The sequence below is a fragment of the Aulonocara stuartgranti genome (assembly GCF_965226115.1).
Source record: "Aulonocara stuartgranti genome assembly, chromosome: 3".
NCBI lineage: Eukaryota > Metazoa > Chordata > Actinopteri > Cichliformes > Cichlidae > Aulonocara > Aulonocara stuartgranti.
This window is the reverse complement of record NC_138941.1, coordinates 3651310-3723398: the sequence shown is the minus strand read 5'-3', so window position 1 is coordinate 3723398 and position 72089 is coordinate 3651310. Positions and strand designations below refer to the sequence as shown.

Here is a 72089-nt window from a genome sequence, read left to right as displayed (position 1 = left end):
TTAAACCACATCCCACTTCTAAAGAAAGTAGAAGGCGATCTGACTAGATGGAAATCTTTACCCATATCACTCATGGGAAGGGTCGCCACTATAAAAATGATGATCTTGCCAAAAATAAATTACTTATTTTTGATGATTCCTAACAAACCATCACAAGATTGGTTCAGATCTCTGGATTCATATATTTCCAAATTCCTTTGGAAAGATAAACCCCCGCATATCAGCTTAAAAATGCTACAAAAAAAAAAAAGGGATAGAGGAGGATTAGAACTGCCTAATTTTCACCAATACTTCTTAGCCAACAGGCTTCAGTTCATCTCGGAATTGTTAAAACATACCTTCTTAGATGAGCCCTGGCTAGATGTTGAACAGGCACTATGCAAGGATCTAGAGATTTCAGACCTACCATTTATTAGCTCAAACATCAAAAGACATGAATGCTTTAAAAGTATCAACATCAGCTTTTCTCTGACAGCATGGTGGGAGTTTCTAAAAATAACGAAGTCTTCATTAATCCCATGCAAACGTACACCTATCTGGAATAACCCTGACATATTACAAAACAATAATATGATTAATTTCCCAGAATGGAGTTGTAAAGGAATTAAACACTTAGAACATACATTAGAGGGAACAGAATTTATTCCATTTGACAGACTAGTTGCACAATATGGGATCAACAAGAAAAGATTTTTAGAATATCAACAAATTAAATCCATAGTAAAAAAGAAATTTAACATCAGTCAAGTTGAATTACAAACACCACCAAGTGCGGCACATTTCCTTACTCTTAAATCCCCCAAATTATTATCTAAAATATACAGAACACTTTCTAAATTAGATGAATCAATATCACTTCCTATTGCAAAGTGGGAAGCAGATTTATCAGTCAGTTTAGACCAAAACTTCTGGTCTCAGGTATGCTTAAAAACCTTTAAATTGATTAAAAATCCCAGTCTGCAATTAATACAATACAAAATACTACATAGAGTGCAGTATACAGGTCATCGGATGTTCAAGATAGGCTTTACATCTTCCAACAACTGCTCACACTGTCAAGGCAATACACCAGACAATTACATTCACGCTCTTTGGTTCTGTCCACCAGTGCAGAAGTTTTGGCGCGAGATATGTGAAGACTTATCAAAATGTCTGAAATGTAACATTCCAACTTCCCCCTTAGTTTGTTTGTTGGGCAGCTTAGATAATGTCACTTCAGAAAAGAATATCGCCCATATGGTTTTCACTGCCCTATGTATAGCCAAGAAAACTGTCCTCATGAACTGGAAAAATAAAAACAATCTTAATTCTAACCAATATAGAAATTATCTATTAGATTACATTAGTCTTGATACAGCCTCGGCCACCACATCAGATCAATTGCTCTGGGCTCCTTTGATCAGCTCCATCACCTAGTGGGGGTGGGGGGGGGTCATAGTTTGGTCCCGCCTTCACTGTTGTGATTGGTGTGGGGGTAGGGACAGGCTTAGGGCGTCGGGGGGTTCCCCGGAGGCATCTTCCTTGGGGGGCTCAACCCGGGGTAGCGGTCATGTCCGGTTGGGGGCTCTTCTGGCTCTCAGGTGACTGTTTCCTCGTGGCTGCGTGCAGCGGGGCTAAGGGAGGGTCTTTGCTGACGGACGTGGGTTACTGACCTGGTAGCCTGGCTGCCCCTGGGTGGGTCCGGGATGGGCGTGAGGTTCTGGGGGCGCTCCGTCTCTGGGCTGGGGCCCTGGCCGGGCCTCGGGGCCTTGGATCCTGGTTGGTGTGTTGCCGGGGTTGAGGGCGGGTGGGTGCATGGGGGCCCATCCCTGGCGCAGGGTGCCGCCGGTGCGTCGAGCCACCTGGGGGGCTCTTCAACTGGTGGGGGAGATTGTCACACCTTGCAGGAGCTTTCCTCTCCTCAGGAACTCTCTGCAGGAGGGGGAGATACAGGAGAGGTGGAGGAAGATCTCAGCCTGGGTGTCTATTGTCTCATGTAGTCTGGAAGATGAGTGGATGGTGGGGTGGGTGCAGTTTTCTCTGTGGTGGGGTTGGGTGGACTGTCCCGGGGCTGGGGGGCGCTGCTGCGCTGGGTCCCGGTCTGGATGGGCCTGGGCCCCCTTTCCCTGGCGGGTCGCGGAGTATGGGAGTCCCTACTGGGGTCAGCGGGGGAGCTGGCCCCGGGGAGGGGTCACCTGCCCCTCCCTTCCTTCGCTCCCCATCTCCAGCTGCCTCCCTCTTCCCGCTCCACCACAACCACCCACACATGCAGGGCCTTGGAGTAGGGGTATGTCACCAGGGTGCAGAGGAGGCTACCCCCCACCCCTCTGTCCCCTTCTGGCTGCCTCTGCCTCTGCCTCAATTTTATCCCACATCTTAGACATTCACATTACTCACACTCTCATTACACATACATATAGGATCTTGGGGGTGGGCACGATACACGGAGTCTAAATTACCATCAGGGTTGTACACCTCACCCCTGGCGTCGTTGCCCACCTCTCAATTTTAAATACACGTGCGACATTGAGGGCTAGCAGGAGGGACTATGCGCTTACCTGCTGCTCTCTGGCAGGTAGCTCCATGCCCTCCTGGGTTTTAAATGCACCTTAGAACACACATGCATCAACACTACAAAGATGCGGGTGGAGGGAGGCTTGGAGTCTTCTCTCACCCCCATTCTCTGCGGCCTGCTGGAGCGGGGGGGCTAGGAGGAGTTGGCCGTCCGACTGCAGTCTGGAGTGTGGGGCCTCCCTGCTGCTACGGAGTCAGGGCGGTCTGCCTCTCCCCACCACAGGGAAAAGGGTAACACCACCTAGGTCTGGGTGCAGTTCCCCCCTCCAGGGGCAAGGGTACCTAGACCTGGTTCGTAGAGTACGCTTGGGGAGTGTGTACAGCGTCTCTTTATGTCCCAACCACATTGGTTGAGTGTGGAGTAAGTGCATATGAGAGCATGAGGGTGGGAATGGATGTTTGTGTCTGTGTGTTCCTGTATGTCTGTGTCTATATGTCAGGTTGGGTATCAGACGCCACATCTCTGGGGACATCTCAGGCCCTCCAAGGTTTGGAGGCCTATCTCCACCACCACCACTTCCCCTGCCGGTGGCGGACTCCCTCAGGTGTCGGTGCATTGGTGGTTCTTTGTGTTTGGGGGTGGGCATCCGGGTACACACCGGCTCACTCCTTGGCGGCCGCTTATCGGGGCCTGGAGCCTGGGGCTCGCTCGGGCCACTTCGAAGGTGGGGTGCCCCCGGCCTCTCAGCCTGGGGCTCGGTCACTCAGGCACGGCTGGCTGCCGGCGGAGCTCACGGGCGCGTCACTGCAACTCCCCCTGGCTTCTGCTCCGCGGCTGCTGAGTGAGCCCTCATCTGGGACTCTCCTCAGCTCTTACTGGGACAGTGGCGCGGCTGCCCCTCTGTTGGTCTTCCTTGGTCTCTTGTGCTCTGGGAGCCTCTGGATGTCTGGAGGTTTGATCTCCTCCATACCTGCTTCACACCCTGGAGGACAGGGCTGTGGCTCCCCACACTCCCTAGCAGATCGTTACATGGAGAAACCTTTGGAATGCAAGCATGCTGATCCACACAGGTATGCACACAGGTGTACACACGGATATTCACAGACGCGGACTACAGCTTTCTTGACTGCTGCCTCAAAGCACATTGTGCGCTGTTTATCTTGCGTGCTGCACAATATCGTTTATTATTTAGTAACTATTGATATCTATGGCTAGCTAGTTTATTGTGATTGTGCTGTTTTTTTTATTATATTGCTCTTTGTTGTTTGCTTTCTCTTCTGTTTTTTTCCCTCCATACAGGTGACCCAGGTGTTTTATTTGTTTGTGTTTTTTTTTTTTCTTTCTTCCACCCCTTCTCACCGTCTCTTCTCCCCTTTGGTTTTCTTTCTCTCCCTCTCTTTCTTTCATTCTTTCTCCCTGTCCTATCCCCCAGTCATGTCTGTCCCATTTGTAGCAACTGAAAATAAAATAAATTCATATTTATAATAGAGATGGACCAATCCGATATTACGTATCGGTATCGGTCCGATACTGACCTAAATTACTGGATCGGATATCGGAGAAAAATAAAAAAATGTAATCCGATCCATTAAATATCACGAAAGCACCTCACAAAACTTGCAACACGCCGTAACTCGCCTCAGAACGTTAGCACGTCGGAGCAGTATGCATCACGTGATAGAGCGGCTGTGGCATGCGGGACCGTCGGTGGTCTGGATAGCATGTGGAGCTTTGCTAGCAACCTGGCATTTCATCTCCGACAAAGTTATCCCCGAGAGAAGTGAAGCAAGTGTGTAAGTCCATCTCTGAATGTTTGTAAAGCTTTCCCACGTTAAGCTTAACAAGCGACTGCCTCTCGCTCTCCGGCTGCTACTTCAATCGTGAAACTGCTCAATGATCAGCTGATTGGCTTTTCTGTCGCGAGTCCGTCTCTCTTGTTTGTTTTTGGCCCACTTTGCACCAGAAAGAGGAAACCAGCGGCTGAACAACAGCAGCACGTTTAAGCTTGATAAGCTGTTGTTACAATTTATTTAATATTACTTTCTACACCAGGATCTTTTTCTATGTAGCTGACGGCTGGTAACTGTGCAGGGGCGAATCTAGCAAAGTTTAACCAGGGGGGCATTAACTGGGAAAAGGGGGCACAAAGACATACTTTTCTTTCTTATTCTCATTTAAAATGTCTAGCTTTTAATAAATAATTATCTGACACCCAAAGTTTTAATTTGATGTAAAATGAATAGAAGTCAATTACTGTATATAGTGACTATTAAGTCTAATATATATACCCTAGTAAGCTATAGTACTTTTTCCTTTGGGAAGGTACCATCTGTGCAGTCTGCAATTTTGTTGAAGAAAGATGTTGAATCTATTTAATATTTCTTGAAAAATAATTGATTTCTGTGCATTTTTTTTTCACACTGCATCAAATTAAGGTTGATTACGTCGATTAAGCATCATGAGGTGGAGCGTGAGGGGTGGTTACCTATTTTTTATTTATTTATTTTTGTTGTTGCTGGGAGTTGGAACCCTATTAGTTAGGTTGCTTAATATTTACGCTAAGTACTCTTTAAAATACCAGAATAGGGAGGATGGTGTAGGTTTAAGTTTATTAAACCTCCAACTTGTTTTATTCCATACGTTATCCATCTGTGCTTGGTGCCAAGGCTGAGATAAACGAGGAGTTATCTCATAAAGAGGAACAAACAGTACTCCAAGAACAGACAAAGCCCAGCAGAAACCTTGAGGAGGAGCTCCATTTGCCCCCACCCGGGAAGAGCCTCAGAAAGGCAAGAAAAGGGGTCCCTATTTGCCTCCAACTCTCTCAACAACACCAACGACCAGGACAAGGGACCACAACCTTCCCCAGTCCCCCAAACCCCTGACAGGCCATCACCCTCCTCCCCCTCCCTTTCTCCCTCCCCCCCACACCTGAAATTCACTGAGGAGATGATGGAGCGGGTCAATGCTGGGCTCAGATCTACCCCCCGTCCCAATCCCTTTTTGTCCCCCATAAACCCCCCACCAGAGCGGCCAAAGGTTCGCCATCGAGCCCCACCCTCAACAGAGCAATCGAAGTCACATTGCCCAGCCTCGCCCCCCTTAGTTCCTCTTTACCACCTTCACGCTCTGTCTCCGCAGTCTGATGTGTGATGTGTGAAGGGTCCGGGCTATGAGGATTATGGCAGTGGTGACTTTTCCCAGGAGAAGCTGGGACCCTGTTTACTAGAAGGTTTTAAAATCTCTGTACTTTTAGGTGACAGAAGGAGACATGTGGCCTGGTCAAAACACAGAGAGCTGCACTCTAAAAGATCTTTAAACATAGTAAACATACCTTGTGTGCCACAGACTGCTCCCAAACACGAGGGGACAAGTAATGCCTCTAAAACACTTAAGTTGGCTTTATTAAACGTTAGATCTTTAGCTGGGAAAACATTTTTAATTAATGATTTAATCACTGAGCACAGCCTTGATTTTATGTTTTTAACTGAAACTTGGTTGGACCAAAATAACAGTGGAGCTGTTCTCATCGAGACGACCCCTCCTAACTACAGTTTTATCAGTGAGGCCAGGGTGAGCAGGAGAGGAGGAGGGGTTGCTGTCTTATTTAATGAATCATTTCAATGTAAGCAGCTATCTCCTGGAATTTTTCAGTCTTTTGAATATGTGGCTTTACAGCTGAAGGCCCCATTCAAAGTTGCGTTTCTTAATGTTTACAGGCCTCCCAAATACTGCACAGACTTTTTTAATGACCTCAGTGAACTGCTGTCTGTGATCTGTGTTGATTTTGACTGTGTAATTATTGTTGGGGATTTTAACATTCATGTGGACAACCCTCAGGACAAAGGGACTAAAGACCTGAGTAACACTCTGGGCAACTTTGGGCTGACTCAGCATGTAACAGAGGCCACACATAATAGAGGACACACTCTTGACCTACTGATCTCCAAAGGCCTGAGCATTTCAAAGGTTACTGTGTCTGATGTGGGCCTGTCTGATCATTACTGTGTTTTCTTTGAAAGTAAAATCTCAGCCCACACAAATATATCAACAACAGTGATCACAAAACGGTGTATAACTGAACACAGTAGTGCAATTTTTAACCAGGTCTTCCCATTAACACCTGGCCTGTCCAAAGGTTCAGTCAATGAGCTCGTCAATAGCTTCAATGCTAACATGTTAAATGTAATGGACACTATTGCTCCCATTAAGGTGAAGGTTATCTCTGGAAGGAAAAAGTCTCCATGGAGAAACTCCACACTGGTGAAAAAAGAAAAAAGAGAGTGTAGGAAAGCTGAGCGCAGATGGAGAAAAACAAACCTCCAGGTTCATTATGACATTTATAAAGAGAAACTTCACAATTATAATTTACAACTGAGGAATGCAAGGAGGTCCTACTTCTCTGACATCATCACTAAAAACAGCCATAATGCTCGGGTCTTATTTTCTACAGTTGACAGGCTAACAAACCCTCCTGTGTCAGTGGCAGCTGAACTTCATTCGACCATGGCCTGCAATGACTTTGCCAAATTCTTCACAGAAAAAATCCAAAAAATTAGACAAGCAATTGGTACATCAACAGCAGATCCAGGATATGTACTGTGTCCACCAAAAAACAGTTTAAACACCATGAAACAGTTTCACCCGATTAACAGCAAAGACCTGGAGGACATCTTAGGTCAACTGAACTCCTCCTCCTGCTGTTTAGATGTCCTGCCAACAAGTTTTTTCAAAAAGGTCTCAAAGACTTTAGAGTCAGACCTGTTACAGATCGTCAACTTTTCTTTATTATCTGGTGTGTTTCCAGAATCACTAAAAACTGCTGTAATCAAACCTATACTGAAAAAGGACAATCTTGACAAGACACAAATGAACAACTACAGGCCAATCTCAAATCTCCCGTTTTTAAGTAAGATCATTGAAAAAGCAGTTTCTCAACAGCTCAGTTACTTCTTAAAACAGAATAACTGCTACGATGCCTTCCAGTCAGGTTTTAGACAGAACCACAGCACTGAAACCGCTCTGACCAAAGTGTTTAATGACATATGTCTGAATACAGACAGTGGAAAAATGTCAGTTTTAGTTTTACTGGATCTCAGTGCAGCATTTGATACAGTTGACCACAACATATTACTCAAACGACTGGAGAACTGGGCAGGTCTTTCAGGAACTGTACTAAACTGGTTCAAAACATACTTAGAAAACAGGAAATACTTTGTATCAATAGGTAACTTCACATCTGAGCAGACAAGTATCACATGTGGAGTTCCCCAAGGTTCCATCTTGGGACCCCTTCTGTTTAACATTTACATGCTCCCACTGGCACAGATTATAAACAACAACAAAATAAACTATCACAGCTATGCAGATGACACACAAATATATATCACAATGTCACCAGGAGACCGAGGCCCTGTACAGGCTCTTGGTAAATGCATTGAGGAAATCAATGACTGGTTGTGCCACAATTTTCTCCAGCTAAACAAAAACAAAACTGGGGTAATAGTCTTTGGCGCCAAAGAAAAATGATTACAGGTCACCAGAGAACTTCAATCTATACATCTAAAAACCACAAACCAGGCGAGAAATGTGGGTGTAGTGATGGATGCAGACCTAAACTTAGAAAAACACATTAAGACAATAACAAAGTCAGCTTACTATCACCTCAAGAATATTTCAAGGATAAAAGATCTGATGTCTCAACAGGACCTGGAAAAACTAGTCCATGCATTCATCTTTAGTAGGCTTGATTACTGTAACAGCATCTTTACAGGTCTACCTAAAAAAAAATCAGTCAGACAACTACAGCTCATTCAGAACTCTGCTGCTCGAGTCCTCACTAAGACCAAAAAAGTGGACCACATCAGTCCAGCTCTGAGGTCTTTACACTGGCTGCCTGTCCGTCAGAGGATAGACTTTAAAGTTCTGATGCTGGCCTATAAAGCTCTGAATGGTTTAGGACCAAAATACATCAGTGACCTCCTGACCCAGTATGAACCTTCCAGATCCCTCAGGTCATCTGAATCCGGTCTTCTATCAGTTCCCAGAGTCAGAACCAGACACGGAGAAGCTGCATTCAGCTTTTATGCTCCTTATATCTGGAACAAACTCCCAGAAAGCCTCAGATCAGCTGAAACACTCAGTTTATTTAAATCCAGGTTGAAGACTCACCTGTTCTCAGCTGCATTTGAATAAAGCACCAAATCCACACTTTTAAGCTTAAATTTCAAAACTTACATTTAACTACTGATTTTATCTACTGTTCTGATTTTATCTGTTTTGATTTTATATACTGTTTTGTTTGTTTGTTTGTTAATTAGTTAGTTAGTTTATTTGCTTGTTTTAATCAATTTTAAATCATGCTTTTTATTTGTTTCTGTTCCTAATGTCTCTGTAAAGCACTTTGAATCACCTTGTTGTTGAATTGTGCTATACAAATAAACTTGCCTTGCCTTGCCTTGCCTATTAGATTGATCAGTATTGCTGAACTATGAAATATTTTTTTTGTATACAGGTATAACAGAATAGTTTTAGTGTAGTTGTTGTTTTAAACTTGATTATGAACTTGCAGACTTTCAAAATGCAGCAAGATATTTAAAAAACAGTTTTGTTGATTAAAAAACACTATATCGGATTCATATCAGTATCGGCAGATATCCAAATTTATGATATCGGTATCGGACATAAAAAAGTGGTATCGTGCCATCTCTAATTTATAATAAAGGTCAATCAAATGGACCAATATGGCAAGGCCATGATGATCCACTTGGTAAAATAAATCCGCTTGGCATTTTTCTTGGCCTTAAGACAACAATTCTGATGGCTAAAGACCCAACGGGACAAAAAAAATAAATAAATAAAAGATCTGGCGTTTGGAACTATTTTGGTTTTCATGTGACGTATGACCCTGAAGGTAAGCGTGTCATGGACTAAAGTAAAACAGTATGTTGGATGTGCCACGCAATGCTCAATTACATGGGTGGGAACTAGTGTGTTAGCGCAGTTGGCTCGTTAACGTGTTGGCCGTCTAGCCCCACGCACGGGGCGATCAGGGGTAGCTCGTTAACGGAGATTTGCCGTGTTGTGGTGTTAACATCATTTCAACGAGATTAACGCTGACAGCACTAGTGGGAACACAACGAATATGACTGCACATTTACGCCGACATCATCCTAGTGCAAAGACAAGTGGAAGCAGACAAAAACAACAAGCATGCATGCTACAAACTTTACCCGAGTCATTTAGACAGCCGTTAGCACATGATTTTCCTTATGGGGACCTGATATGTTTAATATTGTGGCGAGCTCAGACAAGGAGGAGACTGAGGTGTCGTTTGGTCTTGCTTCCCGTGAGCTAGCCAGGGAGCACAGCCGTTTATTAACATCTGCAGAAGAACACTGCCGCTAGCTAACTGCTCAGCGCGGCAACCGCACAGCAACAACAACACACAGGGCGCCCTCTGACCCCGGAAGGACACACCATCGCAGCGAGAGGGCGTCACCCGTCACTATGGCAACATAAACAAAACATAACTGTACAAACAGAACCCCGACCAGCCCTGACCCGCTACATAGCCCCAACCTAAGGGGTCAGTCGTCCCCGACGACCCCATTACCCCACACAAAGTCCTGCAAATGTCCAGGTGCCTTCTTTTGGCGCACCAGCCGGTCACGACCGGCGGGGGGAAAGTCACTCGGGTCAGAACATGGGGTGCCACCATCATCCCACTTCTGACACCAATGTGGCGAGCTCAGACAAGGAGGAGACGGAGGTGTCGTTTGGTCTTGCTTCCCGTGAGCTAGCCAGGGAGCACAGCCGTTTATTGACATCTGCCGAAGAACACTGCCGCTAGCTAACTGCTCAGCGCGGCAACCGCACAGCAACAACAACACACAGGGCGCCCTCTGACCCCGGAAGGACACACCGTCGCAGTGAGAGGGCGTCACCCGTCACTATGGCAACATAAACAAAACATAACTGTACAAACAGAATCCCGAACAGCCCTGACCCGCTACAATATGCTGCTGAGAATATAGCCCAGAAGAAGCGTATAGTATAGCTTTTATTTTGGAAAGAGCCATTTCTCTGTAATAAACTCTCTTTTCCAAAGATGAGTGATTCCTCAATCAGATACAGGGCTTGCAAAATTGCTAGTCCGATGTCCTGGGGCTAGCGATTTTTCCAGTCGGGCTACCAAAATCTATCTCTTCCCTGCCCGTCGGGCTATTGTAGGAAGGAAAAATATATGTCAATGCTTTTGCATTCTTTCGGAAATGTAGCTGGGTAATTATGTCATTGGCATCGGTGAGCCACTGTCAATATGTGACATATCGAAATCGCGTTTGAATTTGCGCTTGTTTTTTGCTTTCACTTTGCAATCGCACGAACTGTGTATAGAGAGCGACAGTACTGATCTGTGAGTGATGATAATTTGTGCACCAATTCCTCTGACATCATCTTATCAATCGTTAGCTTACTATGCAAACATGACAAGTGAAATCTCCCGCAGCTTAAACATGTGAGAGGTTGATCGCGCAGAGAATCACTGAGCGTTATGTGTGTGTGTGTGTGTGTGTGTAAAAGCAGCAGGATATATATTTTAGTTCTGCTGAGCCAAATAAGACAGGTCAGGGTGAAGAAGTGACAGCCAAAGAAAAGCTTACCACAAAACGGAAAAGTTATGACAAACCAGACTATAAGGCAAAAAGAAAGTGCAGCTTTATGGTTTCATGGACAAAAGAATTTCTGTGGCTGCAATATGATGAGCTACATAACCGGGGCTGCACATAAGTGGTCCGCAGGTGCGCATTCGCTGTCAAAAAAAAAAAAAAAAAAAAACGCGCACAAGATATGAAGTTGCAACGCGTGTTTGCATACATAAGATTTTCTGGAGGAGGACAGACATTTGTTTAGAACTCTTAAAGATGTCGAAGAAGCAAGCTCCTTTAAGCAATTACTTTGGTGTTCCTCTACCTCCAAAGAAATGTCAGAAGGAGTCCGAACCACAAAAGAAGCACGTATTCTCGGAAAAGTGGTTGCAGGAGATGAGCTAGCTTCAAACAAATGATGAACGCACAGAGATGTGGTGCGGAATGTGCCGTGAAAATCCCACTCTAGCGGACAAAAACAGTGCTTTTTATATGGACGCAAACGCACGCTGCAACTTCTTATCTGGTGCGCGTCTTTTATTTTGACAGCGAATGCGCACATCCGGACCACTTATGTGGATCCGTGTAAATAACATAATGTTCTGCCGGGTGTGTCGTTGGTTTTCTTTCAATTGCTGAGTCAACAAGCGCCTTTGTTACTGGGACCAGTAATTTTAAGAAAGGCCCCCATTAGAACCCATGAGAAATGCAAGAAATGCATTATTGCTCAGTCTGCAATATCTTTCCCAGAACAAACACCAATTGCAAATAACATACTAAAAATAAACCTGAAAAAATCTGTTTAGAACAGCGTACAATGTTGCAAAGAGTGAACTACCACTGGCACAATTTAGCAGTCTTTGCAAACTTCAAAAAGCAAATGGCCTCGATCTTGGTTCCACTTGCCTCTTACCCGTGACTTCAGTGGAAATTTCAAATTCAGGATCTGACACAGACTGATTCAAGTCCTACACAGTTCTTACAAGTTCATAGAAATTTCTGTTCAATTAGAACCAAGTATTTGAGTTGATGATTGTAATTTTTATACAATGTTGTAATTTGTTTTTCAACAATTTTTTCAACAATATTGTAAAGGAAACAAAACATCAATCAAAAAATTGCTTTCCCCTGAGATATATTTATTTTTTAAATTACTTTTGTTTCAGCAACATTAAATTTAAAAACTGTACTTTTGAGTTAAAATATATATTTATAAGTTTAATAAATGACAAATTAAAAAGGCATGAACATTTTATGTATCGAAAAAAATATCGAACCGTGACACCAAAGTATTGAACCGAACCGAACCGTGAATTTTGTGTATCGTTGCACCCCTAATAAATACATACCTTACAGTAGCTGCACTTGTAGAGTCTCTTTCTGGTGTGGATCTGTTGGTGTCGTCTCAGGTGATGTGGAGATTTAAAAGTCTTCTCACACAGGTCACATTGATAAGGTCTCTCCTCAGTGTGGGTAAACATGTGTCGTTGTAAGACTGCGTCTGTTGTAAACTGTTTGCCACACTGTTCACAGCAGTACACATCATGTCTGGTGTGAATGCGTAGGTGTGTATTTCGGCTCCCTCTCCGGCTGAAAGTTTTTCCACAGATGTCACAGCTGTATGCCTTCGTTCCAGAGTGGGTAACTAGATGCCTCTGTAAACTGCTACTTTGAGTAAAAGCTCTGCCACACTGATCACAGCTGTGCACTTTAACTCCACTGTGGATGAGTTGGTGTGTTTTTAGGTAACCCTTCAAGGAAAAAGACTTTCCACACAAGTCACAGCTGAACGGTCTCTCTCCAGTGTGGATGACCTGATGCTGTTTTAGTGAAGCCTTCAGAGTAAACTCCATCCCACACTCGTCACAGCTGTATGCCTTAATTCCAGAGTGGGTAACTAGATGCCTCTGTAAGCTGCTACTGTGAGTAAAAGCTCTGCCACACTGATCACAGCTGTGCACTTTAACTCCACTGTGGATGAGTTGGTGTGTTTTTAGGTAACCCTTCAAGGAAAAAGACTTTCCACACAAGTCACAGCTGAACGGTCTCTCTCCAGTGTGGATGACCTGATGCTGTTTTAGGTAACCCTTCTCAGTAAAACCCTTCCCACACTCGTCACAGCTGTATGCCTTAATTCCAGAGTGGGTAACTAGATGCCTCTGTAAGTGGCTACTGTGAGTAAAAGCTCTGCCACATTGATCACAGCTGTACGCTCTAACTCCACTGTGGATGAGTTGGTGTCTTGTTAGGTAACCCTTCAAGGAAAAAGACTTTCCACACAAGTCACAGCTGAACGGTCTCTCTCCAGTGTGGATGACCTGATGCTGTTTTAGTGAAGCCCTCACAGTAAAACCCTTCCCACACTCGTCACAGGTGTGTTTTTTCTCTCCCTTTCTTCTGTGAGGTTTGTCGGCCTCCTGAGAGCGCTGACTTCTGGCTCCATGTTGGTCCTGCAGTGACAGAGATACAAACAGAGGCAGTGAGTGAAATGCAGTCGTGGAACAAACTCAACCTTCAAACTCCATTAACACTAGTTTTAAACCTGAAGGTGGAGCGTGGCACCAAACACCTTAAAGGTCTCTTATCCCCACCTGCTGGTAGTTCTAACACATTACATCCAACCTGCTGTTAAAGATAATTCATGACTGTTCAAACACTAAAATCATGCCCATCCCTCCTGATTGTGTACACACACACACACACACACACACACACACACACACACACTATTTTATAATTTAGATTATTTTGTTGTTTCCTATTACATATGTCTATAATTTGTATAGATTTATACATAATTATTCAGTGATAATAAATCCTATGTTTGTTTATTCTAAAGGAACCCCGTTAGCTTCCACAACAGATGTTGCTCGTCTTCCGTCAAATACTCACATAAAATATTACACAATAAAGTGGATTCAAGATATCCACATAATTTCACTCTTACATCCACAGTGAGGTTTCACAATTGTTCAAATATAAGCAATCAATAATAATAATAATATTTCTCTGTCAGCCTTCTCGGTTACGAATCGTCTTCTGCTCCTCTGTCATGCGGCGTCCCACAGGGCTCAATTTTAGGGCCACTGCTCTTTTCACTGTATCTATTGCCTCTGGGTTCTATCCTTAGAAGGCATGGGATCTCATTTCATTGTTATGCCGATGACTGCCAACTTTATTTGCCACTAAAACACAAGGATGGCATCTCCATAAAACCTCTCTTAACATGTCTAGATGACATTCAAGCTTGGTTGGCTCTAAACTTTTTAAATTTTAATGAAAAGAAAACAGAGCTGTTGGTGTTTGGACCCAGTGGTCCCTGTGAGTCCTCCCCTGTTGTTTTAGGATCCCTGGAAGTCTATTTTAAATCTGTTGTTACTGACCTTGGTTTTAAGTTGGACAGTGATTTTAAATTGGACAACCAAATCAGAGCAGTGGTGAAGTCCAGTTTTTATCATTTAAGGCGACTGGCAAGACTAAAATCTTTTCTTTCGAGGCAGCACCTTGAAACAGTGATCCATGCTTTTATTTCTTCCCGCCTGGACTACTGTAACTCACTTTATGTGGGGGTCAGTCAGTCATTGCTCTCACGTCTGCAGCTGGTTCAAAATGCGGCTGCACGACTCCTAACAGGGACTCAAAAAAGAGAGCATATAACCCCCGTGCTAGCCTCTCTGCACTGGCTGCCTGTGTCTTTTAGAGTTCATTTTAAAATTCTTATGTTTGTTTTTAAATGCCTTCACAGTCTTGCCCCGCCTTACCTCTCTGAGCTTCTTCATCTCCACACACCCTGTCGGTCTCTCAGGTCAGCTGACCAGCTGCTTCTGGAGGTACCGAGATCCAGGAGGAAGCTCAGAGGGGGCGGGGCCTTCTCTATTGTCGCTCCAAAGTTATGGAATCATTTGCCCATGCATGTTAGAGAGGCCCCTTCACTGTCCACTTTTGAATCACGTCTTAAAACCCACTTTTATTCCTTGGCTTTTAACCTCAGTGAGACTTAGTTTCTCTTTTAATTGAAGTAGTTATTTAATTAATGATTTCACTCTTCTTTTATTTGTGTTTTATTTATATCTCATGTAATTTTATGTTACAGTTCCAATGTACAGCACTTTGTGTCAGCTGTGGTTGTTTTAAAGTGCTTTATAAATAAAGTTGATGATGTTGATGATGAATATCAATAACATTGAGGCACATTACACAAATTTCAAAAACAAATCATGTCTTACAATATTTACAACAACTAAAAGCTCTGTAAATCGGCTTTTAAGTGTTCATTGAAGTTTTGAATAATTCTCTAATTTTTTAAGGCAACTTATTCCACTTAAAAGTTGCTCTAAATGTAACAGTTTTACAAAACGTTACTTTTAACTCGAGCATTTACTAAATTGCAGCTTGTTGAAAACTGTGTAATATGATGATGTATTTCATCTGGATACTGCAGCTGAGCAGAATAAATGTGGTGTGTTTAACAGAATTGCTTTCTTTAGAACTACAAGTAAGCCATAGAATATTTTAGCCTGTACAGGAAGCCAAGAAAGGTTATTATGCATTTTATCAATATTAGTATAGTATGAACATCTTCACACTAATCTGGACGCCTTATTCTGGACTAACTGAAGTCTGTTAAGATCTGTCTTATTAGCTGCTGACCAAATGATTGAACAATACTCCAGATGAGACATTACTAGTGCATTAATGACATCTTTCATAATGAAGAAGTGATACACAAAGAGCATTTCATAGCCATAGCTATGCCTTGTCGGCAGACTCATGTGACATTAGTGATGTTTGTACTTTCAGCGTTAACTTGGTTTTAAAGCCTTTAAAATATACGCCGTTCAATAGTCGACCTTCATCTGACAGAGAATGTGATGATTTTGTGGATAATTAAAGTCAGTCATATATCCACAAACACAACAAGCTGAAAGTCAGTGATGCTGCTCGGTTTGCAGTCCTGAACATCACGGCACAAGCAGGATTCACTGCACTGTTAATGTTAGCTGTGTTATATTGCTGCCTCTGTTCGGTGGTGTCAAGCCAAACGCACTTTAACGTGTGTTTGAACGAGCTGACGGTTCACTCGTTAAGCTGAAAGAAAGATGCTTTAATCACAGCAGTCACACATGTGTCCACTGCACCATCTGGAACTCTTCTTGTTTACACTCGTAATAACACAAACACTAAATCCTGCTTCTCTGGTGCTGTTGTGTAGCAGTGTGTACACCTGAGACTGTCACCTGTCTGTCTGTCCTGCACTCTCTCTCTGTTTCTTTCTCTCTGATTGTGGAATAAAAGTATGAACATGTGTTTATAAGTTACACTTGTGTTTGAATCCTGCAGCTTATCACACATTTGATTTCCATGTGTGACGACTGCAAGTGTCCAGAGTGAGGACAGACTGAGGGACCCACTGCTGCACATCATCTGTGAGGCTTTGCAGCCCTGATGATTCACCAGGACAAACTCAGCAGTGTGTGAGGAAGAGGAGGAGGAAGAGCCAGCAGCAGCTGACAGATGGAGAGAATAGACAGACTGTTCCCTGTTTGTGAAGGACTGCTAGGAAAGTTTAACATAACTGTCTGTGCTGAATCAGTCTTATTAGGTAATGTTCAAATAATGTGATCATCCCAGTGTTTTCAGTGTGGGAGAAAGTACTCAGGGCCTTCAAGTTACACACTATGAAAGGCAGCAACAAGTTTAATGTTCAGAAACCTAAAGTCTGTATCAGCAGTTGTTGGAACAAGATGGCGCAGAGTATGGCAGCCTCGTCGCGAGCTCCCCCAAGCAACAGCTTTTTTCTGTGTTTAATTTTCCTTTTCCTTTATTTTTTCACGAGCAGCACTTGTCTCCTTGTGTGCAACCGACAAACCTTACTGTACATAAAAGACGGTCTTTCTTATAACTTTCCGGAGTTCAAATTTTGCAACACGGACGCTCCGTTTGCAGACCCCCCATTCATCTCACCTGAGACGCCTTTGTTCTCTGGCCCTGGAGGCCGCAAACGCCGACGCAGAGGGAGAAGATCTGGCGTTCTGGTTCGACTGAGACGGCGCACTTACAGACCACCGTTACCCAGTTTATTACTGGCTAATGTGCAGTCTCTGGAGAACAAGCTGTGCGAGCTTCGGGCACGGATCTCATTCCAGCGAGAGATGCGGGACTGCTGCGTGATCTGCCTCACAGAAACCTGGCTATCGGACAAGGTACCGGACTCCGCAATACAACTACCGGGGTTCTCCGTGCACCGCGCGGACAGGTCACAGGATCTTACTGGGAAAAGCAGAGGCGGTGGTGTATGTTTCATGATCAACAACAGCTGGTGTGATTATGCGAACGTGCACCCGGTCAAATCCTTCTGCTCACCGGACCTGGAGTACCTGATGATTAAGTGCCGGCCATTCTGGCTACCGAGGGAATTTACAGCAGTGATTATTACGGCTGTTTACATTCCCCCACAAGCCGACACTGACCGAGCACTCAGGGAACTGTACAGCGCGATCAGCAGCGAGGAAACCGCACACCCAGAGGCAGCGTTTATCACAGCCGGAGACTTTAATAAGGGAAACCTGAAGAAAGTCTCACCAAAACTCCATCAACACATCCTTTTCAACACACGTGGAAACCGGCAACTCGACCACTGTTACACCTCTTTCCGGGATGCGTACAAAGCCCTCCCCCGCGCCCCATTCGGCCAATCAGATCACCGCTCCATCCTGCTCCTGCCCGCCTACAGGCAGAAGCTGAAACAGGAAGCTCCAACCCGGAGGGCGGTGCACTGTTGGACGGACCAATCGGAGTCTGCGCTGCGGGACTGTTTTGATCACGCGGACTGGGAAGTGTTTAACGTGGCCGCTAAAGACATTGATGAGTACACAGACTCAGTCTGTGGATTTATCAGGAAATGCGTGGAAGATGTCGTCCCATCCAGAACAGTTAAATCCTTCCCAAATCAAAAACCTTGGATTAATGGAGATGTTCGCGCGGCACTGGCAGCACGGAGCACCGCCTTTGCCTCCGCGAACACATCGGACTACAAACACGCACATTACCAACTCCGGAAGACGATCAAAGCAGCTAAACGTGAGTACAGGGACAGGGTGGAGCAACAGTTTGACAACCCTCGGAGTATGTGGCAGGGACTAAACAAGATCGCAGACTTTAGAGGGAAAACCAGCACACCGCAGACCACGGCCTCTCTGTGTGAGGATCTAAACGTATTCTACGCTAGATTCGACACAGCGAACACCATGAGACCAGACAGTGTGCGCACCGCGGATGACGTCAGTGCGCACACTGTGTCTGAGGAGGATGTGCGGAAGTGCTTCAGGAAGGTGAACGCACGCAAAGCTACTGGTCCGGACGGGATTCCCGGCCGCGTCCTCAAGTCATGCGCGGCTCAGCTGGCTGGAGTGTTCACGCACATCTTCAACCTTTCCCTCTCTCTGTCTGTAGTCCCAGCCTGCTTCAAAATGGCCACCATCGTCCCTGTACCCAAATCCTCCACCATCTCCTCATTGAACGACTGGCGACCTGTAGCCCTGACCCCCATCGTAAGCAAATGCTTCGAGAAGCTGGTCAGGGACTTCATCTGCTCTGCACTACCCGACTCACTGGACCCTCTACAGTTCGCATACCGCCACAACAGGTCCACTGATGATGCCATAGCCCTGACACTACACACTGCCCTGTCACACCTGGAGAAGAGAGACACGTATGTGAGGATGCTGTTTGTAGATTACAGCTCAGCATTCAATACCATTGTTCCCTCGAAGCTGGACAGGAAACTGCAGGATCTAGGACTGAGCAACTCCCTCTGCAGCTGGATCCTTAGCTTCCTGTCTGACAGACGCCAGGTGGTCAGACTGGGCAGCATCACCTCATCCCCCGTCACACTGAACACTGGTGCTCCACAGGGGTGTGTACTGAGCCCTCTCCTGTACTCACTCTACACCTACGACTGCACAGCCACTAACAGCTCCAACATCATCGTGAAGTTTGCGGACGACACTACAGTGGTGGGTCTTATCACCAACGGTGATGAGACAGCTTACAGGGAGGAGGTCAGCGCCCTGACCCACTGGTGTCAAGACAACCATCTCACCCTCAACGTCGCAAAGACAAAGGAGTTGATAGTGGACTTCCGGAGGTGCAGAGAAGTACACACCCCCATCACCATCAACGGCGCTGCTGTGGAGAGAGTGAGCAGCTTCCGGTTCCTTGGAGTACATCTGGCTGAGGATCTTACGTGGTCAGTACACACAAACAAAACAGTGAAGAAGGCGCAGCAGCGCCTCTTCTTTCTCAGGAGACTGAAAAGATTCGGCATGAGCCCCCGCATCCTCAGGACCTTCTATCACTGTGCCATTGAGAGCATCCTCACTGGATGCATCACCACCTGGTATGGCAACAGCACCTCCTACAACTGCAAAGCTCTCCAGCGAGTAGTGCGGTGCTCTGAACGGATAATTGGAGGTGAGCTTCCCTCCCTCCAAGACATCTACAGGAAGCGGTGCCTGAGGAAAGCGGGGAGGATCATCAAGGACTCCAGTCACCCCAGCCATAAACTGTTCAGACTGCTTCCATCAGGAAGGAGGTTCGCAGGTCTGCAGCATCTGGTCCCGTACCAGCAGACTGAGAGACAGCTTTTTCCATCAGGCCATCAGACTGCTGAACACTTCATAGACACCTCAGCTTCACTACTGGAACTTCAACATTATGCACTCCACACTGTATATAAATGCCACTTGTTTTGCACATATTCAACTCTGTATATTTTTATATATTTTATTTATTGTTTACTCTATTTAATTTGTAAAATATGTGTACACACACACACACACACACGTAGAAAAATATTTGGTATACACATCCAGAAATGCATATACTATTATATATTGTACATATATTTATTAGTTTCAGACGTAGCCATTCTTGTATTTTGCTTGTTTACATTATTGTATTTTGCACAACTCTGTTTCACTCACATGTGCTGTACCAATGTACCTGCACATGTGATGTGACAATAAAAGTGATTTGATTTGATTTGAGCAGCAGAATGGAGCTAAAAATAAATGTTGGTTTCAGTTCTATGAAGCTTTGAGTATTTTGGATCAGTAGCTGCTGTGTTTGTTGCATCATATTGCTGTAACTGTTTATATGCTTTATATATTCTGAGCTAAGTTGATCTATAGTGTTACATGATACACTCTCAGAAATACAAAATAAGAACATTTTTGTACCTATAGGAACTTTTTTTTTTAAATGTTCCCTTAAAAGTACATTACTGGTGTTTAAAAGTCCAGAAATGCCCCTTTAAAGGTTCAATTTGAAATAAAGTACAAATCTGTATTATAAAAAGAAGGACGATGCAGTTCATCTGATCACTCCTCATAACATTCTGGAGTGCAGGCAAAATGCTATTATAAAAACTTAAGCAGCAACTTCTCCAGGTTCCAATATTTATGCAATTCTCAAACCTTTTGGCCACGACTGTATAACCTCTTCTGAAGTTTAGTGGATATTATACATGGTTATGCTCAGGATGTGTCGGCCAGTTTCCACTGGAAACGCCTTTTGGTTAAACTGTCAGCGAGGAATTTGCATTTGCACTGTTACATTTTTATATAACTTTAATGCACATAAACAACAGCTGCTTGTTTCAGTGAAAATACATTGATGGGTTTTTAATAAAGTTGTGCAGCTGTAAAGTATTTTGTCTGGTGTCAATTCTATCGTCAGCTACATCGTTATGGCAAATGTTCAAATGTATATGGTGATAAATATCTTTGGTCATATGGTCCTGCTCTGTCTGTCACCTTCTGTGTTGAGCTCATTGTTTCCTCTGTAGTGGCTGAGCTGAGTCCAAGTAGCTGAAAATGTTCCTCTGCTGCTCCGTCAGACTCTCCTCCTCCTGCTGATCAGCTGGGACACAAAACAGATCTTTGTTAGGCTCCACACTGCACTGAAGAGTCAAAGTGTCTCATATGTTCATCTGACAAGTAAAAGAACACATTTTTGTTTCCCGAGGTGGGCAACTTGTTGGAAACAAACACAAAAGCTTTGAGCACTGATACCTGCCATTGCTGGCATTGAAAGATGCAACGCCAGCAATGTGGATTGTCAAGACTCAAACCAATCATCAAGCAAAGACAACAGGGATCATTTGTTTCTGTTTATTTAGCATTCACAGCATTTGTAGTTGCCTTCTGTGCAGGGGAAGTCCACGCACACTGTGTGGTACCGCCATCCGCAGAAGGTGCATTCAACCTCTGTAAGAGAAACGAGGTTGTCTGAGACTGAAATGATATTCACTAAAGAAGTGGTGATTTGTAAAACTTCACATTTTGATCCGGGACGTACTCTGCATGAAAACAAGCGCTCACTCTTCCTGCTCAACAAATGACAAGGGCGGACCTTTATACCACGTGATATCCTCAACCCGAGGATCAGCACAATTAACCTAACAGACCTACACCTTAGTTCACAGATTCACTTTGTCTAAGGTTGATTTCTGGGATTTCACACAACCCAGGATTCAGATGGTGAATCCATGATGGGCTTGGATTTACATCATTATAAATGAAATGTGCTCTACTTGGAAGCAGCCGGCCCCGCCCCTTTTGACGGGTTGTGTGAGACTTTAAATCATCAAACTGTAAATTATAAATTAAATTGTTATTGATCCTTTACCTCGAGTCCTAAAGTGTAGATTTATTTTCTTACTCTTCTTATATTTATTGTTTGTTTACTTGCACCGCTGTAACTGCAGCCTCGTCGTCTCGTCTCTCTATATGCTGGACTGTCTGTAGCGGAGATGACAATAAAGTTTACTTTGACTTCAGCAGCGCGCAGGCGCACCGAGGGCTCTCGCGCTCACTTTATAGAATGTAGAAAAAACATGGGTGCAGATTATAAGTCTGTATCATAATATCTGTTTGTTGTTTTTATTTTGTTTTGCGAGTTGGTTATTAGATGCCGCTCCAGCCAGCCAGAGACTCCCCGCCGCCCCGCCCTCTCCTCCCTGTGCCGCCAGCAGCAGGCGCACCTCGCAAACGGAGGGCGCCCTTACTCCCAGCAAATGGCTGATAGAAAACCGATCGGTGCCTACGAATTTCCCAATATGCGCTGGCATGACGTCGGGGAAGCATGGGTACGACCGATTCTTTTATTTTTTTCTTGCCCGTGATGCCCCCCCCACCATGATGCATTCTATTGGTTTGCACACTTACACACACCCAGCTGTGGTTTCCTGTTTTGCTGGACTCTGGAGAGCCCCGCCTTTAACGCTCTTCTCTCACAGAGAGCAACAGAAAACTTGGAAAAACTCCAGATTGACTGAACTCAGTTCAAAGTTACCTTGACACCTTTAGATGTGAGACGTAGTGATGGTCCGCTTGAAGCTGACGCTCCGGTGCGTGTGTCAGAAAGATCAACGCGCTGCTTCAGAAGCACCGTGTCGAGGCTTGATTCGTTTGGCCAGAGTCACGTGATCAGTGACGTCTGACGCTTCGTTTAGAACGTACCTCTTTTTAAATCGAACTTTATTGAAACACAATGAGTATACAACATACAAACAGATGAAGTTTACAAAAGAACAGAACATGAACATACAGAACCAGGAGTAAAAAAATGATGATACGAGTAGGTGAAAAAATCAACATATAAATATTGTTCTGAGAGGCTTTTTGTTGGTTGAGTCTGAAATTGATTGTATGTACAATTCATATCCTTATAAAAAGGCAGAAATATGGTGTTTTATTAATAAACTTACATTTATGGATATAAAATAGCTAAAAGTATTAACAAATATTTTATAAAAAAAACATTTATCATTCTTCCTGGGGAACTTAAAGAAACAGAATAAAACATTTTCCATCGTAAAGAAAACTCCCTTAAAATATGGACAATAACAAAACTGCTAAATTCTTCCAGAATCTCTGTGTAGAGGAACCAAAAGAGATGTGCCACAGTTTCTGGATGATCCCCACAGAAAGTTCAATTAGTATTTATGTCTCTTTTAAATGTTACCATATAGTGACTGGCTGGGTAACATTTATGAAGAATTTTATATGAGATTTCCTTCACCTTGTTCACAATTAGATATTTATGGGATCATCCAGACTGTCTTCCAGGTGATATCTGGAACATGTCGGTTCCAGTAAGATATTCTATATATGGGAGAGACATGATATCTTCTTGGAATAAACTACGTATTCTCTTATTGCTGTTACCAAGTTCCTGTGAAAAGCAGATTTTTCCCACTGCTGACTCAGCTGGATCAGGGAGAGTGACTGAGGCAGATATTGAGCTGTCAGTGTTTTTATATAACATTAAAGTCCCTGAGGGTATGGCACCAAGCACCATTGAGAATTCCCCAACACTGACGGGAAAATTATATAGTGTAAGGAATTCATTGTAAGTAAGTAGTGCTCCCTCGTTAAATTTTAAAACTTAGTAGCGGCCGCCATTGTTGGCAGCTGAAATTTGGCTGGGCCGCGCTATGAATTCTGGGATATGGTGGGCCACGAAGGACACACCCGACCCATCCTTCAAACTCGGGGGAATGAAGGACGCATTTGAAGGAGTCGAGGAATCGGGACAGCCTTCGTCGCCTGGCTGTGACGTCATCGGCCTTCAAATGCGGCCTCCGGAGGATGCAGCCGACGTTTTGGGACACAGCTTGTGTGTCTTTGTTGGTCATGTGACCTCCCAGGGACTACACATGGAAACGAGCAGTTTAGCTCAAATCTGGCAGGTTTCCATCGTCTGTTTTTGTCCTGATGTCCATGAACATGAACACTGTCCCTGTCAAACACGTCCAGATAATCTGATCCAGTGTTGTTCTTCTTCTGTGGTGTTTGTGATGGAGCAGCAGCTGCTGATCCTGATGTCCTCCACCAAGGGGGCAGCAAATTCAGCTGACTGTCATCATTTATTAAAAAGATGTAACAATGTGACATAATGCAATATAATAGTGTCAGTTACACATTGTGGGTTGCACTGTGGCCAGAATGGACATTACCTCCTGCCTAATGGAAGCTGTCAGCCATCCTGCAACCATGAATTAGATAAGCAGAAGTGAAGGGATTGTTAACAACAATTTAATAATAAAATGTAATGTGATAGTTGCACTTTATTAGCTCCCCACAATCGTATGAATAATAACCATGAATGCACTGCATGCTCATAGCAAGTTCTTTAGGTTTAAAGTGAGATCCTGCTTTAAAGGGCGCTTCATCTGCTGGGAATGACATGTTTCTTCTAGTATGTAAGGCTCAGCCCATCTTACTGGGACTTACTTTTGTAGATCCACATGCTCTAAACCTGGTGCTCCATGATTGGTGCAGAAGCTTTAAGCTCCTATTAACAAATAATAACCATGGACTTAGTTGTTACTACAATAACTTATCATTGAGCAACTTTTAATTTTACTTGTAAAACTATGCAAGTAGAATTGAATGGGGCACAGTGAGCTGAGCACAGGCCCACTCTGTGACACTCAGAGGTTTGTGGATATCATACTGAGAGTATTGGACACAGTGCAGCCAGCTTGCAGCCACTTTCCCACCACTTTAGCACAATGTTTACATGAGACTCAGCCACACTAATGTTCCTGGGCAGACATGTGGTGCAGCATGGCTGATGGCACTGTACCTGCAGCTGTCATGGACAAGAACCACTCAATACCTCACCCAAGCCAAGCCTGTGCTGATGTTGTGATCTGAGACCGAGACACTAACCCAGGATCAGGATATGATGTTGTGAGAGTTTCACTAAGAATTAGCTCTGATTACAAGATTTCAATCTATCGTAACTCTAATTTGTATTTACTTCAGTTTGTTCATCTTGGAGCTGTGTGCAGCTGAGGACAGTCTTATTATTACCAGGTGAGGATATGTAACAGCCACAGTCTGTAGAGATGATGTCACCATGGAGTGGTGATGTCACTGGAGCTGCCAATATGTGCTCCAGCCAAAGCTACACCAGAGGGTTGTGCTGTGTAACAGGTTGGTGCAGGTGGTGTTATCTACATTTGAACATTAGGCAACAGTCTCATGAAGACACTTTCTATTGTTCACTAAAGACCAACAATAACAGAGACAAAGGGAGAGCAGCAGAACTAGTGCTAACAATTAGCACTGCTAGCCTGCCCACCAACACCAGCTAATGTTCTAAAAACGATGATCAATGATTTTGCTGTAACGGCTCCAGCTGTCTGTGTCAGGGACACGTTGGAGATGAAGTGAGTGATCCAGTGACAAAGGTTTGGAAAGCTGCAGTCAGCTGAGACTAAAGGAGTCACCTGACCGAGAGACCAAATGTTTCACTGAGAACGTCCAGATGAACAGAATCAACCTTTGGGATAATCTGTTCCACACATCCATGTTTCACTTACTGCATTATATTTCCTCATTGCTGTGCACACAGGCCTGTGGCTTATAACCAACTCCAAGTTCAGACTCAGAGGCTGCTGAAGCTGTTTTCTGGAACAGAGACGTGTTGGATATAAAAGCAACTCTTCTTTATGTGTCAGCACTGAGGAAAGGAGCAGCTTCGTTTCTAAGTGTATGAAGGACTGTAGCAGTGTGTGTGTGAGCTTTATTTCACAGACAGAACCATGTCAAAAACACAACTTCAGGTAAAAACAATACAAAATCAAAGAGTCTGATCAGAAGGATTAAACAGAGGAGTGTGGGACTGTTTTTAACAGACAGCAGGTTAAGCCAGGCTGGAGGAGTAAACTGAGCCTCGGTGTGAGCAGCAGTGTGTTTGACAGGAAGCTGAGATAAACAGTCTGGAGCCCATTTAGTGCTTCATATGAAAGTGTGAGGATTTGAAAGCAAATCTAAAATCAAGCAGGAGTCAGTGTGAGAATGATTTGTGCTTTTCCTCAGTCAGATGCTGGGAGTTTCAGTTCATCCATGTTCAGCGTGCTGTGCTTTGTGTAACAGGAGAATATGACAGTATAAATCAAGTCTTCATGTCACTGAAAGCCTCCACAGTCTGCTATGGAGGTGCATCAGTTTGGATTTACAAGAAGAACATTTCTTAAACCTGCCACAAGATGGCGCTCCAACAGAAGGGATGTCCACAGTGTAACACAGACACACACATACTGTGTGAATGTGTGAGTGAATGGGCTTTCAACACAAGGCTTCTGCTGCTACCTTTAATGACATAATTAGCTAACAAGAACAAACTGTTAATTACCAGCAAAGAACGGCTCCAGATTTTAGCTGCTGACCATTTTGTGAAACGTTGATTACATCAGCTTATTGTTGATTTTTCAACCTTAATATCAGCTGCTTTAAAGGAGCCTGGTTCTCTGGCAGTAACACTTTTCTTCACTAGATGCAGTGCAGGCACAGTCTGTGTTTCTAAACTACACACTAATGTTCATTGTTGTGCAGCTAAATCCTCCCTCTGGATGGGAAGAATCCCTGTCAGGCTTCAAACACCTGGCTTGGTGTTCTGGAGCTAATGTGTCACCTGTGAGGACTCTGAGATGAACACACAGCAGACACTTCAGTTCTCCGTCTGTGTGTCCTCAGTTTCCCAGCATGCCTTGGCTGTGGTGGTGGAGGTGAATGAGGGGGAACATGCTGCTCTGTCAGCACTCAGGTTTCATACCTGGTGATCTCAGAGGACAAAGCGGCGTTACAGCAGCGCACGTTGATGAGACCTGATGCTCTGAACAGTTCAGACTTCAGCCTCACTCTGAGAAAACAAACGACTGACTGTCAGCAGCAACTACACCTGCTCCATCAGTGACGGAGAGAAGAACTGAGACTGAGAGACATACAGCTGCAGGTCAAAGGTCAGAAACGCCCGCTCTTTGTACGGGTCAGGAGTTAGTACTGCAGAGGTCAGAGGTCAGCTTGCTGACAAACCATTTGAAACAGTTTGGAGCTAAAAGCACAACAGCAGAGGAAAGAAGAGACACTGCAGAGATGATGCAAAATATTGTGTTTTGTTCTCAGCTGTCAAAAAGTGTAACACACGTGTTCCAGCACAGCCTTTGTGTACTTTCACTTCTCCATACTGTCCATTGGAAATCCTGTTTGTTACTTTTTGATTTCAGTCCATGTGTCCAAAGCAAACTTCTGTCCCACACTTTCTCTGCTGACTCTTCACCGATGCTCAGATGATCTCAGATGATTTCACCAGAACTCATCAAAATTCGGGCTCCACAGAAACCCAGACGTCACTAAACAAGCGTAACAAGCAAAGTGAAAACTGGTCGTTCAGCTTTATTGACCAAAGATAAGCTCACATGTCACCTCATGACACAGACACTTATTTCCACAGCATGCACGAGGACTGACAATAAGTGTCTATAAAGCCACTTCTATCTGCCACACCTGTGCTTCTGTCATGGTTGCTCTCCTCTCACTCTGTCATTTATCCACAGTCTGCCTCCCTCTGCTCCGTCAGCTGACGTCCTCTCTACACCACCTGCTGTGTTTTATCCTGCAAAAACACATTTAAGAAGCGTTGCACCGAGTAACGGGAGGAACTGCTATAAAATCCATTTAAAGGAGGTGGTGCTGAGTGCTGTGACTGGGGTCCCACCACTGACATCACGGGTGGAGGACATGTTGGAAAACTGCTACAAAGTGCTGTGCAGCCAGCAGAGCTTACAGTCTGTCCTGTGTGTCATACAGGCTCTCACACTTAGTGTTTCTGTGACAAGAGAAGTTTGTGTTGTTCACAGTTGTGCTTGTACTGAGTGACAGCTGACATGACCTAACAGGAATAATGTGTCTGTGCTGAATGAGAAGTAACACACAATGAAGTCTTGATGCATCTCAATCATCCAGGAAAGTGAGTCTGTTGCTTCTGTTCATCTGGACGCAGCGTTTTGTGGGAGAAACGTGTCGTCATCATCAGGTGACGTCTTCAGTCTCAGCTGCAGGTTTCAGTCTTACAAACAGGACATTTGCATAAAGACTGAAAGCAGCTGCAGGAACGATGGGCTGGGAGCTCCGTTCCTTCATCTTAATTATGCAGATTCTCAGGACCATTGATCAACAACCACTGATCCATGTCCATGAGTCCCATTCACAGAGATGTGGGAATGGCTGCAGTCACAGCATGTAAGATGGAAATAAATGAGAAGTATTTAGCTGAAGTGGATTTGATTTATGTTACTTCTTTTTTAACTTGTAGTTCTACATTGGAAGATTATTGTGATATTGAAATATAAAAATACATTTATATTCTATTATTTTCTCAAAATAAGCGTCACACTCGTGGAAGCCGGTGTAGCCGCCGAAACGCCTGCATTTATGGAGACTTTCAGCCCCAGGTAGGCCAGTTATGGATCTTCGGATCCACATTATGTCAGCAGCTGTTCTCCACCGTGAACTGTGTTCAAACAAACACGCTCACGCCTCACAGACGACAGCTTACAGTCCTGTAGAGATAAAGTGACTTCGTACAGCCCCGACCTGCAGACGCTGTGCGCAGAGGTTCAGGAGCAGAAGTCCCGTTGTAAACATATCACGGCAGACCCGACGATGTTTGCATGAACGCGCTTTTTTTAAAAGTCAGGTCAAGGCTCCAAAAGCCCAAAGGCGATATAACAGTTTGTGTTTGCTACATGGATCATTGTAGTTCAGCTTTCCTTTGTTATATTTCTTTAAGAGCTCAAAATGTGTTCATTACATAAATCAAATGTAATTTTCTCTGTAGCACTTCATGGATTTCATAAGCAACACACTGTAGTTGTTCACACAAAGCATAAAGGTAAAAACAATATACACAGTGTTATCTTCATTTTAGATGTCACAAAGTATTTGCGGCTCCCAGTGTTTTCCCGAACCCTGACCCTTTGCGTGGAAACCGGGTCCAAAAGGCTCTTTGGGTGTTAAAGGTTGCTGACCCCTGCACTAGGCCCAACTGACACATATATTTGATTCCAAAGACAAAAAATAATGTGTAACCTGCTGGAAGAATGTAGGAGGTTGAGACAGGATCTCAACACTTGGTGTCTGCAACAAAAGACAACAATATGTGGGCCGATCGTGGCTCAAGAGTTGGCAGCTCGTCTTGTAATCGGAAGGTTGCCGGTTCGAGCCCCGGCTCGGACAGTCTCGGTCGTTGTGTCCTTGGGCAAAAAAGCACTTTTGGGTCCTTAGGGACGAGTAAAGCGCTCTACAAATACAGGCCATGTAATGGCAGAAACATTCTCTAGTGTAAATCCTGACTAGTTCATTAACTACAGATCAGTTTCAGTGAACATTATTCACAGAGGGATCTGAGTTCCTTATACCAGACTCTACAGAAACTGTAACACTGTACAGCTCTGCGACTCAACAATATGACAACAATGTAACACACACTAGAATCATCAAATAAAGCCCCACTAACCACTAGAACTAGAACTAACTAACTAGCACTGGACACTTGCATATTAGAGATTTCTACCACCATAGGAGGCGAGATATCATCCTTGAACCAGAGCATCCAGCCCTCAATTTCGGACATAAAAAGCGACGTGGCCAGGCATGATAACACTTTGACTGAACTGCAGGACTGTGCCTCGAACCACTCTGACACCATCGCCACTCTCCAGGCCACTGTGGAGCGTTTGTCTGCGGAGGTAAAGAAGTTAGATGAGAGATGTGGAGCTCTTGAGGCGCTCCAGGAGGAATCATTTAAGAACTGCAGGAATACCAGAAGGCACAGAGGGACCCAAGATGACTGAGTTGGTTCACACCTGTTGGCGGAGGCGCTATCTCTCGAGGAGAAGCCACTCATCGATCGAGCACATAGAGTGAATCGCCAGCGTCCCAAACAAAGTCATCTTCCTCGGCCCATCATCTTGAGATTGCACTACTACCACATTGGTGAGGAAATTCTGCTGAAAGCTGCAGAGAACAAGAACCTGATGTATAAGGGTTTTTAAAATAAACATCCTCCCAGATTTCCCTCCCTCTGTTGGAAACGCAGAGCCGCATTTGCAAATATGAGAGGAAGACTACGTGGGATGACCGGCGTCAGGTACAGACTGCTATACCCTGCAAAGCTGTTAGTGACCCATGGTGATGTGAGGAAAAGCTTTACCGATCCCAAAGAGACCGTAGACTACGCGGAGAAGCACCTCTCCCACCCACCTTCAAATGTATTAAAAGCAAGGATATATCTATATGTCTAACGCTGACACAGCACTGTGTTTCTTCTTTTCCCTTTATATTCCATGTAAAGGTGAATATGGAGCGTTTATGGAGCTCCTTTATTGACCAGCTGTCAGTTAGAAGGTAAGAGTTACTAGGTTAACAGAGGTTAGCAGTAACAGTACGGGGAAGTATATTGTGTTGTTCTTTTGTTGGTTTTTATTTTATCCTACTTTACTTTGTTATTTTGATTTTACCTGTTGTGAGTGCTTCCCGTAATTCTCCTTTTTCTTGCGCCGCTGCGGCCAGAGTTCACAACATTACATATTTTTGTATCTATAAACAGGAAGCTGACACTCTCCAGACTTTATCAAAGGTGTGAGCGTCACAGCAGAGGCCTTTGTGTCAACGTAGCTGAAGACAAAACACAGAAACACATGAAGGAGATTTTCCTGGCCTGGATTTTATACAAATATTCTGCAGTACATCAAAAATGAAAGAAAACCATTAGTCAACATATGAACATCACCTCTGAAGTTACAGAGCTTTGATTGGAGACACAGCTGAGCGTTTTGCATTTTGCATAATTAATTACATAATTAATTATGTAACCATAATTAAATGGTTACATCATCTTTAAAGTCCCCAGAGATCAGGAAAAGGGCCTGAGGGTGCTGTGTTTGGAGTCTGCTGGTTACAGTGTGCAGGACCTCACAGGCTGCTGCAGCGTTAGCAGAGGACGGGACATACACAGCTATCATAATCACGTGTGTAAACTCTCGTGGTAGATAGTACGGTCTCATGCTAACCGCTAGCAGCTCAATGTCCTTACAGCATAGCGTCTCTTTGATAGAGAAATGCCCAGAGTTACACCATCTATCGTTCACAAACACAGCCAGACCCCCTCCTCCCTTCTTACCACTCTCCGCTGTTCTGTCATAAGAGGCTCAGCAGCTAAAGCAGCACACCTGGGTCTCCCAGCCTATTAAAAGCAGCCCTTTGCTTCACCTGCTTCACTAAACATTATTATTTTAAGCAGAGTGGTGTGATTTATGTAGGCATTGCTGTGTGACAGGATGACTTTTCTTGCACACCCACCAAATGAGGGCGCACATGCTTCCACGCCCACTGGTGACTGCACACATCCTTTCAAGGAAGCATTTCATTCATCCCTAACAAATGGAACAAAACACTGTGCAGCGTGTTCAGGTTTGAACGTGGCCCTGGCCTCTCTCTGCATCCACCTGGCACATGCAACACACATCCACTCCCTGCTGAACTGCTTGTATTTGATGTGTTGAAGTTTTGGTAAAGTTTGAATAAATTCCACTTTATTTATAGGAACATTTCATCTGTGGACTCCTGCTTCCCCTCTCCTTGAGCCAGTTTGTGACGGGAACATGACATAAGAAAAGTAATTTATCCCTTTTTGATTCTGTGTATCTGGCGCTCATCCAGTGAGTTCACACTTGGCAGAAACAGACTGAATTTGTCTGGAGAACTTTGGCTTCAGCCAAGTTAGATAAACACACTGTGTCTCTGTCAAAACAGCAGTGTAGTTGTGGCACCCCTGTGAGGGAATGACCACATTAATATTATTTTGTGTAAAACACTCATGTAACGGGACATTTTTCATTGCTATATGTATTTATTTTCAGTTTCTTTAAGAGGATAGAAAATCCATGTAACAGGGATTCATTTTATGTTAGAAAGCAGTGAGGGCGGAACTTTGGTGCTTGCTCCGGGGTTTCGGGGAGCAGTAAGTGGAGCCCACCTTCCGCTGCTTCCTCAGACACGTTCTGGAGGAAAGCAGAGACGCATCGTGTCTTCCTTACTCTGCTCTTCACCTGCTTTTACAGGTCGGTACACGGTGCTCGCACCGAAAATGTTGTTTATTGTCACCATGGTTACCCACGTTAATGTGAATGGGAGAGTTAAGGCGGTCCGCCAAAGTTATTTATATGTAAACACGGGAGAAAACCAGAGGAGTGTCCCGCGCGACCGCACCGCGAGCCCGCTCGTTAGGTGGAGCGCTCGTGAAGCAGAGTCAGTGCGCTCCTATGCTCTGTGCAAACGTGTTGTAATGCTCCAATCAAATCAGTTCTGTGAGATGTGAATGTTAATAGTTCTGTTAAAGTGACTGAGTAGATTAGCTAGTGTAACACAAGCACTCTGAGCAACTCTGTGTAGCTAACAGAGGCATTCATGGGTTGATTAAACAAGCTGTGTTTCATGATGCACTAAATAGTGATTTTGCCAGTAAATTACTGGAGGGAACAAATGTAATGTATTTACCAATGCTGTTATTGAATAGAACTGTTTAGCCAGTAAGACACTGCAGAAGACAATGTGATGTGTTTATTGATATGATAAAAGGATGTAGCTGTTATGGAAAGAAGTGTGAACTTGAGAAACTGAACCAGTTAAAAAGAGTATATTTCACTGATGTTGTGAAATAAGTAAATGTAATAGATGTGAATGAGGAACCAGCTGAACAGTATATTGAAAGCTCATGTTTAGTGTTTTATAGCATTTATTTGTGTGAAATAAATCAGACTCAGACACGTTCTGGAGGAAAGCAGAGACGCATCGTGTCTTCCTTACTCTGCTCTTCACCTGCTTTTACAGGTAACATATTTGTCATCGAGGTCTTCATCCTTGGGACCCGTAACATAGTAACTTCTTCATTGTTATACTTCTATAGTTTTCCCATTTTGTGAGCTGTGGATGTGGAAAGTGTCTCAGTGACACATCCACATGAAAACGGCGTTACCTTCGTTCATTTGCACGTCAAATGAACGAGCTGTTTGGACTTTAACGTCACAGCTGATGCTTCGATACTCGAACTCAAGAGTTCAGCTTCCACTCAGAGGTACAAGTACACACAGCAAAGATAAACGTGTACACAAGGTGGAACCCACAAGTGCACAGCTCCAACCAGAGATGGGCAGTAATCCGATTACTTTTTTCAAGAAACGAGTAAAGTGAGGGATTACTATTGCAAAAAAGGTAATTAGATTACTGTTACTTTCCCGTAAGCACGCTGCGTTACTGCGTTACTAAAACCGCAGCTGTGTGCAGATGAACAATGGATAATCTATCGAGTGTGGAGAGAGTGTGAGCGTGCAGCGTTTAAAGCGTGGAAGCACTGACCTTACTTTGAGTTTGACTCTGTAAAAAGTGACAAAAACATTAGCATCCGCTGTTCACTGCGTGGGAAGACAACATGCTCACTCACTATGTGTTAATGGGCATGCTTATTTATAACTTTGATAAAATGTCATAAAAATAATTCCATGCCAGCTCACCATTGGTGATCAGGTAGTTTCTGTTCCAGTTCCAGTCCCATAAATCATGAAGCTTGCTGCCAGAAAAGCTTCAAATCTCCTTTGAAAGCTGTTTGTGGTCTTGATTGTGGGAGCTTCAGTTGTCTGACTCCAGCTGCCACACAGTGCTCACTGATATCATTTGCAAAAACCCCAGTGTGACAATATTTATCAGTGAAGCAGAAATCAGGAAGTGACGACTTTTCTTTGAACATTTGCTAAGGCTAAGCTGTGCTTTCTACCACAGTTGGGAATTTCCTGGTTTACAACAAATTATTGTGTCAACACCGCATAAGATTTCAAACTACAGGAAAATCACTGGAGTTATAAGAGGCAGACAACGACACACACACCACATGCATGCTGTTGCTATTTATTGTGGATTAACCTGTCAAGGGCAAGAACAAAATAATTCTGCCTCAAATACAGGAAATCATAGCTTTCCTGTATTTCCTCCATTGTTGGCATGCTGGTTAGTGCTGTTGCTCCACAGTAAGAAGGTCCTGGGCTAAATTATCCATGAATGTAAACGGCTGTGTGTTTCTATCTGATAGACTGGTGAGCTGTCCAGGGTGTACCCTGCCTGGTAACCTATCACTTCAGGGTTATTTCCCAGCCCTGCTGCAACCAGGATAGAGATAGGAGGATGGTAGTTGTTGTAGACCCATTCAATTTCAATTGAAGGATTAAAATGTTCCAGGAGCTCAACTTACTCCATCTGAACATGTTTCAATCGTGTTTTATGAACACAGCATGCAGCTTTACTGAATATGAAAAGGTTGTGTTGATTTAACTCAGTTGTTTAAGTTTCTGCCAAAGCAAAACCTTTGTGTGCAACCAGTGTCCACTATTGAATCAAGTAAATCCAACATGTTTTTTGTCAGTGCAAAAGGAGTTACGGTGCCTGTATTCCTGCACAATATTGTCCCGGGAGGGAGGAAAACTTTCTGGTGAAGTTTTGGTTGATTTTTGGGTTTTGCTTGACACTAGGTTGATTTTATCAGTGAGGTTTGGATTGTTTTCTTTCTCTAAGAGAGAGAAAGATGGTTTTATGCTTGGACATGTTTGCAATGGGCCCCAGTATTTGTTACTTTATTAGTATTTTATTGGTTGCGTTTGTTTGTGCTTTTGTTACAGTGCACTGAGATAAGAACATCTGAGAGGTGTGATCCACCGGTGGTGATATTTTGGTATTTTGTGAGTTCCCGATTTAACAAATCAGCTCTTTAATCCAGACCTGAGAGGTTGAACTTTAAAGCGCTATAAAATATTCTTACTGGAAACAGTGGCAAAGTGTTTTTCTCCATGATTATAATGGGCTTGGGAAAAATTCACTTATATGTAGGGTTGCAAAGGGGCGGAAAATTTCCGGTAAATTTCCGAAAAGTTTCCGGTAAATTTCCATGGTAAGTTAAGCTTGGGAATTTTGGAAATATTCCATATTGGAAACTGTCCATGGAAATAATGGGAATTATGGAAATTAATGGGAATTTAGGAGAACTAACTGGGAATATATTATTTCCAAGCATAAATATAAACAGAAATCATAAGAAAACCTCCATGCAAAATGTTTTCAACAGATATTTAAACAGATTTATTTGTAAGTACAGTAGAATAGAACACGTTTCAATAACTTGTTTCATGGATGAATAAAAACAGAAATGTTGAGTTCAATATTACCATCCCCTAACCCCGCTCATTCAAAAATGCCCCCTGTCCAAAAATCTCCACAAAGTCCCATTCAAAAGGTTAAATGAAAAATGCCACTTATCCTCCAAAACGTCCCATTAAACATTCAAATCTTCCTTCAAGCAATCCTCTTTTCACATTTTTGCTCAGTCAATAGACTCTTCCTGGACCTCATCATCATCCAACAACATGTCCACTTCCTCAGCATCCAACTCTGAGTCTTCCTCTTCAGTGTCACTTTCCAGCTTTGTTGAGGATGGCTCTGTGTCAGGCTCAAAGAGCCGTAGGTTTGCCCGAATGCCGACCAGCTTTTCCACTCTCACATTTGTGAGCCTGTTGCGAACCTTTGTGTGGGTGTTCCCAAACAGTGACCAGTTGCGCTCGGAGGCGGCTGATGATGGTGGGATTTGGAGGAGGATGGAGGCTACAGGTGCAAGGGCCTCAGATTCACATAGTCCCTTCCACCAGGTGGCTGCAGATATGTGCTGGCATGACTGCCATATTCCATCCCCTTTCCAAAGGCCTTGCTTTGTTCGATACTTTGCCAAACTGCCTAGAACTTTGCCTTTATCGAGACCCAGGTGGTCAGACATGGCTGTAATGACCGCATAGGCACCGTTGATCTCTTCCCCGGAAAGTATGCCCTTGTCATATTTGGGGTCCAGCATGTATGCTGCTGCATGCACTGGCTTCATGCAGAACTCCCTCCGCTGTTCCAATGACTTGACCACAGCCGTTTCCTCTGCTTTCAGTAGTAGGGAAGTGGGCAGAATTGTCTGGATTTCTTCTTTGAGTTCTGCAAAAAGGCACTGGACATCTGACAAGATGGCACCATCCCCCTCTATCTTTGCTATTGCTGCTGCAATAGGTTTGAGGATTTTCTGACTGCTAGATACTCTTTCCCAGAACACATCATCCAAGATGACCTTCTTGATGTCACTGTCGATGCCTACAGACTGGGATATGGCCATCTCTTGCAGAGACTCCTTTCCCTCCAGAAGGCTGTCAAACATGATAACAACACCACCCCATCGCGTTATGCTGGGAAGCTTCAGTGTAGTACTCTTGTTCTTTTCCTTTTGCTTTGACAGAAATGTAGTGGAAGTTACTTGTTTGCCTTTAACATATTTCAGAACTTGCTTCACTCTCTTATTCAGAGTGTCCATTGTTTTTAGTGCCATTATGTCTTTTAGGAGAAGGTTTAGTGTATGGGCTGCACAGCCAATAGTAGTTATATGAGGGTAGGTCTCCTCCACATGTGCCCAGGCAACCTTCATGTTGGCTGCATTGTCAGTGACCAGTGCAAAAACCTTATCTGGTCCAAGGTCATTGATGATCACTTTTAGCTCATCTGCAATGTATTGGCCTGTGTGTCTGTTTTCCTTTGTGTCTACACTCTTGTAGAACACAGGCTGAGGAGTGGTGATTATGTAGTTAATAATTCCTTGTCCCCTGATATTGGACCATCCATCAGAGATGACTGAAATACAGTCAGCTTGGTCAATGGTCTGTTTCACCTTGGCTTGAACTCGACTGAACTCTTCATCCAGTAGATGAGTAGACAATGCATGTCTGGTTGGGGGAATGTATGCTGGTCGGAGAACATTCAAAAATCTCTTCCAGTACACATTGGATGTCAGCATCAGGGGTGAGCCAGTTGCATAGATTGCACGAGCGAAACACTCATCTGCGTTTTTCTGGCTAGTGTCATCCATAAAATCAAAGAATCCTCTGATGCCAGAGGGACCAGGAGCTGATGAGTGGGTATCTGACTCTGATACAGCTGAAACAGATTCATTTTCCCCTTGAGTGGAACTCCTGGCTGCTGCATGTGTTGGGCCTTGAGGAATTTTTTTGCACTTTGCAATGTGCTGCTGCATTTTTGTGGCATTCTTCACGTACGTCTTATCACAATACTTACACATATATACAGATTTCCCTTGTACATTAGCTGGTGTAAAATGTCTCCACACATCAGATAGCGCACGTGGCATTTTTCTGTAAAATAAAACAAGAGCTTGTAAAAATGCTAATGCAATGCAAGAGATCGTAATAATACAATTGCAATATGATAATAAACAGATATAAATAGTAAGGCTAGCTAAACAACTGGAATGATCTTCAAAACAAAACAACCAAATGAGGAAGCTAGCATCTTCTTTATGTTATACTAGCTATGGCTTATTTAGCATCTAACAGATGCTAGCATTTTATTTAGCATCTAACAGATGCTAGCATTTTATTTAGCATCTTATCAGATTGCTATCTACCAGATTAATACATTTTATGTGATATTCACAATTTAAACATTTAATGAATATATTTTCCCATAATATCATCAAAACTTACCTCACTTGTTAAGTCCACAGGCTCAAATGTGTGCCTTTAATACTCTTTGTCCTTCAGGCTCAAAAGTGTGGTCCATGTGTACATGTGATGGAGGCATGCACAGTGCCAGTAGGTGGTCTCAATAGCCATGCAGCAAGCTTGTGCTCTGTACATGTGATTAAGGAATGGCATGGATATTCAAGTGTATTTGAATTGCATTTGTTTGTTTTTGTCAATATTATGCTAAAATATACTTTCCTCAACTATATTTAAGTTCCCTAAGAAGAGCCAACCTTCAATTTTGAAAATTCCCACTTTATTCCCATAAATTCCCGTTAATTCCCGTTTATTCCCATAAATTCCCGTTAATTCCCGTTAATTCCCATGGAAAGATTCCATCTTTGAAAATTCCGGGAATTTTGCAACCCTACTTATATGTGACATTGATCACATGAGAAGTCCTGAGCCTAAAAGGATTGCAGCGAGTCAATCCAGTCCAAAAACAAGGAACTGTTTTCCTTTAAAATGATGACGTCATCTTGCTGGTGATGGAGGCTCGAATAGGCTGCGTGTGAGACTCCATTATCAGCAATATCTGGTATGAATGTGTGTGGATGTATGCATGTGACTGGACTGTGATGGACTGACGACTAAAAGTTTAACTGACTTGATACTGAGACAAAAACGGTGCCGACTTTAGGATTAGTGAATGTCCACAACAATTCACCCAGCCTGTAGAAGAAGGGTGGAGGTTTTGTCTTGCTTTGTTTGTGCAGGAGCAGAAGGATGACAGAGACTAAAGGGGGAGGCTGTAGCTTCACATGAGTGTGAGCTGTAGACTGAACCCTTTGGTTGCTAATGTTGAGTCACTGATGTTTGCATTAAGAAAATTGTGTTTTATTAGCTGTGTTTTAACCCTTTAGAGCCGATCGGAGCGGACACGCTCTGTTTTGCGTAACTATTTTTAAATCCCAGTAGCACTGCAACCACGTAAGCTAGCACAAAAAAAAATTTTTGCATATGAAACCGGAGGAGTTGTACTTACATCTCATGCCAGCTTGTCCTAGGTCACGGTTTCCTTCCACATAAAGCTTTGCAAAAACTGCATAAAAAGCGCTTGCAGGAACAAAAACATAATATTCCAGAAACACGCTTTGCCAATCCGATCAGCTGTTCATAACACTTCCTACGTTGGAATAGACGTCAGCGCGAACTTTTGCATTTCCGCCATTACCTGCCCGAAACCGGAAGTAACGTCATTTTCGCGGAAATGTAGTCTTTTTTTATGATCAGGGCCTCAGGGCATATACTGGTCTTTTTAAAAGTTATCTTTGACTTTATGCCTTTCTGTGTCGTTTCTGGGATGCTTAGGACTCATATTGCACTGCTGGAAATAGTTTATTTTGATGCATATGCTGCTTTTTTGCAAATTTGCACTATAATATTTATTTTCGTTTTTCTTGCAGTGTATAAAAATTGGTGTATTTCAAAAATAAAATTATGAAGACACTCAAAATAAATTTCCTGTGGTGGGAAACTATTTTGTGCAACTTTTTTGTATTTACAGTTTTGAGGGATAAGCCTCTTAAATTTCTCTAACTACAAATATATGTTAAAAAAAGCAAAAACGATTTTCAATTTTTTTGTAGTTTATTGCACTTTTTTGCAATTTATGTAATTACTATGCACTTAATGAATACATATTATTAAAATCTGGGCTATAATGTTTGTATTGATGTATAGCAACTTGAAATGCTCCCAAAAATGGCTCCACAGCATGTAAACATATAATATAAGCTCTGGCGGACTTGGTTCTATGGTAGGTCTTAAAGGGTTAATTAAGGTATCACATTATATTGTTGGGAATGTTAAATGCTAAAGTGAAGAAAAGCTTTGATTTCACTCATGACTGAACATGTTATTATTAACCATAGCAGGCCACTGTAAAGAGTCAATTAACTGTTATAGAGGAAAAAAAGGCCAAAAACTCTGTTAATACCTATGAATAACAGGCAATGATAGACTTGTCACATTCAAAATAGAGATATGTAATAACAAACACGGGTCCGTGTCATTTAGGTTCTCCATTGAAATAGTCAATCATTTAGAAAAGTAGAATATATATATATATATATATATATATATATATATATATATATATATATATGTCTCAACGTTGTTTCTCAATAATATTAAAAACCTAAAAACTATTGTTGTGGAAGATAGAAGTCACTGTGACGGCCCTCTGACTGTGGAGGACGTTTGTAATCCTATTTCTGCACTTAAGGCCAACAAATCTCCCGGCACAGATGGTTTAACTGCAGAGTTTTATGAATCATTTTCTAATCTCCTGGCTCCGTTCTTACTGCAGCTTTTCATAGGAAGTGTAGAGAATAACATCCTCCCTCCTACTCTTACTCAGGGTCTCATAACACTTATTCCAAAGCCAAACAAAGACTTACTTCTTATTGATAATTGGAGACCCATCTGTCTGCTCAATGATGACTATGAGATTATGGCTTTAGTACTTGCTAACAGAATGAAGGAGTTCTTGGACACAATTATCGATGAGACACAATCAGGCTTTATGAGAAACAGACACCTTTCTAAGAACATGAGACTGGTTTTAGATCTACTTGATTACTCTGATTTGGTATCTGACTATAGCTTCATTCTCTTCCTGGATTTTTAAAAGGCTTTTGATACAATTGAACATCAATTTATTTTCCACTCTTTGGAAAAATTTGGCATTTTTCTGTAAAGCTATCAAAACCGTGTACACGAATGGCAATAGCTCAATTAAAATGATTAAGACTCCACCCCGAGATTTGACCTGTTATACAAGGAATCAGCACAGCTGATAAGGAGCTCATCATCAGCCAGCTAGCTGATGACACCACACTCTTCTTGAAGAATGCAAATCAAATCCGTCCAGCCCTTAGTGTTATTAGTGATTTCTCTGAGGCATGTTAATACTTTTAGCTATTTTATATCCATAAATGTAAGTTTATTAATAAAACACCATATTTCTGCCTTTTTATAAGGATATGAATTGTACATACAATCAATTTCAGACTCAACCAACAAAAAGCCTCTCAGAACAATATTTATATTGTAACAGTTGCTATTGTAATGCAGAGTATCACCACATGGCGGCGCCTCCTGTCTCACGACTGGTGTCACCCCCTTTTTGTTCTTCTTCGCACTCCTCCTGTAATGGATGCTCCCGTGTGTACGCGGACTAGTGTGCTCTTTAGTAATGTGTGGTAGAGGTAGCACTTTTATTTTTGATATTGTAAATAAATGAGTACTTTTTGGAAAGTCAGAAGCTGTTGCTCATTCGCTATCCACCTGCACACCTCCGCAGCTGGCTTCATCTCCACTGCACGTTACAACTGGCGCCCGAACTTTTTCCCCTTGGACTTCAGACAATTTTTGCATCCCGCCGAGGATTCTTCTCTTCTAGCACGTGAACTGTCTCGGAGATCCCCCCAGTTTTGCGGACGCTCGGACGTTTTCTCCAGCCATGGCCGCAGCCTCAGCTCAGGTGGGACCCGACTAATTTCTGGATACCGTGGTGTGCCGCTGCTCCGCTTGGGAGAAAGAAAAAGAGAGAGTATAACGGCTCAGTATAACGAAACGACTTAAAACTAATCTTCCATTGAGCTCTAGTGTTGCAGACATGCTATTGTAATAACATGGTTCTGATCACTCCAGTCTAATTTCAGTTGTTGGGCGAAATTTTATATGTGGTTTTTCTAAATTTAATCTTGAACGCATTTTTGCAGTTTTGTCTTTCTAGTCTGACCTAACTGACTCTTTTACTGCTATATCAATAACTGCGCTGTGCCCTGGAGCGGCTTAATTTTTTTGAAATCGCAATGGCACACTGCCCAGACGACTCTGACTCAGACATGGAACTTACCTCGTTACCTATGTGCCAGATAGTTGAAAATGTGACTCCTAGCCTTAGCCAACAAGTGGTGGAGTTAAGAACTGAGGTGAATAAGCTTAGTGATTGTTTACGTGACTCACTGAACATACAGCAGAGTTTACGAAGGCAGTGGGACCAACTCACAACGGGGAACTCTCCCCCTCCTGCAGTCCCACAGTCTCCTGTTTTCCCAATGGCCACATCGACACCTCATGTTCATGTGATGGACAAAACTGAACCCACCAACAGTACCAATCCGTTCCTGCCCAGCAACCCATTTCAACCTACAAATCCTTTCCTCCCATCTCACTCACTTGAACTCAGTAGCACTTCCAGAGTGATTGCGGCAGCTTTACATCACGCAAAGCTGGAGCCTCCTGTGTATGCTGGGGACGGAAAAGTGCAACCTGAGGACTGGTTAAATGCAGTTGGCACATACAAAGCCTCATTGAACCTAACTGATGGGCAATTGCTAAACGAACTGCCACACCTTCTTGCAAAAGAGCCCGGGAAATGGTTCAAGGCACTGAGCTCCCACATCACATCATGGGCTCAATTCTGTCAACTGTTTAAGACAGTTTTTCTGCCCTCCGACAACCAAGAACGCATCCTGAGAGGAATTTTGGATCGTGTTCAGGCTCAGGACGAGCCGCTCCCAACCTTTGTCGCCCACATGTTGAGTGAGTTTGACAAACTGAAGAGCCCCCCACCTGAAAAAGACAGAATTGACCTAATTAGTAAACATGCTCTCGAAAAATACAGAGTTGCCCTGTATGGCGCTAATGTCACTTCTGTAATGGACCTGCTGCTACGCGCTCATGAGCTTCACTCAGTGCTTGGACCACAAAGACCACAGCCTGCTTTATGTAGCAAAGACAACTATAAGCCTGAACCTTACTGCTTCAAATGCTCTCAGCCAGGGTTCACTACACGCACCTGCCCAAACTGTAACACCCAACCTCATTTGCCACAACGAGCCTCGAACACCGCTAGGCATGGCCCAGTCCAGCCATTGCCAGCACCTGGCCCCTCTGACCCTGGCCATGAAAAGGTGGAATTAAGCAGCACCACATCCCAGCCACAATACAGGCAGTCGGGAAACTACGGGGGGGGGGAGGACATTTCACAGAGGCCAACCTTCCCCCAGTTACTAACGGAGCCTCACACGCCCGATTCACTACAGGGTGGACACAGTCTTGGACACTTGGAAGACAATTTTTCACAAGTCCACTGGAATACCCCACTAAGAACGAAAGTGAACTTCAATGCTTCATCTGTGGATGCTACCCTCGACACGGGTGCTTCCCTCTCGGCTGTACGAACAGATCTCATTCAAGTAAATGACTCTTACCCTAGAAACACAAGTGAGTGGAATGGTCCTGCACTTAACCTCGCCAATAATGCTCCCTGTATCCCTGTTGGTGTTATTTGGCTCAATATTGGATTCATGAACAAGAACTTTTACCAGCGTTTTGCCATAATACCAGATTTGTCCTCTCCTTTCATTCTGGGAATGGATTTTATGGCAAAAGCTTCTGTTTCTATTCACATTCCCACTAGAACAGTCTACATTGAGGACATCCCCTGCCCACTCGCAGACAATGAAGAGGACCTTCAAAATGATTACTCACATTCACCTGGAACACTGATGTCTTTGGACTTGGTTCGCTCAGACTTAACAGCCAAACTGTCTGAAGCAAGTCTCTCAGAGAACAACAAGGATGCTTTACTAAATCTGCTCAGCAAGTTTAGCTCCTTGTTTGATGGTCAACTTGGTCGAACGGCTCTCACTGAGCACGCCATAGAGACTGGCAATGCAACACCTGTCAATCTCCCACCCTATCGCACGTCACCTGCTAAGAAACGTGTGATTGAAGAACAAGTGCAACAAATGTTGAAGGACAACATCATTGAACCTTCCACAAGCCCTTGGGCAGCTCCTGTAGTCATTGTAAATAGAGCGGCCACGGAACCAAGGTTTTGTGTGGACTTTCGAGGGCTCAACTAAGTTACCCGAAAAGACTCTTATCCCCTGCCTCGTGTAGATGAGTCTTTGGACTTTCTGGCAAGAGGAAAGTTTGTCTCGACATTGGACTTAGCGCGAGGCTATTGGCAGGTTGCTGTAGCAGAGGACTCGAAGCCTAAAACTGCCTTCATCATTTGCGGTCTCTTCCAGTTTCGGGTGCTGCCCTTTGGGCTCTGCAACGCACCTGAAACTTTTCAGAGACTCATGAACTCTGTGCTTGCTGGCCTCATTTACAAAACGTGCGCAGTCTACCTGGATGACATTGTTATCGCCTCACCTACCTTTGAACAGCACATAGTGGATCTTGAGGAGGTGCTGGGCAGACTCCAGGCTGCTGGCTTGTCATTGAAGCTCAAAAAGTGCCAATTCTGCCTCGATGAATTCACCTTTCTCGGGTACCGCATCACATCATCAAGTGTTAAGCCCGATCCGGACAAAGTAAAGGCGGTTAAGGAGTTTGAAAACCCAAACCTTAGTGAAACACGTCCGTCAGTTCCTTGGCTTGACTGGCTATTATCGACGCTTCATTCAGAATTATGCCCGCCATGCCGAACCTCTTCACGCCATCACCAGAAAGGACAATGCTTTCCACTGGGACGACAGCTGTCGAAGGGCCATGGACACTTTGAAGGATCATGTCACATCAGCCCCGATCCTGTCATTTCCAGACTTCAACCGTCCCTTTTCCATTCACGCCGATGCATGTGACATTGGTCTTGGGGCAGTGTTGATGCAAAAGGATGACAAGGGTCGTGAGTACGTTGTGGCTTTTGCTAGTCGCTCCCTTCACAAAGCTGAACTCCCCTACTGCACTTCAGAGAAGGAGTGCCTCGCTGTGATATGGGCTCTGGAACACTTCCGCCCATATGTTGAAGGTGTTCATGTTACTATCTTCACTGACCACAACAGTCTCAGGTGGCTCATGTCTCGTCAAAACCCAACGGGCCGACTCGCCCGCTGGTCACTTCGTTTGCAGGACTTTGATTTCACAATAGTGCATAAACCTGGTGCACAGAACAAAGTTCCCGACGCACTGTCATGCAACCCTTTGCCTCTGACCTGTGACGGGCCGACTGATCTTTTACCAGATCATGCTATTATGGGCAGCCTGAACATTCGTACTCTGTCCCCCGTCATTCTGGCTGACCGTTCACAATTGAGACCGCTGCAGTTAGACGATCATGTCACAGGTCCACTCCTCAGAGACATTGAAGCAGACTCTCTGAACAGCTCGGACAATGCCACCTTGTTACAGTATGTTGTGTATGACTCTCTTTTGTATCACAGAGAACCCAAGTCCACATGTGCTTTGCACCCTTTGAAAGAGCTGAAACCGTTTGCCCCTACTTCCATGAGAGGCACCTTGCTGGACTATTACCATGACCACCCCACAGCAGGTCACTTGGGTGTTTCTAAGACATTGGCTAGACTGCGTTTTAGGTTTTTCTGGCCCAAAATGGCAGCTGATGTGAAACGCTATGTGATTTCATGCTCAGTGTGCCAACTCACCAAGCCAAGTCAGAAAAAAGCAGCCGGTCTTATGGTTCCCATTGTCCCCCAGAAACCCTGGGAGTATGTGGGTGTGGATTTTGTTGGGCCACTTCCCCGCACCCCCACTGGTAATGCTTATTTGATCGTGTTTGTTGACTATTTGACTAAATGGGTTGAAGCCAGTGCTGTCAAAGAAGCTACATCTAAGGTAGCAGCTGGTAAATTCGTCACTGACATTTTTGCTAAGCATGGTACACCCACTTACCTCATTTCTGACAGAGGGTCTCCTTTTGTGAGTGAGCTTTTTGAACATGTTGTTTCTTTTTTTTTTTTTTTTTCTTTGGCCTGTCCCGTTTGGCTCTTTTGCCATCAGAATTGTTGTCTAAAGGCAAAGAAAGATGCCCAACGGATTTACTTTACCAAACTGACCATCCCAGCCTTGCCGTAATGGTCCATTTGATTCACCTTTTATTGTTTATTTTATTTTCACTTACTGAATACGGGACAGACTTGACTGGGGGAAAGAAGGGGAGAAAGAAAGAGGGAAAGAGAAACAGCTGAGAAGAGGGACGGGGGAGAAGGGCAAAAGACAAAAACCAACAGAACGGGCAGAGAAAAAAAATGCATATATCAATCACCTGGATCACCTGCTGAGAAAGAAAAAAGAAAGCAAGCAGAAGAGAACAAGAGTAATAGAATAAACAACATCACAATGATATATGGGAATATGACAGTAAATACTAAATGTTAAACATTATTGTGCAGCACATAAGATCAACAGAACACAGTGTGCTTTGAGGTAGGAGCCAAAAAGGGTGTAGTTTGTGGGTGTGATCACCCGTGTGTACACCTGTGAGCATGGACGCGCTTGTTTTTTGTTTTTTTAAAAGGTTCCTTCATGTAATAATCTGCTAGAGGGTGTGGGGGGGCCACAGCCCCGTCCTCCAGGGCGTGAAGCAGGTGTGGAGGAGATCAAAACTCCAGACATCCAGAGGCCCCCAGAACACAAGAGACCAAGGAAGACCAACAGAGGGGCAGCTGCGCCACTGTCCCGGAAAGAGCTGAGGAGAGTCCCAGATGAGGGCTCACTCAGCAGCCGCGGAGCAGAAGCCAGGGGGAGTTGCAGTGACGCGCCCGTGAGCTCCGCCGGCAGCCAGCTGCGCCTGAGTGACCGAGCCCCAGGCCGAGAGGCCGGGGGCACCCCCACCTCCGAAGTGGCCCGAGCGAGCCCCAGGCTCCAGGCCCCGATAAGCGGCCGCCAAGGAGTGAGCCGGTGTGTACCTGGACGCCCATCCCCGGACACAAAGAACCACCAACGCACCGATGTCTGAGGGGGTCCGCCACTGGCAGGGGAAGTGGTGGTGGGGAAGAGTCTCTGGCTGGCTGGAGCGGCATCTAATAACCAACTCGCAAAACAAAATAAAAACAACACAACAAACAGATATTATGATACAGACTTATAATCTGCACCGATGTTTTTTCTAAATTCTATAAAGTGAGCGCGAGAGCCCTCGGTGCGCCTGCGCGCTGCTGAAGTCAAAGTAAACTTTATTGTCATCTCCGCTACAGACAGTCCAGCATATAGAGAGACGAGACGACGAGGCTGCAGTTACAGCGGTGCAAGTAAACAAACAATAAATATAAGAAGAGGAAGAAAATAAATCTACACTTTAGGACTCGGGGTAAAGGATCAATAACAATTTAATTTATAATTTACAGTTTGATGATTTAAAGTCTCACACAACCCGTCAAAAGGGGCGGGGCCGGCTGCTTCCAAGTAGAGCACATTTCATTTATAATGATGTAAATCCAAGCCCATCATGGATTCACGATCTGAATCCTGGGTTGTGTGAAATCCCAGAAATCAACCTTAGACAAAGTGAATCTGTGAACTAAGGTGTAGGTGTGTTAGGTTAATTGTGCTGATCCTCGGGTTGGGGGATTTGTGTTTGTACTGGAGCGCAAAATTCAAACCAATGGAAGATGGACAACAAAAGTTCAAAGCCATCAGGTGCTCAGGTTAGAAAAAAGAGAAAAGATGCAGGTAAGCAGACGTGTGATTGGATAATGGCAGGTCATCCTGAACCAATCAGACTAAACTCCAAACAATACATTATGTTACAGATTTTAATATTAATTAGTCATTGTTACTTGTTGATTTGTCCTTTTCTCATTGTGTGACGAATTATGACGACTGTTTGGTAGCTGTTATTGTCTCTCTCTCTCTCTTCATGTGTGTTTCTCTGGTGAAACAATAGTTTTGTGTTAATGTTAGGGCTGCACGATTTTGCATAAAATGAGAATCACCATTTTTTGGCTTAGAATTGAGATCATGATTCTCTCATAACAATAAATAAACATAAAACAACAAATGTCTCACGTTTTGTTGTTGCAGCAAAATGTTGTCCTGCTTGAAATTCCGTCTCCACCGTTGCTCGACGCTGCGTGTACACCTTCTGCGGATGGCGGTACCACACAGTGTGCGTGGACTTCCCCTGCACAGAAGGCAACTACAAATGCTGTGAATGCTAAATAAACAGAAACAAATGATCCCTGTTGTCTTTGCTTGATGATTGGTTTGAGTCTTGACAATCCACATTGCTGGCGTTGCATCTTTCAATGCCAGCAATGGCAGGTATCAGTGCTCAAAGCTTTTGTGTTTGTTTCCAACAAGTTGCCCACCTCGGGAAACAAAAATGTGTTCTTTTACTTGTCAGATGAACATATGAGCCACTTTGACTCTTCAGTGCAGTGTGGAGCCTAACAAAGATCTGTTTTGTGTCCCAGCTGATCAGCAGGAGGAGGAGAGTCTGACGGAGCAGCAGAGGAACATTTTCAGCTACTTGGACTCAGCTCAGCCACTACAGAGGAAACAATGAGCTCAACACAGAAGGTGACAGACAGAGCAGGACCATATGACCAAAGATATTTATCACCATATACATTTGAATATTTGCCATAACGATGTAGCTGACGATAGAATTGACACCAGACAAAATACTTTACAGCTGCACAACTTTATTAAAAACCCATCAATGTATTTTCACTGAAACAAGCAGCTGTTGTTTATGTGCATTAAAGTTATATAAAAATGTAACAGTGCAAATGCAAATTCCTCGCTGACAGTTTAACCAAAAGGCGTTTCCAGTGGAAACTGGCCGACACATCCTGAGCATAACCATGTATAATATCCACTAAACTTCAGAAGAGGTTATACAGTCGTGGCCAAAAGGTTTGAGAATTGCATAAATATTGGAACCTGGAGAAGTTGCTGCTTAAGTTTTTATAATAGCATTTTGCCTGCACTCCAGAATGTTATGAGGAGTGATCAGATGAACTGCATCGTCCTTCTTTGCCATGAAAACGAACTTAATCCCCAAAAAGCCTTACCACTGCATTTCATTGCTGTCATCAAAGGACCTGCTGAGACCATTTCAGTGATCATCTTCTTAACTCAGGTGAGAATGTTGGCGAGCACGAGGCTGGAGATCATCATGGCTCTATCCCGATTCAGGTTCTGCAGCTTTAAAGTCCTCAAGGGCCGCGTACTCAAAGACCGCTAAGGCCGAAGTGCGGGGCTCGTAGGCTCGTGAAATGGGACGTCTAGCCTCCGTCGCGCTGACCAGGTTGCCTAGCAACCATGATACTAACAGCTGGAAACGTTTCATACAGCTTTGTTTGACAGAAATGAAGGAGAACATATTTAGTTCATTTGTTTCTACATGAGCTCTGTGTGATTTGATGAGTATCTGAGGCTGAGACCACAGGACTGTGAAACATGATTGTTGGGCTTCATTTCTGTGCTGAACAGTCGTTTAAGATTAGCTGTAAATAACAATTAGCTGATGTTGTTCATGAGACTAAAGTCATCTCACTGTGGTAATGTAAATATAATATGGCCAATATTATAGTTATTATATTAATCACTTCACTCACAGACAAGTATCTGTGACAGTGTGTATACAGATGTATCATATATAAGAGACAAATATTGTTCATTTAATATGTTGGTACTAAATGTGGCTCAGTGCTTACATATATGTGTAAAAAGCAAATGTAGGAGCTGTGATAACTGTGTCTGATAGAATGAAGAGTAGACTGATATATGAAATATTCCTTTATTGGGTGAGAAAATCAGACCATGTCATAACTGCTGTAAGTCACACAGAATAGATATCAGAGCCTTAAACAGGCTGACTTCTGCTAAATGGGTCAAACTGGGCAGAAGGTCTACAAACACATAACATCCTTATAGAATATGATGTAACACTATAGATCAACTTAGCTCAGAATATATAAAGCATATAAACAGTTACAGCAATATGATGCAACAAACACAGCAGCTACTGATCCAAAATACTCAAAGCTTCATAGAACTGAAACAAACATTTATTTTTAGCTCCATTCTGCTGCTGATACAGACTTTAGGTTTCTGAACATTAAACTTGTTGCTGCCTTTCATAGTGTGTAACTTGAAGGCCCTGAGTACTTTCTCCCACACTGAAAACACTGGGATGATCACATTATTTGAACATTACCTAATAAGACTGATTCAGCACAGACAGTTATGTTAAACTTTCCTAGCAGTCCTTCACAAACAGGGAACAGTCTGTCTATTCTCTCCATCTGTCAGCTGCTGCTGGCTCTTCCTCTTCCTCACACACTGCTGAGTTTGTCCTGGTGGATCATCAGGGCTGCAAAGCCTCACAGATGATGTGCAGCAGTGGCTCCCTCAGTCTGTCCTCACTCTGGACACTTGCAGTCGTCACACATGGAAATCAAATGTGTGATAAGCTGCAGGATTCAAACACAAGTGTAACTTATAAACACATGTTCATACTTTTATTCCACAATCAGAGAGAAAGAAACAGAGAGAGAGTGCAGGACAGACAGACAGGTGACAGTCTCAGGTGTACACACTGCTACACAACAGCACCAGAGAAGCAGGATTTAGTGTTTGTGTTATTACGAGTGTAAACAAGAAGAGTTCCAGATGGTGCAGTGGACACATGTGTGACTGCTGTGATTAAAGCATCTTTCTTTCAGCTTAACGAGTGAACCGTCAGCTCGTTCAAACACACGTTAAAGTGCGTTTGGCTCGACACCACCGAACAGAGGCAGCAATATAACACAGCTAACATTAACAGTGCAGTGGATCCTGCTTGTGCCGTGATGTTCAGGACTGCAAACCGAGCAGCATCACTGACTTTCAGCTTGTTGTGTTTGTGGATATATGACTGACTTTAATTATCCACAAAATCATCACATTCTCTGTCAGATTAAGGTCGACTATTGAACGGCGTATATTTTAAAGGCTTTAAAACCAAGTTAACGCTGAAAGTACAAACATCACTAATGTCACATAACTCTGCCGACAAGGCATAGCTATGGCTATGAAATGCTCTTTGTGTATCACTTCTTCATTATGAAAGATGTCATTAATGCACTAGTAATGTCTCATCTGGAGTATTGTTCAATCATTTGGTCAGCAGCTAATGAGACAGATCTTAACAGACTTCAGTTAGTCCAGAATAAGGCGTCCAGATTAGTGTGAAGATGTTCATACTATACTAATATTGATAAAATGCATAATAACCTTTCTTGGCTTCCTGTACAGGCTAAAATATTCTATGGCTTACTTGTAGTTCTAAAGAAAGCAATTCTGTTAAACACACCACATTTATTCTGCTCAGCTGCAGTATCCAGATGAAATACATCATCATATTACACAGTTTTCAACAAGCTGCAATTTAGTAAATGCTCGAGTTAAAAGTAACGTTTTGTAAAACTGTTACATTTAGAGCAACTTTTAAGTGGAATAAGTTGCCTTAAAAAATTAGAGAATTATTCAAAACTTCAATGAACACTTAAAAGCCGATTTACAGAGCTTTTAGTTGTTGTAAATATTGTAAGACATGATTTGTTTTTGAAATTTGTGTAATGTGCCTCAATGTTATTGATATTATTATTATTATTATTGATTGCTTATATTTGAACAATTGTGAAACCTCACTGTGGATGTAAGAGTGAAATTATGTGGATATCTTGAATCCACTTTATTGTGTAATATTTTATGTGAGTATTTGACGGAAGACGAGCAACATCTGTTGTGGAAGCTAACGGGGTTCCTTTAGAATAAACAAACATAGGATTTATTATCACTGAATAATTCTGTATAAATCTATACAAATTATAGAAATATGTAATAGGAAACAACAAAATAATCTAAATTATAAAATAATGTGTGTGTGTGTGTGTGTGTGTGTGTGTGTGTGTGTGTGTGCATGATTTTAGTGTTTGAACAGTCATGAACAATCTTTAACAGCAGGTTGGATGTAATGTGTTAGAACTACCAGCAGGTGGGGATAAGAGACCTTTAAGGTGTTTGGTGCCACGCTCCACCTTCAGGTTTAAAACTAGTGTTAATGGAGTTTGAAGGTTGAGTTTGTTCCACGACTGCATTTCACTCACTGCCTCTGTTTGTATCTCTGTCACTGCAGGACCAACATGGAGCCAGAAGTCAGCGCTCTCAGGAGGCCAACAAACCTCACAGAAGAAAGGGAGAGAAAAAACACACCTGTGACGAGTGTGGGATGGAGTTTACTCTGAAGGCTTCACTAAAACGGCATCAGGTCATCCACACTGGAGAGAGACCGTTCAGCTGTGACTTGTGTGGAAAGTCTTTTTCCAGGAAGGGTTACCTAAAAACACACAAACTCATCCACAGTGGAGTTAAAGCGTACAGCTGTGATCAGTGTGGCAGAGCTTTTACTCACAGTAGCCACTTACAGAGGCATCTAGTTACCCACTCTGGAATTAAGGCATACAGCTGTGACGAGTGTGGAAAGTCTTTTTCCTTGAAGGGTCACCTAAAAGAACACCAACTCATCCACAGTGGAGTTAAAGCGTACAGCTGTGATCAGTGTGGCAGAGCTTTTACTCACAGTAGCAGCTTACAGAGTCATCTAGTTACCCACTCTGGAATTAAGGCATACAGCTGTGATCAGTGTGGCAGAGCTTTTACTCACAGTAGCAACTTACAGAGGCATCTAGTTACCCACTCTGGAATTAAGCCATACAGCTGTGACATCTGTGGAAAAACTTTCAGCCGGAGAGGGAGCCAAAATACACACCTACGCATTCACAACAGACATGATGTGTACTGCTGTGAACAGTGTGGCAAAGAGTTTATAACTCACACAGACTTACAACGACACATGTTTACCCACACTGAGGAGAGACCTTATCAATGTGACCTGTGTGAGAAGACTTTTAAATCTCCACGTCACCTGAGACGACACCAACAGATCCACACCAGAAAGAGACTCTACAAGTGCAGCTACTGTGAGGTATGTATTTATATTGTTATCTTGTCATTTTAGCCTGACTGTTTGGAACAACTCTGCTCATTAAACTGTGTTAGCATGTTAGCAATTCTACTGCATGGAAAAGCAGCTCTGAGTGATTATTCAGATTTTCCTTTCAGTTATGATTTTAGTATTACTGTAGTATTATGGTGGTAGTATTGTAGTTATTGCAGCCCAGTAAACTGAGTGTGTTAACTGAAACAGTCAAATGTAGTTGGACGTCTGCAGAGATGCTCTTTATTTCAGGCGACGTTCAGGATACAAATGTTGAAGGACTGACTTACACTGTCTTTGTGTCTTTGTTTAGAAGCAGAGCGACACAGATGGATCCAGTTCTCAACCCTGTCATCACTGTGGTGGTGGGAAAGACTTTCATTGTGACCTCTGTGGAAAAACTTTCAGTTGGCAAGCTGCCCTTAAAACACATCAACGTAGACACACTGGAGACAAACTGAAATACTGCAAAGAATGTGGGAGAAGCTTCACCACACCAAGTGATTTAAAACGACATGAACTGATTCACAGTGGGGTTAAAAAGCACCTCTGTGATCAGTGTGGGTCATCCTTCACCACTGCAAGGGACCTTAAATCACACAAACGAGTCCACACAGGAGAGAAACCACACAAGTGCAGACACTGTGAGAGAAGCTTCTCGCATTCAGGTCATCGTAACATTCATGAACGAACACACATAGAAGGAAACTACAGCTGTGACCAGTGTGACAAGAGCTTCAGGAATCTCAGTTCATACTCTGCACACAAACGATCCCACGTTACTAATAAACTGTTTCACTGTTACCAATGTGCCCAAACATTCACCTCATTGTCTGCTCTGTGCAAACATCAGCGCGATCACTCAGGGCTGAAATCACTCCCATCACTGGATCACAGTGAATCTGAAGACACAGAAAGATCCTCTGGTTTCTGTGTCGGACTCAAAAAGCTTGAGATCAGGCTCCACAGAGTTCAGATAGAATCATTTAAACTTGTGTTGAACTGAACTGGTTGCTGGGCTGAACTTCTACATAATACAGATCTACATGGGATCTTCTTTTCTGTTTTTTACTGAGTCAGTTTTGTCCTTTTTTCTCTGTCCTGGTTTTGCTCGTCTGTAAATGATTGAAACTCAGTCAAATAGTTCATTGTTCTCCAGCAAAACGTTTTGGAAACTCATGTTTAACCTTTAAAACTGTGACATGTTTTAGCACACAAGGCTTCATCGGGGAGTTCACTCATGATTGGACCATGAGAACAAAGGTTTTTAGTTCTTTCAAAGAGAGTCTTGGAGATGTTTGATGTTTCTGTTTTTTCTACATAAAGGAATAAACTATTTTTCTTGCTTCATGTAGTGTGGAAGTTTTTAATGTTTCTTCATCTGTGATGTTCTTGAATGTGTTCACGTGAAGATGATATAAATAAACTCTTGTCAGAGATTTACAGTTATCAAACAGGTGAATAAACAACACTGAGACACTTGGAGACGGTTAACGTGCTGCACGGGTGAGGGCTCAGAGAGGACTCACACCGAGCTGCAGTAGTCGTTTATTATTTATAGCAGGGTGAAACAAGCATAGTAGTTTCCTCTAATTTTGCATATATGTGTGTGTGTGTGTCTAAGTTCGTATAAATGTCATAGGGTGAACTTCCTCTTTCTATAAACAGAGCGAGTAGTACATTTTGTTCTTTTCCTATTAAGAGTAAAATATGAACATATACTTTAATGCAACATAAAACTCATAAAAGCGTTTCTTCTTTAACATCCCCTCCTGATGTTAATATTTTTCACTTAATCATACTTTATTATCAGCCAACAATCACTTGCTTATAACATTTTCAATTGTAGCATCATTCAGTATGTGTGTGTGTGTTTCTATACTAAATCTTCTTCATCCGATTCATCTTCTAGTGGCAGTCCAACATAGGTAATTACTGTGGCCTGTACCATTTTGTCAATCATGGATCTTATGCATGGTAGGATACATGTAGAAAACAAGCACAATAATAGAAGCAGAACTCCTATCAGTACGAGTCCTTTTATCACGAGGGTCTTCCAGCTGCCACTCAGCAGCCAGGTCAGCCAGTCCTCATTGTTCGTGACATAGTCTTGTTGCTGCGCATTACTCAGTTGTCGCAACTTGTCTAGGGCGGTGGTCATGGTCAAGGAGTGCACGTTGTCCGGGATATAGGTGCAACAAGTGGTGTTGAATAAGACACAGAGGCCCCCTCTCTCAGCGAGAATCATGTCCAGGGCGACCCTGTGTTGCATGACCACTATTCTGATCGCGTCGATTTCCTCATTCTGAGCCTTATTTATCTTTGTTGAGCTGTTCAGGAAAAGTCCAAATCGGTAGTCAAGAGTCTCAATTCTTAACGTGTTTTTTCCAGTTCCGACCCATGGGAACAGTGAGTGCAGGACCTTCTGTCTGGTGGTCCACAACTTGAACTCCGCTGGTACATCACTGCCCCAGATTGGGTCATGGGGTTGCACGTCATCAGTGTTCCTCTTGCGTCGTGGTTGGTTCTGATGGAATACTCTGAATGTGTGGTCTGACACTAAAATTAGGGCGCAGAGTCCGGTACAAGAAAAGCTCACAACTAAGACAAAACTGCTCCTGCAAGGAAAGCTCACTGTTATGCATGCAAGTCATCAAGATGACATCATCAAGATGGCGCTGGAGTGACGGCAGCCTTTCCAAGTAGCTCTGCAACACCGCACCTTTTTGTTAACTTTAACTTTTTAGACTAGGCTTTTCAAACTTTTTTTTCACCTTCCTCTACTTATACCTCTTAGATATAGCGATACAAGATGGATAATGCACTTTTTAAAACTTCTGGAACCAGTTCCTTCATCTATTCGAGAGCGGAGCTGCTGGCACTAAAAACAAAGGGACAGACCGGCATGCGACACAACATCCCGGCCGAGCTAAAGAGGAGCTACAGAGGCTGCAAAGCTGGAGCGAGGAGAGCGGATCACCGGAGGCGATTCAAACCATCAATCCCGACAGTGATCATGGGCAACGTGAACTCGTTACAGAATAAGATTGACGAACTGTGCGCTCTGAACAACCACAGACTATACCGTGAGTGCAGCTTGTTTATCTTCACGGAGACGTGGCTAACCGAGCTAACGCCGCAGGCTAACGTAGACCTATGCGGTTTCACACCCGTGAGAGCCGATAGGGACACGCAGGCCAGCGGAAAAAGCAGAGGTGGGGGACTCATTGTCTACGTTAACAACAGATACTGTAACCCTGGACACGTCTCCGTTAAAGTTTCGGTATGCCGTCCGGACCTGGAGCTGCTAGCTTGCGGCCATATTATCTACCTCGGGAGTTCAGTCATGTGATCTGTGTGTGTGTTTACATCCCTCCGAGGGCCGACGCAACAGCTGCCTGTGAGAAAATACACACAGTCACAGCAAGACTTCAGACACAAAACCCCGAGGCTTTCATTATTATATCTGGAGACTTTAACCATGCCACACTGGACTCTACTCTGGCTGCTTTTCACCAGTTTGTGAATTGTCCCACAAGGAGCAACAGGACAATTGACCTACTGTATGCTAATGTGAGAGATGCATACAGAGCCACCCCCCTCCCCCCACTAGGGAAGTCAGACCACAACCTGGTTTACCTACAGCCACAATACACACCCCTCGTCCAAAGGCAGCCTGTCACAACGCGCTCCATCCGGAGATGGACCCCAGAAAAGGAGGATGCTCTGAGAGACTGCTATGACACCACAGACTGGGATGTGCTCCTGAGCCCACATGGTGAGGACATAGAGGGGGCGACACACTGTCTTACAGACTACCTCAACTTTTGTGTGGACACAGTCGCCCCTGCTAAGACGGTACGGTGTTATCCTAATAACAAACCGTGGGTAACACAGGAAGTCAAAGCTGTCCTCAACATGAAGAAGAAGGCTTTCAGGAGCAAAGTGAAGGAGGAGATGAAGGCAGCACAGCGGGAGGTGAAACGCTGCCTGAGGGAAGCAAAGGACACCTACAGGAGGAAGGTGGAGCAGAAGTTGGAGAGGAACAATATGAGGGAGGTCTGGAATGGTGTGAAAACCATCACAGGCCACAACACCAAGAAAAGCACAGTGGGGGGGACTGTGGAGAAGGCAAACGAACTCAACAACTTCTTCAACAGGTTTGACCGGCCCACAACCCCCCCACCCTCACCTTCACTACAGAGTCCAATCCCCACTCTCCTACCTCCCTCGCTTCCCCCCCTTCCTGACACCATGACACCCCCCTCCTCCAATCCCTCTCTCAGCAGCAAGACATCTCCCCCCCTCCCCTCTTCCCAAACATCTCCCAGTGTCACAGTGGATCAGGTCAGGAGACAACTGAGGAAGCTTCGCCCCAGAAAGGCAGCAGGCCCAGACAAGGTGTGTCCTAGGATGCTAAAGGCGTGTGCTGCTGAACTTGGGGAGCCGCTACAACGAGTCTTCAACCTCAGTCTGCGACTGGGGAGAGTGCCCGCCCTATGGAAGACATCCTGCATCGTCCCGGTCCCCAAAAAGAACCGGCCCAATGAGCTGAATGACTTCCGACCGGTGGCACTGACGTCACATCTTATGAAGACTCTAGAGCGGCTCTTCCTCAACCTCCTCCGACCACAGGTACAACATGCCCAGGACCCACTACAGTTTGCATACAAGGCAGGTGTCGGAGTGGAGGATGCCATCCTGTACCTCCTACACAGAGCCCACTCACACCTGGATGGGGGAAAAGGCACGGTCAGGATCCTGTTTCTTGACTTTTCCAGTGCCTTTAATACCATCCGGCCCTGTATGCTTCAGGAAAAACTGAACAGGATGGAGGTGGACCCCTGCCTGGTGGCTTGGATCTCCGACTACCTCACCGACAGACCACAGTACGTCAGGCTGAAGGACATCACGTCTGACACTGTGGTCAGCAGCACAGGAGCACCACAGGGAACTGTGCTGTCCCCTCTTCTCTTCACCCTGTACACCTCTGACTTCTGCTACAACTCTGAATTATGCCACATTCAGAAGTTTGCAGACGACACAGCCATCATGGGGTGTATCTGGGATGATCAGGAAGAGGAGTACAGAAGTCTGGTGAGGAACTTTGTCGCATGGAGTCACACAAACCACCTGCAACTCAACACCTCAAAGACTAAGGAACTGGTTGTGGACTTCGGGAGGTCTAGAGCAGGTCCACTGCCGGTTCAGATAGAGGGGGAGGAGGTGGAGGTGGTCAACAAGTACAAGTACCTCGGGCTGTGGGTGGACAATAAACTGGACTGGTCATGCAACACAGAGCACCTGTATAAAAAAGCCCAAAGCCGACTGTACTTCCTCAGGAGGCTGAGGTCTTTTAACATCTGCAGGAAGCTCCTGAGGATGTTTTACCAGTCGGTGGTTGCTGGAGTACTTTTCTATGCTGTGGTGTGCTGGGGGAGCAGCACAGCAAAGAAGGACTCATCCAGGCTGGAGAAACTGATCAGGAGGGCTAGCTCTGTGGTCGGCATGAAGCTGGACACTCTGGTGACAGTGGCAGAGAAAAGGACATTAAAGAAACTGATGGACATTATGGACAATGCCAGACATCCTCTGCACACGGCCATTAACAACCAGAAGAGTCTGTTCAGTGACAGGTTGCTTCTCCCAAAGACAAGAACTAACAGACTTAAAAACTCCTTTGTCCCACACGCCATCAGACTGTTTAACTCCTCTCTGGAGGGGAGAGGGAGGGGAAACAGGAGGACAAAGGAGGGGGGAACAACTAAGCTGTAGTGCCTCTTCACCTCACTGTACAATACCTTGTGCAATACTTTTGTAAATAGTCAACAGTGCAATAGACTCAATACTTGAAATGTGCAATTCACTTGTATTTTTATTTTTATTCCTATTTATTCTATTTATCCCCTTCGTATATTTTATTTATATTGTCTCTGTATTTATATATATGTGTGTGTGTATAACTCTGTAACTTCTGTCGGTGCTGTGCTTTTTTGGAAATCGAATTTCCCAGAGGAACCCACCCGAGGGATTAATAAAGTTCTATCTTATCTTATCTTATCTTATCTTATCTTATCTTATCTTATCTTATCTTATCTTAAGTTGATCAGCTCTAGGTGAGAAGACATTTAAATATCACACTTGTTCTGCTGCATTTTTGAAGCTGGAGGAACAGATCGCAGGGTTCATTTTTATATACACTGCAACTGCCATGAGGACAGGGCCATTTTTTTGTTGTTGTTTGTTTTTCCTTTTGCTCTGTGCAGCACTTTGGCAGCATTTTTAAATTTCTCTTTGTATTTTTTCTTTCTTTTACTAGTGAAGAGATGTAGCATGAACAGTTATACAGTCTAAATATCCCATATGGGTCGTGTGAAATGGTGTTTTCAGTTTCATTCAGTTGAAGTAAAGAACGTTGAATATTTCTAAGTGTGCTGTTTTGAACCAACATGTCACAGTATGATCAGTGCTGTAATTTTTGACAGTCACTGTATCAATGTTATTTTTGCATCTCTTGAATAAAGGTTTTGACCTGCAAGTGCTAATTTCTTTAGTTATTGGGGTAAAATGGGTAATGTTAATAGGAAGGTGTTTGCCAATTCAGTAACCTAATTTAATGTTAATGGAAACTAACATTATCTCAAATTGTTTAGTTATAATTGTTGTTTAACTGAATCTTGATTTTTGATCTTGATTTGTTCTTTCCCAACATTTTTCAAAAGAAACAGTCTAATTTCTTTGCTGTGATTGATTCCAGAGAACACGGAAGAACTGACATTATTTAACTGTTGATTTATGTAGATTCAGTGGAGGAGTAATGTCAGTTTAATTCTTTACCTACTGTCAATGCAGTGAAATTAGACATTTTGTTTTGAAAGGTTACTGGTGGATGCCAGCAACCATCTTGGAAGAGAACAATATAATCTGTTATAAGGCCTCCATTTGAAAATTGTGTATTTGATACTAGAATATAATAGGTATATAATAAGCTGAGGCCTTGACTAGTAGAACGTCATGTTGGTGTTTAACAACACATGAGCCAACATCAGACTCCGAGCGCTACGATGCTAAAGATCAGAAGATCCAGTGTGACATCATCGTTACCTGGCAACAGCAGCTCTCATCTGACTTTATTGGAGGATATTTACACCAGCAACACGGTTTAGTTTGATATGACGGATTAACAACATGCTGTGATATCCAGTTCATCTGTAACAGATACTGGATCTAATCAGTCAGCAGATATTTGATCAGCTTATTTATAATTATACTAGAAACAAATACAACTGTGTTGGTGATTCATGCAAACTTGCATATCAGCCTTTGAAGGTTTTGTAGTATTGAGAACAAAGAGGTTGTGTTAGGGCTGAAAAGCCCGACTTATTCTCCTCTGCAGGTCATCAAATGCACCACAGAAGTTTGTATTTGCACAGCCTGTATGTTTGATGGCTTTATTATTCTCTGTTCAAAGACAGTAAATATGGAAAATGTCTCATGTAGTATCAGCTTCATTTAAAATGACTGCAGCAAACATTTAGAGAACATGTGCTGCTGTTTGTCCTACATTTCAACACTGAATGAACCCTGAAAACATGATGGCAGCTGGCAGGTTGGAGTTCACATGAAATATTGGCTGTATGAAGACTGGAAATATAGATGATAAAAACATGCAGCCAAACATTTGTGGACATGAATAAACTATCTGATCCAAAAAGCAGGAAGTGACACAGCTAGAAAGTGTGTAACAGCTGAAGTCAAATGTGATGCAGAGTTGAATCTGCACTTGGATCCATCTGTGAAAGGTCCACATGTAGGGATCACATGAGTCCTGATGTTTGTCAGTCCAGCTTGATAACTCCATCTACTGTGGGCTACATATACTGGGCTGGTAGCTCCACAGTGTTGGAAAGAAACTATTAAATGTGCAAAGTTTAAAATCAGAGGCTCTTCTAACACAGGAGCCATGTTGAGTTTAGATCACAGCTGACCACCGGCAGTCTGAAATGGAATGAAGCCCATTGACAGCCAGCAGGTCTAAACAGGAACGCACCCATTTGTATGTGTGGCAATGATGTGGCTGCAGCTGACACAGGATTGGTTCAAACTAAACATCAGACACATTTCACAGAGTTCACAAATAAACTCACGTTTTTATTTTTGAAGATGATCATAAAGTAGAATTTATGGTCCAGTAGAAACAGCAGGAGGTTTGAGCCCTTCTGATGGCAAGGCAAGGCAAGTTTATTTGTATAGCACAATTCAACAACAAGGTGATTCAAAGTGCTTTACAGAGACATTAGAAACAAAAACAAATAAAAAGCATGATTTAAAATTGATTAAAACAAGCAAACAAACTAACTAATTAACAAACAAACAAAAAACAGTATATAAAATCAAAACAGATCAGAACAGTAGATAAAATCAGTAGTTAAATGTAAGTTTTGAAATTTAAGCTTAAAAGTGTGGATTTGGTGCTTTATTCAAATGCAGCTGAGAACAGGTGAGTCTTCAACCTGGATTTAAATAAACTGAGTGTTTCAGCTGATCTGAGGCTTTCTGGGAGTTTGTTCCAGATATATGGAGCATAAAAGCTGAATGCAGCTTCTCCGTGTCTGGTTCTGACTCTGGGAACTGATAAAAGACCGGATCCAGATGACCTGAGGGATCTGGAAGGTTCATACTGGGTCAGGAGGTCACTGATGTATTTTGGTCCTAAACCATTCAGAGCTTTATAGACCAGCATCAGAACTTTAAAGTCTATCCTCTGACGGACAGGCAGCCAGTGTAAAGACCTCAGAGCTGGACTGATGTGGTCCACTTTTTTGGTCTTAGTGAGGACTCGAGCAGCAGAGTTCTGAATGAGCTGTAGTTGTCTGACTGATTTTTTCGGTAGACCTGTAAAGATGCTGTTACAGTAGTCAAGCCTACTAAAGATGAATGCATGGACTAGTTTTTCCAGGTCCTGTTGAGACATCAGATCTTTTATCCTTGAAATATTCTTGAGGTGATAGTAAGCTGATTTTGTTATTGTCTTAATGTGTTTTTCTAAGTTTAGGTCTGCATCCATCACTACACCCACATGTCTCGCCTGGTTTGTGGTTTTTAGATGTATAGATTGAAGTTCTCTGGTGACCTGTAATCGTTTTTCTTTGGCGCCAAAGACTATTACCTCAGTTTTGTTTTGTTTAGCTGGAGAAAATTGTACGGGGCCTTGGTCTCCTGGTGACATTGTGATATATATTTGTGTGTCATCTGCATAGCTATGACAGTTTATTTTGTTGTTCTTTATAATCTGTGCCAGTGGGAGCATGTAAATGTTAAACAGAAAGGGTCCCAAGATGGAACCTTGGGGAACTCCACATGTGATACTTGTCTGCTCAGATGTGAAGTTACCTATTGATACAAAGTATTTCCTGTTTTCTAAGTATGTTTTGAACCAGTTTAGTACAGTTCCTGAAAGACCTGTCCAGTTCTCCAGTCGTTTGAGTAATATGTTGTGGTCAACTGTATCAAATGCTGCACTGAGATCCAGTAAAACTAAAACTGACATTTTTCCACTGTCTGTATTCAGACATATGTCATTAAACAGCAGAAACAGGATTTGGAGGAAGATGTTAATAGATTAGAAAGAATTGTACACTGTGAATCAATGCAAGTCTTTCTATATAGACAGATCTGTAATAATCCCCCAGGTAGGTTCCTCTGGGACAGTCACAGATAGAGACACCAATTCTGACATCCTCTGAAAGCCTGACTTTGAATTTTCATCACTCGTCATGCACACAGATGTTAATTCTACATATTCCTGGTACTGAACTCTAAATCAATATGAAGAAAATGCTCCTGCTAATCTGCATCTATGTTGATATCAAATCCTTTTCCAGCACATGGATAAATCTCTATAAATCTTTCAGTCTGATCAGAATGGGCTCAGTGTTGTTATTGCAGCTCCCTGATGTTTGAAAAGCTAAATGTCCATTTTAAAGTGCTCGTGTGTAGGATTGTGTTTCCTTCCTTTGTGCAGTTCTTACAGTAAACATGTTTGAATGTTTCCTGTTCCCCTGATGCTTCTTCCTGTTGGATAAAATTGGTTTGAATAACATGTTCTTATAGGTTTCAATGAACTTCAAACTGTGATCCACTTACAAAACTGTCTCATTTTATTGGAACGATCCACATTTGCATCCATTCACGGTACATTTGACATCTGAACACGTTTGTACACATGATGAAAGGACAGATGGTGTTTGTGTGTCCTTCTTAAACTTAGTGTGGATGTTTCATCATGTAGAACTACTTAGAACTGTCAGGGTTCCTGGGTCGGTGACCCAGTATTTTCAGTTCACGTTCACTGTTTATCTACTGCCTTTTCCACTTCCTGTTTTATTGTGTTAGCCTTGGTCTGTGTGCATTATGTTCAGTCCTCTTCCCATTATCATTAGTTCATTATGTTCAGCTGTGTACTCACCGGTCTCTCATTATCATCATTATCACCAGTCTGTGTATTTAAGCCCTCTGTTCTACCCATTCAGTGTCGGGTCATTGATGATGTACGCCTGATGTCTATGTCGTCTGTATGTTCAGTCAGTCAGTCAGTCAGTCAGTCAGTCCGTCCTTTGGTCATTCATTCATTCATTCATTCAGTCAGCCAGCCATTTCCTCCCTCTGTACTGTTTGCTCGCTCCTTCGGCAATAAACATCCACCTTCACCTACCTGCCTGTGAGTCCAGCGTTTGGGTCCTCCTTCTCTCATCCACGACACTACCTCTGACACAATGACCCGACCACGCGTTGTGGACCCAGCGGACTCGGACCTTTTCGAGCGGCAGGACGTAGCGCTCTCCATTTGGGCGGAGAAGCTCAGGTGGAAACAGCGGCTCTTCTCAGAGAGGGAGCACGTCTTTGAGGGGACTCGCCTGGCTCTGGGCGGGCCTCGGAGACGCCGCGGTCCTCCACCTGCTGCCTCACCTGCATCGGAGCATTCGCCGCGGAGAGTGGGCGTCACAGGCCAGGCTTCGGCCGCTCGCTCTTCCGCTGCTCCGCTCCTCGCTCGCCCACCAGCCATTTTACTCACCGGACCTTCAACCTCGCCATGGCACGGTGGCTCCGCCTCCCACCTCGGCTCAATGGAGGCTCCCGTGCCAGAGGCTCGGCTGTGTACCCCGCCCACTGCCTCTTCCCGGAGAAAGCGGCGCACACGTCGCCATAACAAGGACTATTTCCAGCAACTCCCGATGGTGAGCTCCAGTGACTGTTTTTCGCACTCACCATCTGATTATTCACTTAAAACACACAATAGACTCTTTTCTGATTCATGGGATGTTTCCCTCCTAGAGGATGAAGTGGACTGGGAAGATTTTTTCTGCTCTGCTCCCCCAAAGACTGTTCAGTCAAAGACTGTAAATAGTGGTGGCAGAAGGACCAGAATAAATCCAGATAGACCTGTCAGTATCACTCGCCCAGTCATCATTTCCACTCCTGTCAGTCAGCCGACACCCACACCTGTGCCCGCACCCAGGACGAGGGCAGCTGTGACCCCGTATACCTCCACACCCACCTCTGTTCCTCGGGTGGGGGTGACTGGTGTCCAGTAGTGATGGGCAGATGAAGCCTCATGAAGCACTGATGCTTTTCATCCAATTGGTTCACCCCAACGCGAAGCTTCTTGAAGCTTCATTTGCTCTAGCAGGACACCTACTGGACGTAAAAATATTAGTTGGCATGAATTTGAAGAGTGTGGCATTTTGCACACAGCCTGTAAATGTCAACAACAAAAGGAGTGTGTAAAACACCTATAGTGTAGTGATGCAGTGTACTGTGTATATTTATACTGGCAGTGTGGAAAATGATTATTTGCGGCAAAGTTCGAACCGCTTCATGAACCAGTCACGTGGTACAGCCGGGCAGCGAGGCTTCGGACGTCATCATTTTCAGCTCCTCCCATAAATGAAGCAAGCCTCGATACGCGCTTCGCGGAAACGCCCCCTCCATTACTCGACACACGCTTCGAAGCCCCGATACAGAACGTCACATCACTAGTGTCCAGCCACCTCCCGTGCCTGTCCCAGCACCTAGGCTGAGGGCGGCCAGGATCCGGCCTGACCCCCCTAGAGACTCAGCTGAGGCTCTCCAGCCAGTGCCCTCACGCTCTGGAAGCACGGAAGAGCCAATCAGTCCACCACTTCATCCACCACCTGATCCAGCCTTTCACGCACTAGCTTTATCCCTGGTTAGGCTGGCTGAAGTGTCCCCTGCTCAGGCACCAGCTTTACTAGCCCAGGCTGTAGCTTTATCTCCCTGTCTAGCCCAGTCTGTAGCTCAGCCATCAGCCACACCAACCTCAGCTCCGTCGTCAGCCACGCCTGCCTCTGTTCCTCCCTTAGCATCTCCACTCCAGTCAGTTCCCTCACCTGCTGTTCAGCTTTCCCTCCAGTCAGTTCCCTCACCTGCTGTTCAGCTTTCCCTTCAGTCAGTTCACTCACCTGCTGTCCAGTCACCTCCTGTAGCTCAGTCCCCTCCTGTCCTCCAGTCACCTCCTGTAGCTCAGTCCCCTCCTGTCCTCCAGTCACCTCCTGTAGCTCAGTCCCCTCCTGTCCTCCAGTCACCTCCTGTAGCTCAGTCCCCTCCTGTCCTCCAGTCACCTCCTGTAGCTCAGTCCCCTGTCCAGTCAGTCCAGTCTGCTCCTGTCCCCCAGTCACCTCCTGTAGCTCAGTCCCCTGTCCAGTCAGTCCAGTCGCCTCCTGTTTCCCAGTCGCCTGTCCACCATCCTGTTCGGTTCCCGGACCTGCAGCCACAGCACCCAGAGCCAGCTGTGAGCTCTCCTGCTTCTCAGCCAGGGGTTTCCGCACCCGCTGGCCCGGCCGCTCCTCAGCCAGGGGTTTCCGCACCCGCTGGCCCGGCCTGTCTCCAGCCAGAGGCTTCAACTTCGCCTGGTCAGGCCTCTGCCTCAGCTGCACCCACGCCTGGTCAGGCCTCTGCCTCAGCTGCACCCACGGCCGGCCTCTGCCTCAGCTGCACCCACGCCCGGCCCGGCCTCTGCATCGCCTTCAACGTCGCCTGGTCTGGCGTCGGCCTCTGCTTCTGCTCCGCCTGGTCCGGCTCCAGCCACAGAACCTCCGTCCTCGTCTGGCCCAGCCTCAGAGTCTTCGTCCTCGTCTGGCCCAGCCTCAGAGTCTTCGTCCTCATCTGGCCCAGCCTCGACTTTGGCTTTTGTTTCACCTGCTGCAGCTCCAGCCTGTGCTTCGCCTGGTCCGGCCCCGTCGTCGCCTGGGCCGGCCCCGTCGTCGCCTGGGCCGGCCTCGTCTGGTCCTGTGCCCACCGGGCCGTGGCCAGCACGCCTAACACTGGAGAGCCGCCGCTGCCTTCCACGCGGTCGGCCCCCTGAACTGCTCCGTCGTCTCCTTCGCCGCCGCCGTTGCCTTCCGCACGGTCGGTCCACCGGAACAGTCTCGTCTCGACCGCCGCAGCCACCTACCGGACCGGCTCAGTGGTCGCTGCTGCCTTCCACGTGGCCGCCCACCTGACCTGTCTCGTCTCGGCCTCGGGCCACGTGGCCACCCACCTGAACTGTCTCTGTGTGGACTCCGTCCCTCCGTCCTGGGCCCCCTCCGCCCGCCCTGTTCTGGTTCTTTTTCTTTTGGCCGTCGGGTGCCGGCCTTTGAAGGGGGGGGTACTGTCAGGGTTCCTGGGTCGGTGACCCAGTATTTTCAGTTCACGTTCACTGTTTATCTACTGCCTGTTCCACTTCCTGTTTTATTGTGTTAGCCTTGGTCTGTGTGCATTATGTTCAGTCCTCTTCCCATTATCATTAGTTCATTATGTTCAGCTGTGTACTCACCGTTCTCTCATTATCATCATTATCACCAGTCTGTGTATTTAAGCCCTCTGTTCTACCCATTCAGTGTCGGGTCATTGATGATGTACGTCTGATGTCTATGTCGTCTGTATGTTCAGTCAGTCAGTCAGTCCTTTGGTCATTCATTCATTCAGTCAGCCAGCCATTTCCTCCCTCTGTACTGTTTGCTCGCTCCTTCGGCAATAAACATCCACCTTCACCTACCTGCCTGTGAGTCCAGCGTTTGGGTCCACCTTCTCTCATCCACGACACTACCTCTGACAAGAACAAAGTCTTTGGAACATTTGGAGAACACGTTTAGGAAAGTAACATCCTGGTAGAACATGTTCTTAAAGCAGAGCAGAGCTGCAACATGACTGTGAGGATTCAGAAGAATAAAGTCAGAATACTTTATTATTATGAAGACTAAAGTGCGCCTTAATGCTGCCGATGAACACACATGTTCTTTGTGAAAGCATGTGTGAGCACAGCTGACGTGCACCACACTGACCCCACTCGCCCCATTTCTTCATCCACTTCTTGCTCTTGTGCTTGAAATGAGACGCAGCAAAAGTCAGAGGCTCTAAAATCCACAAAAAGGGGGCTCGTTAGATCAGGATACTGGATGTGATCCATAGAAAACATGGATAATACACCACTTTATTTGAAGCATCTGTAGCACTGCCTCAGTTCTGGATGTTTCCACAGACTCCTCTGTGCACCTAAAGGAAAGGTCAAAGGTCAGCAGCACATGTAGTTGGGACAATTCTTCAGTCGCACAAACTACACAATCATTTTCCTCCAATGACGACTTTTCACTTGCAGAAATGGTCCTGTGTGATTTCCAGGCTGTGATATAAAAACTAGTTCCTAATGGCAGCGACTCACTCAGTAAACATGTGTTTCCTTCACCAACCTCACACACAGATCCAATAAGATCAGGAAGTGGGCAGTATAGTACAATATGTGTTATTCTGTGCTGCACTGCCCAAACTAAAGATCTGCTGAAGTGTTGGAAATAATCCAGATGTTTATTTTGGACGATACAGCAGAAGATCAGACATGAAAGTGGAGATAACACAGAAGACCTGCAGCAAAGGTCAGAGGTCAGACTGGGCCCCTGGATTCAACAATGAGCCAATGATCATCAAGCAGTGACTAAAGCAGAGCCCTGACGTTCTGACATTCATCACACAGTCAGAACAAATGTCTGCTGATGACTTCATCTCATGAAACGACTGATAGATGTCAGTTCATTGATCAGCTGAGCTGCTGATCTTCATCGTCACAGAAACATTCAGCTTGTTTCAATCAGTAAATAACTCCCACTACTCCCAGTTTGAACTGTTCCCACTCAAAATGCTGTGAGAACAATGATCATTGTAGAACTTCACAAACATCACGTGTTGTTTTCCACATGTAAGATCAGCAAACACACAGAAACTTCCTGTTGCCACACACGGCCTCTAAAATCTCTTCCACGCTTTCTGTCTGAAGTCCACTCTCTGTGTCGGATCCACAGGAAACAACAAGATCTTATTAACATGGTTTTCAATGTGTCTCCTTCCAAAAAGTCCAACCAATGAACAAATGTGTGTATTTGTGGAGGCCGAACAAAAGCATGACACATTTCTCTGTTTCTATAAACTGGAGTCAAACACAAACATGAAGAGTTTCACTGACAGACTCCAAAATGCCCCCACAGTGGATCAAAGGGAAATCCTACAGTGTGGCCAGAGACTCTTAATGGCTCCAACATCAACACATCCACAATGTTGGATCCAGTTCTGCCTCACAGAGTTACTAAGACACACCCTCTGCCAGCATCACAACAGCTCCACCTGCTTCACCTGCCTCCTCAGCATCTGTACACCTGAAGAGAAAAGAAAGGCTCCAACAGCTCAAATCTACAAAGGATTCATGAAGTTTCATCCAACAATAACATGTTTGCCTTCCACAGTGTGCTGTTAGACACCACTGTACCTCTGCCATTTCAAAAAGAGCAGCTTGGGAACATTTTGGCTCCAAACACTTTGTGTTTAAGTTCTTTGTTTTCTTTGTGAAGCCGACAACATCTGGAGCTTTGTGACTCATAGAAACATCATTTTGTTCTTTAGATGACAGCAGATTGGGACTGAATAATCAATCACTATCAAACCAATAAAGACAAACATGCTGATTTTACAGGAACTTTGTTGGAGAAGCTGCAAAGACATGAAACTGGTGGAGATCCCAAACCAGTTGATAGTGCTGGTTATTCCAAATAAAGCTGTTTCCCTTTGAGATGAAATGACTTTGTGTCCTGATATATAATAAAGATGTTGTTGTTTTTGAGCCCCTGTATTAAAAGTAGTTTAAAGTCAGCTTGAGTTTGATGTCTTTATGTCAAAGCTGCTCATGATGTTGAGCTGCTGATGGAATAAAAACAATATAAAAGCATGTAGTCCAGACTTAAATGTAGCCTGTTGTTAGCTGAGGTCCACACACAGTGTTTGACAGTGTAAAGTGTGTGAAAGGGCTGCTGGTGGAGCTCACTAGGATGAGCAGGTGACCACGAGGTGGAGAGCAGCTGGCCTGGCTTTGACCCGGGCCACGCCCCCTTTCTCTCTGCTTTGCTGTCACTTATCTTCACTGCTCTGTCCAATAAAGCTGAAAAAGGCCCCGAATCAAAGAAATCTGCTGCAGCCTCTGAAATGTCTTCTGTTTCCTTCCCGACGGCTTTTTCACCGTCAGCCCATCAACAGTCCAGCAGCATTTATGATGATGTCATGATGTTGAAGAGGCTGCTACGGTGGCCTCCCATGACCTCCAGCCTCATCACAGCTGAGATGCAGACATTTGAAAACATTCAGCAGACAACTGAATAACAGTCCAACACAACAGTCTGTGTGCAGACACACACTGACCTTTCATATAGTCAAACACAGCTGGTTGAGTCATTTCTCTGTGAGTCTAAAGTGAATCTAGTATTTGAAAGTCCACTTCCTGTATTTGTTGTTGAAGACTTCTTCAGCTTCTTCTCAAGGACATCAGCTGCTTGTTTGGCAGCAGAGGCAGTTAAGAAGCTTCCTGAAAAACACTGAACAGTGAGTTCACTGTGGCATATGACAGATTCAGCTTTCTGTGTGCAAATGTGTCTGTGTCGACCTTTCAAATGCTGTTGAATCCAAAACATCAGCGGCTCCTCGGCTGCTCACTTCATGCACTTCTGTCTGTGTGACAGTCCAATGACATCACAGCTGTTTCCAGCCCCAGTGTCTCAGGACTGGACACCTTTAAACATGTCGAGGATCAAACAGCCGTCATGTATCTGTAGCAACAACATCATTGAATCTAGAACAACTGGAGCCAAACCAGTGGCTCTGCTGGGATCACTGGTGAGCCAACACTTCCTTGTTGATGCAGATTTCAGGGCTTCCTTTTGCTCCTCCGTTATAACTGTTCTCTCTTCTCAACACATGATGACACAAAGGAATCAGCAGTGACAAAGATGATGCTGAAGAGAAGCACACACTTCACACATATAACAGAGCAGTGCAGTTACACACACCTCTGCTCGACATCAGGCCTCAAACAAAGACACAAAACACTAACTTGACTCTAAACACAAGAAACGAGCAGCTGTTTCTGTTCTGTGCTTATTTATATTTGACACACATGCTTCTCTTTGTGCAAACACACATCGCACTATAAGGGTAACCTCGCACACAATGATTGGACAGCACAGTGATGATGCTGGGAGATCCTATACGCAGCAACACAGAAACACTGAGAACTTTAAACAATGATGGAAAGTGTTATAAATGACTTGTTGGCCTCTGATCTGTCACAAACAGCTGAAACGTGTCTCTCATGAGTCACATGAAGGTTTTTGACAGAAAGGACAAAAAGTAGCTGCAGTCAGTTTGTGTCATTTTTATATTTATTCATCTGGGAGAAAAATCTGAGGGACATTAAAATGTGTTTTCAACAGAGACAAGAACATGAATATAACAGAACAGGTAAATGAACATGTTTCAAGTAAACAGCTGGACTGATCAGGTCCAAACACAGAGTGATAAACTTGTCAAACAGCTGTCATATCTTTATATAGAAGCTCTTTATAAATGCTGCTCACTGCAGTCTGTTTACTAATAATGTCAAAGTGTTAGAAACACAGAAACATCAGAATGGTCTTTGTTCACAGAAACCTGTCTGGGATCCTTTGTTGTTCTTTTGATGCAGAGTTACATTATAAATATAAAGAGTTATTTCAGAGTCTCATCAGTTTTCCTGCATGTCTTTATTTAACACATCAGCAGGGCTGAAGCTCTCATGTTAAACACACACTGATCTATGGACACGTTCATGTGTTTCTAACAGAACCAGGCTGTTATCAGCCTGCACTAACATTATGTCACACACACTGAATGTAACAGTGACAGTTTACATCATCACACAATCAGCTGTGATTGTTTCACTGTCATCAAACGAGTCAACAGGAAGTAGAATCAATAGAAACCAATCATTGACTGACAGCATGTCTGATGGAAATAAGTGCAGATTATGTATGAAGTCTAACTGCACACAGTAACTGTGTTACAATAAGGACTTAACAGCGCCCTCTGCTGGAGTGTTTCAGTACTGCGTTAACTAGAATACACCACCTCCTCCTCACACCACCTGCTACAGCTCTACTCTTCTATGACTACAGTCATCCACAGCACTGATGTGAGGTCACATGGTTCATATGTAAGGAGCACAGCTGACCTCAGGTCAGTTTAATGACTGTGAGCAGCAGCTGTGTTATTGTCACTGTGACAGGGAGACACTCTCAGACACAGCGCTCATGTCAGCTTGTTCTCATGCAGGAGGATCAGGAGCTCCATGTTTGTCTTTCTGTTTGAATCATGATGTGTTTGTGCCATCAGAGTCTGTCATGAGTACTCAGGGTTTCACAGCAGCTCTTCTGGATGCTGACGAGGACTCCAACCTCATGTTTCACCTCTCTGAGCTTCTGATGTCTGTGAACACTCGTGTTTCTTCTCTGGGCTCATCTGGACAAAAACACCTTTCTGTGTTTGGCTGCAGCCTCATTCTGACTGACAGGAAGTGTGTTATCCATGAGCTGCACTTCTGTGAGGAAGTTTCCTGCTGTGTTTCCTGTCTGTGGACAAACACGAGTGTTCCAGCTGAGGACTTGCTTCCTTCCACCTGTCCATACAGGACATCACGCTGTCTGCAGCTCTGTAAATGCAGCTCCAGGTCCTTCCACGTGCTGCTCTGTATTTGTGCAGTTTGTAGTGTGTCCTGGGAAACGTAGCACACATGGTGTTCTTCTGCTGTTTCCTCCTTTCACTGAGTGTGAAACACTGACGCTGTGCTGTTGTTCACAGAGGGGAGCTGATTCTAGCTGCAGCTGGACTCTGTCATCTAACTGAATGTGTTGGTGCTGATCACGGGGCTCTGAGGGGGGAGCAGCAGGAGGACTCTGGATGCTGACGTCAGTGTATCTGTGGAAGCTCCCACAGCGTGTCTGTCATTCAATATTGTGCTGTATATTGTATCTATGCAAAGATGAACAGACTGTGTGTTCACTGGTCTCTGTGCTGCAGCTCTGATGTCATCATCACTCCCTCCTCCACCCTCAGCAGTCCCAGCATGCTGCTGTGGTGCACCCCACCCTCACTCTACACCTGAGCCACAGACCACACCCTCCACCTCAATATACACCACAGTTTTCTCTGCTGTGGAAATGAGATCAGGAGGAAATCATCATTATTATTATTTAATAAACGCTCACATTAATGTGGGCTTATTTGTTTCATATTAGAAACATTAGTTGAGTGTTTTTAGTATAA

At 44.1% G+C, this 72089-nt stretch overlaps 2 protein-coding genes across 2 annotated transcripts; one reads left to right on the top strand and one right to left on the bottom strand.

Moving 5' to 3' along the window:
• Nucleotides 1-32777: 32777 nt before the first annotated feature.
• LOC309702284 (uncharacterized protein) lies at nt 32778-53818 on the top strand. Its single transcript, XM_082526885.1, has 4 exons — nt 32778-32888; nt 47842-47947; nt 51555-52403; nt 52729-53818. The coding sequence occupies exons 2-4, from the start codon at nt 47930-47932 to the stop codon at nt 53419-53421; spliced, it is 1560 nt and encodes a 519-aa protein (XP_082383011.1). The 5' UTR covers nt 32778-32888; nt 47842-47929; the 3' UTR covers nt 53422-53818.
• LOC309702255 (uncharacterized protein) lies at nt 35422-38032 on the bottom strand (the record flags this gene model as incomplete). Its single annotated transcript, XM_082526817.1, has 2 exons — nt 37625-38032; nt 35422-37273 (listed from the first exon to the last, which is right to left on the bottom strand). Exon 2 carries the CDS (start codon nt 37267-37269, stop codon nt 35422-35424), a length of 1848 nt encoding a protein of 615 aa, XP_082382943.1. The 5' UTR covers nt 37270-37273; nt 37625-38032.
• Nucleotides 53819-72089: the final 18271 nt, after the last annotated feature.

Coding starts and splice junctions, on each gene's coding strand:
- LOC309702284 (XM_082526885.1), top strand. Junction 52,404..52,728: donor ACAAGTGCAGCTACTGTGAG/GTATGTATTTAT, acceptor GTCTTTGTTTAG/AAGCAGAGCGACACAGATGG.